The sequence below is a fragment of the Oncorhynchus clarkii genome, chromosome 9 (assembly GCF_045791955.1).
Source record: "Oncorhynchus clarkii lewisi isolate Uvic-CL-2024 chromosome 9, UVic_Ocla_1.0, whole genome shotgun sequence".
In the NCBI taxonomy this organism is placed as follows: domain Eukaryota; kingdom Metazoa; phylum Chordata; class Actinopteri; order Salmoniformes; family Salmonidae; genus Oncorhynchus; species Oncorhynchus clarkii.
In genome coordinates, this window is record NC_092155.1 from 3298270 (window position 1) to 3363269 (window position 65000).

General features: G+C 41.6%; 2 protein-coding genes across 2 annotated transcripts in view; one reads left to right on the top strand and one right to left on the bottom strand.

Annotated features, from left to right (window-relative positions):
• Positions 1-28840: 28840 nt before the first annotated feature.
• On the bottom strand, positions 28841-38735 carry LOC139415765 (butyrophilin subfamily 1 member A1-like). Its single transcript, XM_071163848.1, has 3 exons — positions 38509-38735; positions 34981-35331; positions 28841-29145 (listed from the first exon to the last, which is right to left on the bottom strand). Exons 1-3 carry the CDS (start codon positions 38579-38581, stop codon positions 28841-28843), a joined length of 729 nt encoding a protein of 242 aa, XP_071019949.1. The 5' UTR covers positions 38582-38735.
• Positions 38736-59266: 20531 nt separating this feature from the next.
• LOC139415758 (low affinity immunoglobulin gamma Fc region receptor II-like) overlaps positions 59267-65000 on the top strand; it is a 20722-nt gene continuing 14988 nt past the window's right edge. Inside the window, exons 1-3 of the mRNA XM_071163837.1 lie at positions 59267-59307; positions 62024-62068; positions 64516-64776. Coding sequence (XP_071019938.1) covers positions 59283-59307; positions 62024-62068; positions 64516-64776 — 331 coding nt within the window. The 5' untranslated portion in view covers positions 59267-59282. The remainder of the gene's footprint in view (positions 59308-62023; positions 62069-64515; positions 64777-65000) is intronic.

Sequence of the window (65000 nt, forward strand, 5' to 3'; positions counted from 1 at the left end):
CTGGGTGTTACTGAATTATACTGCACTACATCTGGGTGTGACTGAATTATACATCTTTATTTTGACAACATTTTTGCGGCTGAATGTATTATAGCAAAGTTGAAATGTATTGTTGTTTATTGTTGTATATAAATATTGTCCCTAGATTGTTTCTTACCATTGGACGTACCAGAGGTGATATGTGGTTGCCTGACAAGCACCATGTTGGCCCTGGGAGACGTATAATACTCATAGGAATCAATATCTACAAGAACCAAACAGTGATGTAGCAATGCAATGTAAAACAACATTCATTCAGACTACATTTTTCTCCCTCAAGGTCGCTACAATGTCACAGTGCCTGTGCTGACCTGCACAACCTGTCACCTGGACAGCAAAACAGTACCTGAATGGGTACTGGCCTGCTACTGTCAACTGTGACACCATATACCAGGTAGATCTATAAAGAATGGGTACTGGCCTGCCACTGTGATACCAGATACCAGGTAGATCTATAAAGAATGGGTACTGGCCTGCCACTGTGATACCAGATACCAGGTAGATCTATAAAGAATGGGTACTGGCCTGCCACTGTGATACCAGATACCAGGTAGATCTATAAAGAATGGGTACTGGCCTGCCACTGTGACCCCATATACCAGGTAGATCTGTTCAGCTCTTTTGAGGAGCTGAAAGTTGTCAGCCCCAGGAATGTCCTGTCTGTGGTTTATGTGGATTTTGGAGCAGCGAACTGACTTCTTTGGCAGGGTAACAATAAATGATACTCAGCTTTACCAATGTCTGACTTCAGGTTAACGATGTTACATTACAGGGTAACAATAAATGATACTCAGCTTTACCAATGTCTGACTTCAGGTTAACGATGTTACATTACAGGGTAACAATAAATGATACTCAGCTTTACCAATGTCTGACTTCAGGTTAACTATGTTACATTACAGGGTAACAATAAATGTTACTCAGCTTTACCAATGTCTGACTTCAGGTTAACTATGTTACATTACAGGGTAACAATAAATGTTACTCAGCTTTACCAATGTCTGACTTCAGGTTAACTATGTTACATTTTGTTACAACACTTTGTGTAACATAACTTTATTATTACTACAACTAGGTTTAAACTGCAGGTCTCAGTGTGTTGGCCTCCTGCACCCCTGTCCTGCCCCTTATCTGTGTCCCTCTTGCTACAGGGTGTTGGCCTCCTGCACCCCTGTCCTGCCCCTTATCTGTGTCCCTCTTGCTACAGTGTGTTAGCCTCCTGCACCCCTGTCCTGCCCCTTATCTGTGTCCCTCTTGCTACAGTGTGTTAGCCTCCTGCATCACTGTCCTGCCCCTTATCTGTGCCCCTCTTGCTACAGTGTGTTGGCCTCCTGCACCACTGTCCTGCCCCTTATCTGTGACCCTCTTGCTACAGGGTGTTAGCCTCCTGCACCCCTGTCCTGCCCCTTATCTGTGCCCCTCTCACTGACTGGCTATCTCACTATTTGGCAAGCACTGACTGGCTATCTCACTATTTGGCAAACACTGACTGGCTATCTCACTATTTATCTCACTATTTGGCAAACACTGACTGGCTATCACACTAGTTTGACCAATGGTTTATAATGCATTTACAAATGATTAAATAACTGTTAATACCCTAAGTTCAAACCTTTACAGATGGAACCAGATTGTAAAATGTTACCACTTCAGGTAATAATCAAACTTGTAAGCTTCAAAGTGTGATGTCACAGTAAGATAATGTAGTGTAACCTGTGTTATCATACACTATTATAATCTATTGTAGACTTTCCCATGGCTTTAACTTCTTATGGCTGCAATCTCGGTAACCGGATGATATGACAACAGCCAGTGAAAGTACAGGGCGCCAAATTCAAAACAACAGAAATATCATAATTAAAATTCCTCAGACATACATGTGTCTTATACCATTTTAAAGGAAATACTTTTTGTTAATCCCACCAAAGTGTCCGATTTCAAATATGCTTTTCAGCGAAAGCACTACAAACAATTATGTTAGGTCACCACCAAGCAACAATAAGCACAGCCATTTTTCCAGCCAAAGATAGCAGTCACAAAAAGCACAAATAGAGATAAAATGAATCACTAACCTTTGATGATCTTCATCAGATGACACTCATAGGACTTCATGTTACACAATACATGCATGTTTTGTTTGATAAAGTTCATATATATGAAAAATATATATATATATATATGAAAAAGTCTGAGTTTACATTGGCGCGTTATATTCACTAGTTCCAAAAACATCAAGTGATTTTCACATCGTTTCAACAGAAATACTCATCATTGTCACGTTCGTGGTATGGAGGAGACCAAGGAGCAGTGTGATGTGAATACATACTTAATGAAGAAAACACTAAACAAACTTACAAAAACAACAAAACGAACGTGACGCTATAATATAATAGTGCAGACACAGGCAACTATATGGTTCCCAATCAGAGACAACGATAAACAGCTGCCTCTAATAGAGAACCAATCTAGGCAACTATAGACATACATAACACCTAGACTATTAAACACCCCCATGAACATACAAAACCCCTAGACAAGACGAAAACACATAAATCACCCTTGTCACACCCTGACCTAACCAAAATAATAAAGAAAACAGAATACTAAGGTCAGGGCGTGACAATCATAAATGTAGATGATAATACAAGTTATACACATGGAATTATAGATACAGTGGGGCAAAAAAGTATTTAGTCAGCCACCAATTGTGCAAGTTCTCCCACTTAAAAAGATGAGAGAGGCCTGTAATTTTCATCATAGGTACACTTCAACTATGACAGACAAAATGAGAAGAAAAAAAAAATCCAGAAAATCACATTGTAGGATTTTTAATGAATTTATTTACAAATGATGAGGAAAATAAGTATTTGGTCAATAACAAAAGTTTATCTCAATACTTTGTTATATACCCTTTGTTGGCAATGACAGAGGTCAAACTTTTTCTATAAGTCTTCACAAGGTTTTGCCCGGGCGGTGTGTTTGGGATCATTGTCATGCTGAAAGACCCAGCCACGTTTCATCTTCAATGCCCTTGCTGATGGAAGGAGGTTTTCACTCAAAATCTCACGATACATGGCCTCATTCATTCTTTCCTTTACACGGTTCAGTCGTCCTGTTCCCTTTGCAGAAAAACAACCCCAAAGCATGATTTTTCCACCCACATGCTTCACAGTAGGTATGATGTTCTTTGGATCCAACTCAGCATTCTTTGTCCTCCGAGTTGAGTTTTACCAAAAAGTTATATTTTGGTTTCATCTGACCATATGACATTCTCCCAATCTTCTTCTGGATCATCCAAATGCTCTCTAGCAAACTTCAGACGGGCCTGAACATGTACTGGCTTAAGCAGGGGGACACGTCTGGCACTGCAGGATTCGAGTCCCTGGCGGCGTAGTGTGTTACTGATGGTAGGCTTTGTTACTTTGGTCCCAGCTCTCTGCAGGTCATTCACTAGGCCCCCCCGTGTGGTTCTGGGATTTTTGCTCACCATTCTTGTGATCATTTTGACCCCACGGGGTGAGATCTTGCGTGGAGCCCCAGATCGAGGGAGATTATCAGTGGTCTTGTATGTCTTCCATTTCCTTGTGTCCTTCGAAACACAACCCAACCAAGCCGCTTCTTGACACAATGCACATCCAACCCGGAAACCAGCCGCACCAATGTGTCGGAGGAAACACCGTACACCTAGCGACCTGTGCACTGCGACCTAGCGACCTGTGCACGAGCGTGCACTGCACCTGGCCCGCCACAGGAGTCGCTAGTGCCAGCCAAACCCTCCCTAACCCGGACGACGCTGCGCCAATTGTGCGCCGCCCCATGGGCCTCCCGGTCGCGGCCGGCTGAGACAAAGCCTGGGCTCGAACCCAGAATCTCTGGTGGCACAGCTAGCTCTGCAATGTAGTGCCTTAGACCACTGCGCCACCCGGGAGGCAAGATGTGCTTTCTAAGCACTTTGACGCAGACCAGGAACACATCATTTAAGTTCAGAAGGCCTCCTACAGCCAAGGGTTTGATGAGTCGGGCGGTACTGACCTGCTCCAATTCACTGGACATATGGTAAGCTCAACTCCGCAGCCAGTGGTAGACTGGACACTGGCAAGGCAAAGGAGGTTGGGTGGAAGGCAGTCTGGTCATATATCCTGGACGATCAGATCCAGATATTAAACAGCTTACTGGAGACGGACACACTCTGATCCTGATCACCAACAGCCAGCTGCCGTCCAGGGTCTCAGCCGGTCGCTGACTAAAGGAAACAAGGTCTCCTTGAGGATTCTGACACCATCCGCTGCTACTGGTACATGTGAGGTGAGTCAGGCAGGTATGAGTAGAATCCCACCTCCTCCCCCCTGCCCAAGGCAGGCCCGTTCTGTACCCCCTCTTCCTTCCCCATCGGATTCCATCACCACCACCATCATCTTGGGCAGCTTGATAGTGAGAGATATTGGACTGCCTGCAGCCTGACCAAGGTCCACTGCCACCCAGGTGCCCGTATCCAAGACATCTACTCCCTTCTACCCACAGTTCTAGACAACTATTCGAATATTGGCACCATTGTCACTCACGTTGGATTTAACAACATTCGCTTTCAGCAATCTGAGGAACTGAAGAGGGACGACAACATTCTCTATACATGGTTATAGAATATACAGGAAATATATCAATTCTAATGGAGGACGACAACATTCTCTATACATGGTTATAGAATATACAGGAAAGATATACATTCTAATGGAGGAGGTGTTGCCATGTATGTCCAGAGTCATATTCCTGTTAGGCTGAGAGAGGATCTCATGTCAGATGATGTGGAAGTAATATGGCTACAGGTTCATCTACTTAAAGCCTTGTAGGAAGTTTCTATAGACCACCATTTGATAAAAGTCAGTATTTAGACTATATGTGTGAAATGTTGGAAAAGATATGTGATATCAACAGATAGAGATATTTTCTAGGTGACCTAAATATTGACTGGTTGTAGACAAGCTGCCCACTCAATAAGAAGCTGCAAGTAACCAGTGCCTAGATTCTAGTTAAAGTTATCAGTCAACCTACCAGGTCATTTACAAACAGAACAGGAACTAAATCATCCACCTGTATTGATCAGATATTTACTACAGAAATCTGCTCCAAATCTATATCCACACATCATAATATAATAGCCATATCTTGAAAACCAATGTTCCAAAGACTGGACCTAAAATTGTGTATAAACGATCATACAAGACAATTTTGCAATGAATGTCCTGTCGAAGATGTGAAAAATATTTGTTGGTCTGATGTGTGAGGAACATCCGGACGCTGCACTTGAAGCAGTTTCATAAATGCTTCTTCTGGTTACTGATCATCGTGAAACTACCTGTTAGAACTGCCAAATCCCCACAGGTAGATTATGAACTGAAAAACTGTATGGCTGAGAGGGATGAGGCAGAGGGAATAGCAGATAAGTCTACCAACACAGCAGACTGGAAAACATACAGTAAATTGAGAAATCAGGTGACTAAACACAAAGAAGAAGAAACTATACTATGGAACAAAGATAAATTAAATATAGAATGACAGCAAGAGGCTCTGAATGAAATTCCAGGCCAAAGGACTCGGCTCATTGGGGGGGAGGAGGTACAGAACGGGCCTTGGGGGGGGGGAGGAGGTACAGAACGGGCCTTGGGGGGGGGAGGAGGTACAGAACGGGCCTTGGGGTGGAGGAGGTACAGAACGGGCCTTGGGGTGGAGGAGGTACAGAACGGGCCTTGGGGGGGGGAGGTACAGAACGGGCCTTGGGGGGGGAGGAGGTGGGCTTCGACTTCATAAGTTTTGATATTGACAACCACTTTAATCACTTTTTTTGTTGACAAGATAAGAAAACTTCGGTAACTGAGACAAACAACAAAATTCTGCGCCTTCATATTCATGCATAATGGACCAAATAATGAAAGACAAACACTGTAGCTTTGGATGGAACAAATGGTTGCTATCTGTAGATAAGGACAAACCACCTGGTACCGACAACCTGGATGGTAAAATGCTGAGGTTGGTAGCGGAATACATTGTGACTCCTGTCATGACGTTGCCCTATTTGGATATATATATATATACCAGCCCCCTACAACTGCTGTGAGAGAGAAGTCGTACATTCCTGAGGAGGAGACACAGCCACATGGCCACACAGTATAAGAGGCCGGTACATTTTCATAGAGAACAAAGGAATTTCTTCCACCTCACAGAACTTTACCTTTTCGGCAGTATATGACGAGCAAGACAGCAAAGTATTGCATCATGATATGGGTGGCCTGTTACGCACAATACAGCTACGCTTGGAAGATCTAATCAAATGTTATTGGTCACATACACATGGTTAGCAGATGTTATTGGTCACATGGTTAGCAGATGTTATTGGTCACATGGTTAGCAGATGTTAATGGTCACATACACATGGTTAGCAGATGTTATTGGTCACATGGTTAGCGGATGTTAATGGTCACATGGTTAGCAGATGTTATTGGTCACATGGTTAGCAGATGTTATTGGACACATGGTTAGCAGATGTTATTGGTCACATGGTTAGCAGATGTTATTGGTCACATACACATGGTTAGCAGATGTTATTGGTCACATGGTTAGCAGATGTTATTGGTCACATGGTTAGCAGATGTTATTGGTCACATGGTTAGCAGATGTTAATGGTCACATACACATGGTTAGCAGATGTTATTGGTCACGTGGTTAGCAGATTTTAATGGTCACATGGTTAGCAGATGTTAATGGTCACATGGTTAGCAGATGTTACTGGTCACGTGGTTAGCAGATGTTAATGGTCACATACACATGGTTAGCAGATGTTATTGGTCACGTGGTTAGCAGATGTTAATGGTCACATGGTTAGCAGATGTTATTGGTCACATGGTTAGCAGATGTTATTGGTCACATACACATGGCTAGCAGATGTTAATGCGAGTGTAGCGAAATGCTTATGCTTCTAGTTCCGACAATGCAGTAATAACCAACGAGTAATCTAACCTAACAATTCCACAACTACTACTTTATACACACAAGTGTAATGTGATTAAGAATATGTACATAAAGATATATGAATGAGTGATGGTACAGAACGGCATAGGCAACATGCAGTAGATGGTATCGAGGACAGTATATACATATGAGATGAGTAATGTAGGGTATGTAAACAAAGTGGCATAGTTTAAAGTGGCTAGTGATACATTTTTACATCAATTTCCATTATTAAAGTGGCTGGAGTTGAGTCAGTATGTTGGCAGCAGCCACTCAATGTTAGTGGTGGTTGTTTAACAGTCTGATGGCCTTGAGATAGAAGCTGTTTTTCAGTCTCTCGGTCCCTGCTTTGATGCACCTGTACTGACCTCGGCTTCTGGATGGGGGTGAACAGGCAGTGGCTCGGGTGGTTGTTGTCCTTGATGATCTTTATGACCTTCCTGTGACATCAGGTGGTGTAGGTGTCCTGGAGGGCAGGTAGTTTGCCCCCGGTGATGCGTTGTGCAGACCTCACTACCCTCTGGAGACCCTTACAGTTGTGGGCGGAGCAGTTGCCGTACCAGGTGGTGATACAGCCCGACAGGATGCTCTCAATTGTGCATCTGTAGAAGTTTGTGAGTGCTATTGGTGACAAGCTGAATTTCTTCAGCCTCCTGAGGTTGAAGAGGCGCTGTTGCGCCTTCTTCACGAGGCTGTCTGTGTGGGTGGACCAATTCAGTTTGTCTGTGATGTGTACGCCGAGGAACTTAAAACGTACTACCCTCTCCACTACTGTCCCGTCGATGTGGATAGGGGGATAGGGGGGTGCTCCCTCTGCTGTTTCCTGAAGTCCACAATCATCTCCTTAGTTTTGTTGACGTCGAGTGAGGTTATTTTCCTAACACCACACTCCGAGAGCCCTCACCTCCTCCCTGTCTCGTCGTTGTTGGTAATCAAGCCTACCACTGTAGTGTCGTCGGCAAACTTGATGATTGAGTTGGAGGTGTGCATGGCCATGCAGTCGTGGGTGAACAGGGAGTACAGGAGAGGGCTCAGAACACACCCTTGTGGGGCCCCAGTGTTGAGGATCAGCGGGGTGGAGATGTTGTTACCTACCCTCACCACCTGGGGGCGGCCCGTCAGGAAGTCCAGTACCCAGTTGCACAGGGAAGGGGTCTAGACCCAGGGTCTCAAACTTGATGACGAGTTTGGAGGGTACTATGGTGTTAAATGGTGTTAAATGCTGAGCTGTAGTCGATGAACAGCATTCTCACAGTGGGTCTAGAGTGTCAGGTAGGGTGATATGGTCCTTTACTAGTCTCTCAAAGCACTTCAAGATGACGGAAGTGAGGGCTACGGGGTCGTTTAGTATGAACAAATTTCATGTTCTGGAGAAAGTATAAAAGATCGGTGAAGAATCCAGCTACGAACTGGTCCGTTTGTTACAACTTGGGGAAGATCATGGGAGACGGTGGGGCCACATTACCATAATGCTGTTTATATAATAGCCTCAGATATGAGGTTTACATCTAATTGTTGTATAAGATGAATGAGTGAGTATGATACTGTTTGTAAAATTGTGTAATATGATTTTGGACTGTTTAATGAAGGAAAATTCAATTCCATTTTGATTTGAACTAAATCAGAGGACCTCCCCTAAGCCCAGTTAGGGTCAGACATCCTGGGACAGCCCCTTTTCGGCAATTCCGAATAAAACCCAACTTTGAGAAATTATCACCAGACCAAGCTTACCTCAATTACGAGATGGCTAAAGGTTGTAGAATATTTTAACCATACCACGTGGTTAAACTCTTAGACTATCGATACCGACAGAATAAGAACAAGTCTTTGATATTAATTACTAGTCTGCAGCTAAGAATTCGGTATCATTGTCACATGGTTAGCAGATGTTAATGCGAGTGTAGCGAAATGCTTGTGCTTCTAGTTCCGACAATTCAGTAATAACCAACAAGTAATCTAGCTAACAATTCCAAAACTACCACCTTATAGACACAAGTGTAAGGGGATAAAGAATATGTACATAAAGATATATGAATGAGTGACGGTACAGAACGGCATAGGCAAGATACAGTAGATGATATAGAGCACAGTATATACATATGAGATGAGTAATGTAGGGTATGTAAACAAAGTGGCATAGTTTAAAGTGGCTAGTGATACATGTATTACATAAAGATGCAGTAGATGATATCGAGTACAGTATATACATATACATAAGAGATTAATAATGTAGGGCATGTAAACATTATATAGTAATGTAGGGTATGTGGAGGTGTGCATGGCCACGCAGTCGTGGGTGAACAGGGAGTACAGGAGAGGGCTCAGAACACACCCTTGTGGGGCCCCAGATGTTGTTACCTACCCTCACCACCTGGGGGCGGCCCGTCAGGAAGTCTAGTACCCAGTTGCACAGGGCGGGGTCTAGACCCAGGGTCTCGAGCTTGATGACGAGTTTGGAGGGTACTATGGTGTTAAATGCTGAGCTGTAGTCGATGAACAGCATTCTCACATAGGTATTCCTCTTGTCCAGATGGGTTAGGGCAGTGTGCAGTGTGGTTGCGATTGCGTCGTCTGTGGACCTATTAGGGCGGTAAGCAAACTGGAGTGGGTCTAGAGTCTTCAATTCAATAAAGTCTTCATCAAGTCTTTGATGTTAATTACTAGTCTGCAGCTAGGAATTTGGTATCATTGAACGTGAAGAACGACAAACATCCATTCTACAACAACACGAATGAATGTCACTCTGAACTATCCACTCTGAGAGAGAGAGAGAGAGAGAGAGAGAGAGAGAGAGAACGGAAACTCTACAACAAACTCACTTTTCAAAAGTGATCAAGATGACACACTGAGCGTAAATATATATATTGATCGCAACTATCCCGAATGAGTGAGCGTTCATGTGCAAAGGATTAGCATTTCAATTGTTATAATTAACTCTGTAGTGACTTCTCAGTCGACCCCTTTTGTCTAACAAGCCGCCACAACACAGGTCACCAAGGAAACAGTAACACTACCTAGTAACTTTTAACATTTTTGAAACATTACACTGGAGTCACATTCTCACACAATGATGTCATAGTTTATTAAAACAAGAAATCATCAATACATGGAAAATACCATTCAACTGTATATACATGATCAATATATAATATACAGTGAGGTCTGTAATTATAGACACCCTTGATAAAGATAATAATGACTGTATAAATACATCAATATATAATATACAGTGGGTCTGGAATTATAGACACCCCTGATAAAGATAATAATGACTGTATAAATACATCAATATATAATATACAGTGGGTCTGGAATTATAGACACCCCTGATAAAGATAATAATGACTGTATAAATACATCAATATATAATATACAGTGGGTCTGGAATTATAGACACCCTTGATAAAGATAATAATGACTGTATATACATGATCAATATATAATATACAGTGGGGTCTGGAATTATAGACACCCCTGATAAAGATAATAATGACTGTATAAATACATCAATATATAATATACAGTGGGTCTGGAATTATAGACACCCTTGATAAAGATAATAATGACTGTATATACATGATCAATATATAATATACAGTGGGGTCTGGAATTATAGACACCCCTGATAAAGATAATAATGACTGTATATACATGATCAATATATAATATACAGTGGGGTCTGTAATTATAGACACCCTTGATAAAGATAATAATGACTGTATATACATGATCAATATATAATATACAGTGGGGTCTGGAATTATTGACACCCTTGATAAAGATAATAATGACTGTATAAATAAATAAATTAAATACTGAGCTTTATCATCTGCTCAACATGTGTCAATTATATTATTTTATACTAATACAATTGATCTGATTCAAATATTTAGTTTAACAAGTAGTATTTATTTTCTAAATGATTGACCCCCCTAAAGAGTAATAAACTAGTCAGAAGGTCAGTATCTGGTTGTATATTCATAGTAATGACATCATCACACTCCTGTAGATTTTGGCTGTCAATCATTTTTGACCCCTAACCTTTTACAACAAATATATTTCTCTGAGCAATTATATTATTTTAAAATCATATAATTTACAATTTATTTTGAGAACACAATAGGTCAGTACTTTATTTATTGATTTAATACAGTCATGATCTTCAGCAAGGGTGTCAATAATTTGACCCCTCTGTATATAATCAAGGTGACACTAAAAACGTAGAGTCAAATTAAACACTTAAAAAAGTCAAATAAAAAACTGGCACATTGACATGAAGCTACAATATAAACATTCACGTTCACAGAAGCTGACAGGTTGAAGCTACAATAGAAGCTGACAGGTTGAAGCTACAATAGAAGCTGACAGGTTGAAGCTACAATATAAGCTGACAGGTTGAAGCTACAATAGAAGCTGACAGGTTGAAGCTACAATAGAAGCTGACAGGTTGAAGCTACAATAGAAGCTGACAGGTTGAAGCTGACAGGTTGAATCTACAATAGAAGCTGACAGGTTGAAGCTACAATAGAAGCTGACAGGTTGAAGCTACAATAGAAGCTGACAGGTTGAAGCTACAATAGAAGCTGACAGGTTGAAGCTACAATAGAAGCTGACAGGTTGAAGCTGACAGGTTGAAGCTACAATAGAAGCTGACAGGTTGAAGCTACAATAGAAGCTGACAGGTTGAAGCTACAATAGAAGCTGACAGGTTGAAGCTACAATAGAAGCTGACAGGTTGAAGCTACAATAGAAGCTGACAGGTTGAAGCTACAATAGAAATATAAACATTTCAACAAATGGTTTTATCAGTCTGGGTCACAGGAGGCTGTTGAGGGGAGGACGGCTCATTATAACGGCTGGAACGGAGCCAATGGAACGGCACCAAACATGGAAACCATGGAAACCACATATTTGATGTGTTTGATACCAATGGAACCGTGTGTAAGAGAGTCTGTAACAGATTCTAACAGGAGACATTAGTCCTGTGGTCTGGTTGATATACCTGATGATCAGGTACTGGACATAAGAGAGTCTGTAACAGGAGACATTAGTCCTGTGGTCTGGTTGATATACCTGATGATCAGGTACTGGACATAAGAGAGTCTGTAACAGGAGACATTAGTCCTGTGGTCTGGTTGATATACCTGATGATCAGGTACTGGACATAAGAGAGTCTGTAACAGATTCTACCAGGAGACATTAGTCCTGTGGTCTGGTTGATATACCTGATGATCAGGTACTGGACATAAGAGAGTCTGTAACAGATTCTAACAGGAGACATTAGTCCTGTGGTCTGGTTGATATACCTGATGATCAGGTACTGGACATAAGAGAGTCTGTAACAGGAGACATTAGTCCTGTGGTCTGGTTGATATACCTGATGATCAGGTACTGGACATAAGAGAGTCTGTAACAGGAGACATTAGTCCTGTGGTCTGGTTGATATACCTGATGATCAGGTACTGGACATAAGAGAGTCTGTAACAGATTCTACCAGGATACATTAGTCCTGTGGTCTGGTTGATATACCTGATGATCAGGTACTGGACATAAGAGAGTCTAACAGGAGACATTAGTCCTGTGGTCTGGTTGATATACCTGATATATATAGAATAACCAGGAAATGGATATAAACCCATAACAGACATGGGTAGTGAAACTTCAACAAGTAAGGAACTAACTACTGAAAGTGGATTATAGAGAACTGACTGACACCTTTATCAGATGACTTTGTCTTACCAAGATTCATATAACTCAGTTATATACTCAGAAACTCAGCTTTGTAAGGTCAGTTATTGTTCCAGTCTCTATATAAACTCAGCTCTATAGAAAGTTGTTGTCGCTCATTAAACTCGTTAAAGTCTATAGAAACTCAACTTCCACCCCTCTCCAGATCATCATTCTTTGAACCCAGTAAAGGCTTCTTCTCAGGAACAGACTTCCCCCCTGAACCAGGAGCAGACTCCATCTCCATCTCTTCAGACTCTATTAAAGATAAGAGGATTTAGAATGAATCAACAACATTCAGAATTAATTCTAGAAACATTAGAATCATAAAGACTGATTACTTTGGGAAGGAGTCTGTGTTTCCTGTTGACCACCTGGAGAGGTGGAGGGTTGGTTGGTATCATTATCTTCCCCTGAGGACAAGAACACACGTTGGTGAGCAAACCTTAACATGACAATGCAGACACAGGCGCACGTGAACACACACACACACACACACACACACAGTTAAATGTATACATTGTTTAACCATTATTCATAAAATCGATAACAACTACTGTGATAATTAAATAATCATTGAATCATGATATTTATACACCACATGATCAAAAGTATGTGGACACCTGCTCATTGAACATCTCATTCCAAAATCATGGGCATTAATAGAGAGTTGGTTCCCCCCTTTGCTTCTATAACAGCCTCCACTCATCTGGGAAGGCTTTCCACTAGATGTTGGAACATTGCTGCTATAACAGCCTCCACTCTTCTGGGAAGGCTTTCTACTAGATGTTGGAACATTGCTGCTATAACAGCCTCCACTCTTCTGGGAAGGCTTTCCACTAGATGTTGGTACATTGCTGTGGGGACTTACTTCCATTCAGCCACAAGAGCATTAGTGAGGTCTCCCTCTCTCTATTCTCTCAGAGGACCTGAGCCCTAGGACCATGCCTCAGGACAATCTGGCCTGATGACTCCTTGCTGTCCCCAGTCCACCTGGTTGTGCTGCTGCTCCAGTTTCAACTGTTCTGCCTACGGCTATGGAACCCTGACCTGTTCACCGGACGTGCTACCTGTCCCAGACCTGCTGGTTTCAACTCTCTAGAGACAGCAGGAGTGGTAGAGATACTCTGAATGATCGGCTATGAAAAGCAAACTGACATTTCCTCCTGAGGTGCTGACCTGTTGCACCCTCGACAACCACTGTGATTATTATTATTATTTGACCATACTGGTCATCTATGAACATCAGGGTTTTAGGCTGGGTTTCTGTACAGCACTTTGTGACATCGGCTGATGTAAAAATGGCTTCATAAATACATTTGATTGATCAATTGATGCTGGGAGATTAGGTCTGACTCGCAGTCGGCGCTCCAATTCATCCCAAATGTGTTTGATGGGGTTGAGGTCAGGGCTCTGTGCAGGCCAGTCAAGTTCTTCCATACCAATCTCAACAAACCATTTCTGTATGTCCCCGTGCACAAAGTGAGGTCCACATTGTCATACTGAAACAGAGAAACCATTTCTGTATGGACCTCGCTATCTGCACTGGGACATTGTCATACTGAAACAGGAAAAGGTCTCCCCCAAACTGTTGCCACAAAGTTGGAAGCAGAATATTGTTTAGAATGTCATTGTATGTTGTAATGTTAAGATTTCCCTTCACTGGAACTAAGGGGCCTGAACCATGAAAAACAGCCCCAGACCATTATTCCTCCCCCACCGAACTTTACAGTTGACACTATGCATTGGGGCAGGTAGTGTTTTCCTGGCATCCGCCAAACTCAGATTCCTCAGTAAGACTGCCGGATGGTGAAGAGTGATTCATCACGCTTTACACCAATTCAGTCGACGCTTGGCATTGATGGTAGATTTCAGTTGTTGTAGTGATTCATCCAGAGTCCAATGGCGGTGAGCTTTACACCAATTCAGTCGACGCTTGGCATTGAGCATGGTGATCTTAGGTTTGTGTGAGGCTGCTCGGCCATGGAAACCCGTTCCTTCCAGAGGCAGTTTGGAACTCGGTAGTGAGGGTTGCAACCGAGGACAGACCGTTTTTACGCCCTTCAACACTTGGCGGTCCCATTCTGTGAGATTCTGTGGCCTACCACTAAACGACTGAGACATTTTTTCTCCTAGATGTTTCCACTCCACAATAACAGCACTTACACTTGACCGGGGCAGCTCTAGCAGGGCAGAAACTTGACAAACTGACTTGATGGAAAGGTGGCATCCTAAGACAGTGCAACGTTGAAAGCCACTGAGCTCTTCAGTAAGGCCATTCGACCAACAATGTTTGTCTATGGAGATTGCATGGCTGTGTGCTTGATTTTATACACCTGTCAGCAACAGGTGTGGCTGAAATAGAATCTACTGATTTAAAGAGTTGTCCACATACTTTGTATATATAGTGTAGTTAATCAGTGTAATATATAGTGTAGTTAATCAGTGTAATATATAGTGTAGTTAACCAGTGTAATATATAGTGTAGTTAACCAGTGTAACATATAGTGTACTATATAGTTTAGTTAACCAGTGTAATATATAGTGTAGTTAATCAGTGTAATATATAGTGTAGTTAATCAGTGTAATATATAGTGTAGTTAATCAGTGTAATATATAGTGTAGTTAACCAGTGTAACATATAGTGTACTATATAGTGTAGTTAACCAGTGTAATATATAGTGTAGTTGATCAGTGTAATATATAGTGTAGTTAACCAGTGTAATATATAGTGTACTATATAGTGTAGTTAACCAGTGTAATATATAGTGTAGTTGATCAGTGTAATATATAGTGTAGTTAACCAGTGTAATATATAGTGTAGTTAACCTGTTAGATCTCTAGGGGCGCTATTTCATTTTTGGATAAAAAACGTTCCCGTTTTAAGCGCGATATTTTGTCACGAAAAGATGCTCGACTATGCATATTCTTGACAGTTTTGGAAAGAAAACACTCTGAAGTTTCAGAATCTGCAAAGATTTTGTCTGTAAGTGCCCCAGAACTCATTCTACAGGCGAAACCAAGATGATGCATCAACCAGGAATTAGCAGAATTTCTGAAGCTCTGTTTTCCATTGTCTCCTTATATGGCTGTGATTGCGCAAGGAATGAGCCTACACTTTCTGTCGTTCGCCCAAGGTCTTAGCAGCATTGTGACGTATTTGTAGGCATATCATTGGAAGATTGACCATAAGAGACTACATTTTCCAAGTGTCCGCCTGGTGTCCTGCGTGGAATTCGGTGCGCAATTGCCAGCTGCTCGTACTTTTCCATTTGATATAGGGGAGAAACCATGTGTCCAAGAACGATGTATCAATGAAGAGATATGTGAAAAACACCTTGATGATTGATTCTAAACAACGTTTGCCATGTTTTCAGTCGATATTATGGAGTTAATTTGGAAAAAAGTTTGCGTTTTGAGGACTGAATTTTCGGATTTTTTTTGGTAGCCAAATGTGATGTATAAAACGGAGCTATTTCTAATACACAAAGAATCTTTTTGGAAAAACTGAGCATCTGCTATCTAACTGAGAGTATCCTCATTGAAAACATCAGAAGTTCTTCAAAGGTAAATGATTTTATTTGAAGGCTTTTATGTTTTTGTTGAAATGTTGCGTGCTGGATGCTAACGCTAAATGCTAACGCTAAATGCTAACGCTAGCTAGCTACTTTTACACAAATGATTGTTTTCCTATGGTTGAGAAGCATATTTTGAAAATCTGAGATGACAGTGTTGTTTACAAAAGGCTAAGCTTGAGAGATGGCATATTTATTTCATTTCATTTGCGATTTTCATGAATAGTTAACGTTGTGTTATGCTAATGAGCTTGCTGATAGATTTACACAATCCTGGATACAGGGGTTTTTTCATAGCTAAACGTGACACAGAAAACGGAGCGATTTGTCCTAAACAAATAATCTTTCAGGAAAAACTGAACATTTGCTATCTGAGAGTCTCCTCATTGAAAACATCTGAAGTTCTTCAAAGGTAAATGATTTTATTTGAATGCTTTTCTGTTTTTTTGTGTAAATGTTGCCAGCTGAATGCTAATGCTAAATGCTACGTTAGCCATCAATACTGTTACACAAATGCTTGTTTTGCAATGGTTGAGAAGCATATTTTGAAAATCTGAGATGACAGTGTTGTTAACAAAAGGCTAAGCTTGAGAGCTAGCATATTTATTTCATTTCATTTGCGATTTTCATGAATAGTTAACGTTGCGTTATGGTAATGAGCTTGAGTCTGTATTCACGATCCCGGATCCGGGATGGGGAGATCAGAAAGGTTAACCAGTGTAATATATAGTGTATTTAACCAGTGTAATATATAGTGTAGTTAACCAGTGTAATATATAGTGTAGTTAATCAGTGTAATATATAGTGTAGTTAATCAGTGTAACATATAGTGTACTATATAGTGTAGTTAATCAGTTTAATATATAGTGTAGTTAACCAGTGTAATATATAGTGTAGTTAATCAGTGTAATATATAGTGTAGTTAATCAGTGTAATATATAGTGTAGTTAACCAGTGTAATATATAGTGTAGTTAACCAGTGTAATATATAGTGTAGTTAATCAGTGTAATATATAGTGTAGTTAACCAGTGTAATATATAGTGTAGTTAACCAGTGTAATATATAGTGTAGTTAATCAGTGTAACATATAGTGTACTATATAGTGTAGTTAATCAGTGTAATATATAGTGTAATATATAGTGTAGTTAATCAGTGTAATATATAGTGTAGTTAATCAGTGTAACATATAGTGTAGTTAACCAGTGTAATATATAGTGTAGTTAACCAGTGTAATATATAGTGTAGTTAATCAGTGTAATATATAGTGTATTTAACCAGTGTAATATATAGTGTAGTTAACCAGTGTAATATATAGTGTAGTTAATCAGTGTAATATATAGTGTAGTTAATCAGTGTAACATATAGTGTACTATATAGTGTAGTTAATCAGTTTAATATATAGTGTAGTTAACCAGTGTAATATATAGTGTAGTTAATCAGTGTAATATATAGTGTAGTTAATCAGTGTAATATATAGTGTAGTTAACCAGTGTAATATATAGTGTAGTTAACCAGTGTAATATATAGTGTAGTTAATCAGTGTAATATATAGTGTAGTTAACCAGTGTAATATATAGTGTAGTTAACCAGTGTAATATATAGTGTAGTTAATCAGTGTAACATATAGTGTACTATATAGTGTAGTTAATCAGTGTAATATATAGTGTAATATATAGTGTAGTTAATCAGTGTAATATATAGTGTAATATATAGTGTAGTTAATCAGTGTAACATATAGTGTACTATATAGTGTAGTTAACCAGTGTAATATATAGTGTAGGTAACCAGTGTAATATATAGTGTAGTTAACCAGTGTAATATATAGTGTAACATATAGTGTAGTTAATCAGTGTAATATATAGCGTAAATATTTTTTAAGGAAAGTGTTTTCACTTAAATAAATGAAATACATGAATGCAGTTGTTGAAGCACACAGAATTTCACACACACAACTTACCGTTGTCTTTTTTCAGCTTCTCTGTAGACAGAAGAAAAAACATGATGTATTAGATGAACCAGAAACCAGGAACATGAAGGGCCTCTCAGAGCCTGGTTCCTCTTTACCCAGAACAGCCAGTAGAGGACTGGTCACCCCTCAGAGCCTGGTTCCTCTCTACCCAGTACAGCCAGTAGAGGACTGGTCACCCCTCAGAGCCTGTTTCCTCTCTACCCAGTACAGCCAGTAGAGGACTGGTCACCCCTCAGAGCCTGGTTCCTCTGGTCTACCCAGTACAGCCAGTAGAGGACTGGTCACCCCTCAGAGCCTGGTTCCTCTCTACCCAGTACAGCCAGTAGGGGACTGGTCACCCCTCAGAGCCTGGTTCCTCTATACCCAGTACAGTCAGTAGAGGACTGGTCACCCCTCAGAGCCTGGTTCCTCTGGTCTACCCAGTACAGCCAGTAGAGGACTGGTCACCCCTCAGAGCCTTAATTCTAGAAACATTAGAATCATAAAGACTGATTACTTTGGGAAGGAGTCTGTGTTTCCTGTTGACCACCTGGAGAGGTGGAGGGTTGGTTGGTATCATTATCTTCCCCTGAGGACAAGAACACACGTTGGTGAGCAAACCTTAACATGACAATGCAGACACAGGCGCACGTGAACACACACACACACACACACACAGTTAAATGTATACATTGTTTAACCATTATTCATAAAATCGATAACAACTACTGTGATAATTAAATAATCATTGAATCATGTTATATTCATGTTATATTCATGTTATATATATGTTAATATTTATACACCACATGATCAAAAGTATGTGGACACCTGCTCATTGAACATCTCATTCCAAAATCATGGGCATTAATAGAGAGTTGGTTCCCCCCTTTGCTTCTATAACAGCCTCCACTCTTCTGGGAAGGCTTTCCACTAGATGTTGGAACATTGCTGCTATAACAGCCTCCACTCTTCTGGGAAGGCTTTCCACTAGATGTTGGAACATTGCTGCTATAACAGCCTCCACTCTTCTGGGAAGGCTTTCCACTAGATGTTGGTACATTGCTGTGGGGACTTACTTCCATTCAGCCACAAGAGCATTAGTGAGGTCTCCCTCTCTCTATTCTCTCAGAGGACCTGAGCCCTAGGACCATGCCTCAGGACAATCTGGCCTGATGACTCCTTGCTGTCCCCAGTCCACCTGGTTGTGCTGCTGCTCCAGTTTCAACTGTTCTGCCTACGGCTATGGAACCCTGACCTGTTCACCGGACGTGCTACCTGTCCCAGACCTGCTGGTTTCAACTCTCTAGAGACAGCAGGAGTGGTAGAGATACTCTGAATGATCGGCTATGAAAAGCAAACTGACATTTCCTCCTGAGGTGCTGACCTGTTGCACCCTCGACAACCACTGTGATTATTATTATTATTTGACCATACTGGTCATCTATGAACATCAGGGTTTTAGGCTGGGTTTCTGTACAGCACTTTGTGACATCGGCTGATGTAAAAATGGCTTCATAAATACATTTGATTGATCAATTGATGCTGGGAGATTAGGTCTGACTCGCAGTCGGCGCTCCAATTCATCCCAAATGTGTTTGATGGGGTTGAGGTCAGGGCTCTGTGCAGGCCAGTCAAGTTCTTCCATACCAATCTCAACAAACCATTTCTGTATGTCCCCGTGCACAAAGTGAGGTCCACATTGTCATACTGAAACAGAGAAACCATTTCTGTATGGACCTCGCTATCTGCACTGGGACATTGTCATACTGAAACAGGAAAGGGTCCCCCCAAATTGTTGCCACAAAGTTGGAAGCAGAATATTGTTTAGAATGTCATTGTATGTTGTAATGTTAAGATTTCCCTTCACTGGAACTAAGGGGCCTGAACCAAGAAAAACAGCCCCAGACCATTATTCCTCCCCCACCGAACTTTACAGTTGACACTATGCATCGGGGCAGGTAGTGTTTTCCTGGCATCCGCCAAACTCAGATTCCTCAGTAAGACTGCCGGATGGTGAAGAATGATTCATCACGCTTTACACCAATTCAGTCAACGCTTGGCATTGATGGTAGATTTCAGTTGTTGTAGTGATTCATCCAGAGTCCAATGGCGGTGAGCTTTACATCACTCCAGGAGACGCTTGGCATTGAGCATGGTGATCTTAGGCTTGTGTGCAGCTGCTCGGCCATGGAAACCCATTTCATGAAGCTCCAGACAAACAGTTATTGTGTTGATGTTGCATCCAGAGGCAGTTTGGAACTCAGTAGTGAGTGTTGCAACCGAGGACAGACGGTTTTTACACCCTTCAACACTTGACGGTCCCATTCTGTGAGATTCTGTGGCCTACCACTAAACGACTGAGACATTTTTTCTCCTAGAGGTTTCCACTCCACAATAACAGCACTTACACTTGACCGGGGCAGCTCTAGCAGGGCAGAAACTTGACAAACTGACTTGATGGAAAGGTGGCATCCTAAGACAGTGCCACGTTGAAAGCCACTGAGCTCTTCAGTAAGGCCATTCGACCAACAATGTTTGTCTATGGAGATTGCATGGCTGTGTGCTTGATTTTATACACCTGTCAGCAACAGGTGTGGCTGAAATAGAATCTACTGATTTAAAGAGTTGTCCACATACTTTGTGTATATAGTGTAGTTAATCAGTGTAATATAAAGTGTAGTTAACCAGTGTAATATAGTGTATTTAACCAGTGTAATATATAGTGTAGTTAATCAGTGTAATATATAGTGTAGTTAACCAGTGTAATATATAGTGTAGTTAATCAGTGTAATATATAGTGTAGTTAATCAGTGTAACATATAGTGTACTATATAGTGTAGTTAATCAGTGTAATATATAGTGTAGTTAACCAGTGTAATATATAGTGTAGTTAATCAGTGTAATATATAGTGTAGTTAATCAGTGTAATATATAGTGTAGATAATCAGTGTAATATATAGTGTAATATATAGTGTAGTTAACCAGTGTAATATATAGTGTAGTTAATCAGTGTAATATATAGTGTAGTTAATCAGGGTAATATATAGTGTAGTTAATCAGTGCAATATATAGTGTAGTTAATCAGTGTAATATATAGTGTAGATAATCAGTGTAACATATAGTGTAGTTAATCAGTGTAATATATAGTGTAGTTAATCAGTGTAATATATAGTGTAGTTAATCAGTGTAATATATAGTGTAGTTAATCAGTGTAATATATAGTGTAGTTAACCAGTGTAATATATAGTGTAGTTAATCAGTGTAATATATAGTGTAGTTAATCAGTGTAATATATAGTGTAGTTAATCAGTGTAATATATAGTGTAGTTAATCAGTGTAATATATAGTGTAATATATAGTGTAGTTAACCAGTGTAATATATAGTGTAGTTAATCAGTGTAATATATAGTGTAGTTAATCAGTGTAACATATAGTGTACTATATAGTGTAGTTAACCAGTGTAACATATAGTGTAGTTAATCAGTGTAATATATAGTGTAATATATAGTGTAGTTAACCAGTGTAATATATTGTGTAGTTAATCAGTGTAATATATAGTGTAATATATAGTGTAGTTAACCAGTGTAATATATAGTGTAATATATAGTGTAGTTAACCAGTGTAATATATAGCGTAAATATTTTTTAAGGAAAGTGTTTTCACTTAAATAAATGAAATACATGAATGCAGTTGTTGAAGCACACAGACTTTCACACACAACTTACCGTTGTCTTTTTTCAGCTTCTCTGTAGACAGAAGAAAAAACATGATGTATTATGGGTACTAGAACATGAAGACAGACGACATCCTCTCTATTCTGACCTCCTCTGTAGACAGTAGATACAACATGATGTATTATGGGTACTAGAACATGAAGACAGACTACATCCTCTCTATTCTGACCTCCTCTATAGACAGTAGATAAAACATGATGTATTATGGGTACTAGAACATGAAGACAGACTACATCCTCTCTATTCTGACCTCCTCTGTAGACAGAAGATAAAACATGATGTATTAGATGAACCAGAAACCAGGAACATGAAGGGCCTCTCAGAGCCTGGTTCCTCTTTACCCAGTACAGCCAGTAGAGGACTGGTCACCCCTCAGAGCCTGGTTCCTCTCTACCCAGTACAGCCAGTAGAGGACTGGTCACCCCTCAGAGCCTGGTTCCTCTGGTCTACCCAGTACAGCCAGTAGAGGACTGGTCACCCCTCAGAGCCTGGTTCCTCTTTACCCAGTACAGCCAGTAGAGGACTGGTCACCCCTCAGAGCCTGGTTCCTCTCTATCCAGTACAGTCAGTAGAGGACTAGCCACCCCTCAGAGCCTGGTTCCTCTCTATCCAGTACAGCCAGTAGAGGACTGGTCACTCCTCAGAGCCTGGTTCCTCTCTACCCAGTACAGCCAGTAGAGGACTGGTCAGCCCTCAGAGCCTGGTTCCTCTGGTCTACCCAGTACAGCCAGTAGAGGACTGGTCACCCCTCAGAACCTGGTTCCTCTCTACCCAGTACAGCCAGTAGAGAACTGGTCACCCCTCAGAGCCTGGTTCCTCTGGTCTACCCAGTACAGCCAGTAGAGGACTGGTCACCCCTCAGAGCCTGGTTCCTCTGATCTACCCAGTACAGCCAGTAGAGGACTGGTCACCCCTCAGAGCCTGGTTCCTCTCTACCCAGTACAGCCAGTAGAGAACTGGTCACCCCTCAGAGCCTGGTTCCTCTGGTCTACCCAGTACAGCCAGTAGAGGACTGGTCACCCCTCAGAGCCTGGTTCCTCTCTACCCAGTACAGCCAGTAGAGGACTGGTCACCCCTCAGAACCTGGTTCCTCTCTACCCAGTACAGCCAGTAGAGGACTGGCAACCCCTCAGAGCCTGGTTCCTCTCTACCCAGTACAGCCAGTAGAGGACTGGTCACCCCTCAGAGCCTGTTTCCTCTCTACCCAGTACAGCCAGTAGAGGACTGGTCACCCCTCAGAGCCTGGTTCCTCTCTACCCAGTACAGCCAGTAGAGGACTGGTCACCCCTCAGAGCCTGGTTCCTCTGATCTACCCAGTACAGCGAGTAGAGGACTGGTCACCCCTCAGAGCCTGGTTCCTCTGGTCTACCCAGTACAGCCAGAAGAGGACTGGTCACCCCTCAGAGCCTGGTTCCTCTATACCCAGTACAGCCAGTAGAGGACTGGTCACCCCTCAGAGCCTGGTTCCTCTGGTCTACCCAGTACAGCCAGAAGAGGACTGGTCACCCCTCAGAGCCTGGTTCTTCTATACCCAGTACAGCCAGTAGAGGACTGGTCACCCCTCAGAGCCTGGTTCCTCTACCCAGACAGACAGACAGTAACAGACAGACAGACAGACAGACAGACAGGAACATAGTTTTCACTTAAATCAATGAAATACATGCAGTTGTGCACACAGACTTTCACACAACTTACCGTTCTGTTTTCTGAGCTCCTCTGTAAACAGAAGACAGAGAAGATAAAACATGATGTATTATGGGTACTAGAAAATGAAGACAGACTACATCCTCTCTATTCTGACCTCCTCTGTAGACAGTAGATAAAACATGATGTATTATGGGTACTAGAACATGAAGACAGGCTACATCCTATCTATTCTGACCTCCTCTGTAGACAGTATATAAAACATGATGTATTATGGGTACTAGAACATGAAGACAGACTACATCCTCTCTATTCTGACATCCTCTGTAGACAGTAGATAAAACATGATGTATTATGGGTACTAGAACATGAAGGGCCTCTCAGAGCCTGGTTCCTCTGGTCTACCCAGTACAGCCAGTAGAGTACTGGTCACCCCTCAGAGCCTGGTTCCTCTCTACCCAGTACAGCCAGTAGAGGACTGGTCACCCCTCAGAGCCTGGTTCCTCTGGTCTACCCAGTACAGACAGTAGAGGACTGGTCACCCCTCAGAGCCTGGTTCCTCTGGTCTACCCAGTACAGCCAGTAGAGGACTGGTCACCCCTCAGAGCCTGGTTCCTCTCTACCCAGTACAGCCAGTAGAGGACTGGTCACCCCTCAGAGCCTGGTTCCTCTCTACCCAGTACAGCCAGTAGAGGACTAGCCACCCCTCAGAGCCTGGTTCCTCTCTATCCAGTACAGCCAGTAGAGGACTGGTCACCCCTCAGAGCCTGGTTCCTCTCTACCCAGTAGAGCCAGTAGAGGACTGGTCACCCCTCAGAGCCTGGTTCCTCTGGTCTACCCAGTACAGCCAGTAGAGGACTGGTCACCCCTCAGAGCCTGGTTCCTATGGTCTACCCAGTACAGTCAGTAGAGGACTGGTCACCCCTCAGAACCTGGTTCCTCTTTACCCAGTACAGCCAGTAGAGGACTGGTCACCCCTCAGAGCCTGGTTCCTATGGTCTACCCAGTACAGTCAGTAGAGGACTGGTCACCTCTCAGAACCTGGTTCCTCTTTACCCAGTACAGCCAGTAGAGGACTGGTCACCCCTCAGAACCTGGTTCCTCTCTACCCAGTACAGCCAGTAGAGGACTGGTCACCCCTCAGAGCCTGGTTCCTATGGTCTACCCAGTACAGTCAGTAGAGGACTGGTCACCCCTCAGAGCCTGGTTCCTCTCTACCCAGTACAGCCAGTAGAGGACTGGTCACCCCTCAGAGCCTGGTTCCTCTCTACCCAGTACAGCCAGTAGAGGACTAGCCACCCCTCAGAGCCTGGTTCCTCTCTATCCAGTACAGTCAGTAGAGGACTGGTCACCCCTCAGAGCCTGGTTCCTCTCTATCCAGTACAGCCAGTAGAGGACTGGTCACTCCTCAGAGCCTGGTTCCTCTCTACCCAGTAGAGCCAGTAGAGGACTGGTCACCCCTCAGAGCCTGGTTCCTCTGGTCTACCCAGTACAGCCAGTAGAGGACTGGTCACCCCTCAGAGCCTGGTTCCTATGGTCTACCCAGTACAGTCAGTAGAGGACTGGTCACCCCTCAGAACCTGGTTCCTCTTTACCCAGTACAGCCAGTAGAGGACTGGTCACCCCTCAGAGCCTGGTTCCTATGGTCTACCCAGTACAGTCAGTAGAGGACTGGTCACCTCTCAGAACCTGGTTCCTCTTTACCCAGTACAGCCAGTAGAGGACTGGTCACCCCTCAGAACCTGGTTCCTCTCTACCCAGTACAGCCAGTAGAGGACTGGTCACCCCTCAGAGCCTGGTTCCTATGGTCTACCCAGTACAGTCAGTAGAGGACTGGTCACCCCTCAGAGCCTGGTTCCTCTCTACCCAGTACAGCCAGTAGAGGACTGGTCACCCCTCAGAGCCTGGTTCCTCTCTACCCAGTACAGCCAGTAGAGGACTGGTCACACTCAGAGCCTGGTTCCTCTCTACCCAGTACAGCCAGTAGAGGACTGGTCACCCCTCAGAGCCTGGTTCCTCTACCCAGACAGACAGACAGTAACAGACAGACAGGAACACAGACAGACAGGAACACAGACAGAAAAACAGACAGGAACACAGACAGACAGACAGACAGACAGACAGAAACACAAACAGACAGACAGACAGGAACACAGCCAGTGAGCCAGACAGACAGACAGACAGACAGACAGACAGACAGACAGACAGACAGACAGACAGACAGACAGACAGACAGGAACATAGTTTTCACTTAAATCAATGAAATACATGCAGTTGTGCACACAGACTTTCACACTTACCGTTCTCTTTTCTGAGCTCCTCTGTAAACAGAAGACAGAGAAGATAAAACATGATGTATTATGGGTACTAGAAAATGAAGACAGACTACATCCTCTCTATTCTGACCTCCTCTGTAGACAGTAGATAAAACATGATGTATTATGGGTACTAGAACATGAAGACAGACTACATCCTCTCTATTCTGACCTCCTCTGTAGACAGTAGATAAAACATGATGTATTATGGGTACTAGAACATGAAGGGCCCTCAGAGCATGGTTCCTCTGGTCTACCCAGTACAGCCAGTAGAGTACTGGTCACCCCTCAGAGCCTGGTTCCTCTCTACCCAGTACAGTCAGTAGAGGACTGGTCACCCCTCAGAACCTGGTTCCTCTATACCCAGTACAGCCAGTAGAGGACTGGTCACCCCTCAGAGCCTGGTTCATCTCTACCCAGTACAGACAGTAGAGGACTGGTCACCCCTCAGAGCCTGGTTCCTCTCTACCCAGTACAGTCAGTAGAGGACTGGTCACCCCTCAGAGCCTGGTTCCTCTCTACCCAGTACAGTCAGTAGAGGACTGGTCACCCCTCAGAGCCTGGTTCCTCTCTACCCAGTACAGCCAGTAGAGGACTGGTCACCCCTCAGAGCCTGGTTCCTCTCTACCCAGTACAGCCAGTAGAGGACTGGTCACCCCTCAGAGCCTGGTTCCTCTGGTCTACCCAGTCCAGCCAGTAGAGGACTGGTCACCCCTCAGAGCCTGGTTCCTCTGGTCTACCCAATACAGCCAGTAGAGGACTGGTCACCCCTCAGAGCCTGGTTCCTCTCTACCCAGTACAGCCAGTAGAGGACTGGTCACCCCTCAGAGCCTGGTTCCTCTCTACCCAGTACAGCCAGTAGAGGACTGGTCACCCCTCAGAGCCTGGTTCCTCTGGTCTACCCACTACAGCCAGTAGAGGACTGGTCACCCCTCAGAACCTGGTTCCTCTGGTCTACCCAGTACAGCCAGTAGAGGACTGGTCACCCCTCAGAGCCTGGTTCCTCTGGTCTACCCAGTACAGCCAGTAGAGGACTGGTCACCCCTCAGAGCCTGGTTCCTCTCTACCCAGTACAGCCAGTAGAGGACTGGTCACCCCTCAGAGCCTGGTTCCTCTGGTCTACCCAGTACAGACAGTAGAGGACTGGTCACCCCTCAGAGCCTGGTTCCTCTGGTCTACCCAGTACAGCCAGTAGAGGACTGGTCACCCCTCAGAGCCTGGTTCCTCTCTACCCAGTACAGCCAGTAGAGGACTGGTCACCCCTCAGAACCTGGTTCCTCTCTACCCAGTACAGCCAGTAGAGGACTGGTCACCCCTCAGAGCCTGGTTCCTCTGGTCTACCCAGTACAGCCAGTAGAGGACTGGTCACCCCTCAGAGCCTGGTTCCTCTGGTCTACCCAGTACAGACAGTAGAGGACTGGTCACCCCTCAGAGCCTGGTTCCTCTGGTCTACCCAGTACAGCCAGTAGAGGACTGGTCACCCCTCAGAGCCTGGTTCCTCTCTACCCAGTTCAGCCAGTAGAGGACTGGTCACCCCTCAGAACCTGGTTCCTCTCTACCCAGTACAGCCAGTAGAGGACTGGTCACCCCTCAGAGCCTGGTTCCTCTGGTCTACCCAGTACAGACAGTAGAGGACTGGTCACCCCTCAGAGCCTGGTTCCTCTGGTCTACCCAGTACAGCCAGTAGAGGACTGGTCACCCCTCAGAACCTGGTTCCTCTCTACCCAGTACAGACAGTAGAGGATTGGTCACCCCTCAGAGCCTGATTCCTCTCTACCCAGTACAGCCAGTAGAGGACTGGTCACCCCTCAGAGCCTGGTTCCTCTAGACAGACAGACAGACAGACAGACAGACAGTAACATAGACAGACAGACAGGTCTGTGATTTATACAGACTGGTGTGAAGGTAACCTGGTATACATGAATAGAGTCTAATGGACAGTATATGGGTCATTCCTAGTTATATCCTGATCTAATACAGGACTGGTCTGAAGGTAACCTGGTATAAATGAATAGAGTCTAATGGACAGTATATGGGTCATTCCTAGTTATATCCTGATCTAATACAGGACTGGTCTGAAGGTAACCTTGTATAAATGAATAGAGTCTAATGGACAGTATATGGGTCATTCCTAGTTATATCCTGATCTAATACAGGACTGGTCTGAAGGTAACCTGGTATAAATGAATAGAGTCTAATGGACAGTATATGGGTCATTCCTAGTTATATCCTGATCTAATACAGGACTGGTCTGAAGGTAACCTGGTATAAATGAATAGAGTCTAATGGACAGTATATGGGTCATTCCTAGTTATATCCTGATCTAATACAGGACTGGTCTGAAGGTAACCTGGTATAAATGAATAGAGTCTAATGGACAGTATATGGGTCATTCCTAGTTATATCCTGATCTAATACAGGACTGGTCTGAAGGTAACCTGGTATAAATGAATAGAGTCTAATGGAGAGTATATGGGTCAATCCTAGACATCAAGGACCAGTCAGAGATCAAGGACCAGTCAGAGATCAAGGACCAGTCAGAGATCAAGGACCAGTCAGAGGTCAAGGTTAAACTCACCTGTATGTTTTCTCCAACACATGTAGACACAAATAGAAGCTGCAAGAACGACAACAGCTGCTGCTATTAGACCAATAATCAACCCTACGTGTGATTTAGGAAACACCTCATCTGAAACAGAGAAGCCATGTCAAACCATTACAACACTACATATGTCCTGTACAGGAAGTAAAGCATCATTTATAAATACTACTGAACAGACCAATAAGGTCACACCCTAGGAAACCGTCCTCCACTAACTAGTCTAACTAACTAGAGGTCTCAGGTATTTGGGTTAACCAATGAAGACCTCACCTGGGACATGAATCTCTGTCTCCTTCAGGTGATTAATCTCCGTCTGGTGAACTCTACAGGTGAACCTGTTGGTGTCAGTCTGGTCCACGGTGACATGTCGTCTCACAGTGTAGCGGCCCTCTGAGTCTCTGTGTCTCTCTAGAGGTCCATCAGCAGGTAGGATGGTTCCAGAACTGTCCAGCCACTCCATCTCAGGTTCAGGAAACCAGCCTCCAGACTCACACTTCAGGACCACCCCCCAGTCTTTAGTTCCATCAATAGAGATCACTGGCTGAGATACAGCACCTACACAGATACAAGATAAAACAGAGATCACTGGCTGAGATACAGATACAGATACAAGATAAAACAGAGATCACTGGCTGAGATACAGCACCTACACAGATACAAGATAAAACGGAGATCACTGGCTGAGATACAACACCTACAGATACAAGATAAAACAGAGATCACTGGCTGAGATACAGCACCTACACAGATACAAGATAAAACAGAGATCACTGGCTGAGATACAGCACCTACACAGATACAAGATAAAACAGAGATCACTGGCTGAGATACAGCACCTACACAGATACAAGATAAAACAGAGATCACTGGCTGAGATACAGCACCTACACAGATACAAGATAAAACAGAGATCACTGGCTGAGATACAGCACCTACACAGATACAAGATACAACAGAGATCACTGGCTGAGATACAGATACAGCACCTAGGAATATTGGGACTGCTGAATACATGATCTATAACAGAGGAAGGAATGATGAGGGAGGAAGACCAGCTGAATACATGATGAGGGAGGAAGACCAGCTGAATACATGATGAGGGAGGAAGACCAGCTGAATACATGATGAGGGAGGAAGACCAGCTGAATACATGATCTCTAACAGAGGAAGGAATGATAAGGGAGGAAGACCAGCTGAATACATGATGAGGGAGGAAGACCAGCTGAATACATGATCTCCAACAGAGGAAGGAATGATGAGGGAGGAAGACCAGTTGAATACATGATGAGGGAGGAAGGAATGATGAGGAGGAAGACCAGCTGAATACATGATGAGGGAGGAAGGAATGATGAGGAGGAAGACCAGCTGAATACATGAGGAGGGAGGAAGACCAGCTGAATACATGATGAGGGAGGAAGACCAGCTGAATACATGATCTATAACAGAGGAAGGAATGATGAGGAGGAAGACCAGCTGAATACATGAGGGAGGAAGACCAGCTGAATACATGATGAGGGAGGAAGACCAGCTGAATACATGATCTCTAACAGAGGAAGGACTGATGAGGGCGGAAGACCAGCTGAATACATGAGGAGGGAGGAAGACCAGCTGAATCCATGATGAGGGAGGAAGACCAGCTGAATACATGATCTATAACAGAGGAAGGAATGATGAGGGAGGAAGACCAGCTGAATACATGATGAGGGAGGAAGACCAGCTGAATACATGATGAGGGAGGAAGACCAGCTGAATACATGATGAGGGAGGAAGACCAGCTGAATACATGATGAGGGAGGAAGACCAGCTGAATACATGATCTATAACAGAGGAAGGAATGATGAGGGAGGAAGACCAGCTGAATACATGATGAGGGAGGAAGACCAGCTGAATACATTATCTATAACAGAGGAAGGAATGATGAGGGAGGAAGACCAGCTGAATACATGACCTATAACAGAGGAAGGAATGATGAGGGAGGAAGACCAGCTGAATACATGATCTACAAAAGAGGAAGGAATGATGAGGGAGGACGACCAGCTGAATACATGATCTATAACAGAGGAAGGAATGATGAGGGAGGAAGACCAGCTGAATACATGACCTATAACAGAGGAAGGAATGATGAGGGAGGAAGACCAGCTGAATACATGATCTATAACAGAGGAAGGAATGATGAGGGAGGAAGACCAGCTGAATACATGAGGAGGGAGGAAGACCAGCTGAATACATGATGAGGGAGGAAGACCAGCTGAATACATGATCTATAACAGAGGAAGGAATGATGAGGAGGAAGACCAGCTGAATACATGAGGGAGGAAGACCAGCTGAATACATGATGAGGGAGGAAGACCAGCTGAATACATGATCTCTAACAGAGGAAGGACTGATGAGGGCGGAAGACCAGCTGAATACATGAGGAGGGAGGAAGACCAGCTGAATCCATGATGAGGGAGGAAGACCAGCTGAATACATGATCTCTAACAGAGGAAGGACTGATGAGGGCGGAAGACCAGCTGAATACATGAGGAGGGAGGAAGACCAGCTGAATCCATGATGAGGGAGGAAGACCAGCTGAATACATGATCTATAACAGAGGAAGGAATGATGAGGGAGGAAGACCAGCTGAATACATGATGAGGGAGGAAGACCAGCTGAATACATGATGAGGGAGGAAGACCAGCTGAATACATGATGAGGGAGGAAGACCAGCTGAATACATGATGAGGGAGGAAGACCAGCTGAATACATGATCTATAACAGAGGAAGGAATGATGAGGGAGGAAGACCAGCTGAATACATGATGAGGGAGGAAGACCAGCTGAATACATTATCTATAACAGAGGAAGGAATGATGAGGGAGGAAGACCAGCTGAATACATGACCTATAACAGAGGAAGGAATGATGAGGGAGGAAGACCAGCTGAATACATGATCTACAAAAGAGGAAGGAATGATGAGGGAGGACGACCAGCTGAATACATGATCTATAACAGAGGAAGGAATGATGAGGGAGGAAGACCAGCTGAATACATGACCTATAACAGAGGAAGGAATGATGAGGGAGGAAGACCAGCTGAATACATGATCTATAACAGAGGAAGGAATGATGAGGGAGGAAGACCAGCTGAATACATGATGAGGGAGGAAGACCAGCTGAATACATGACCTATAACAGAGGAAGGAATGATGAGGGAGGAAGACCAGCTGAATACATGACCTATAACAGAGGAAGAAATGATGATATGTCGATAGTGGACAACCTTGTTTTACTCCTCTAGATAGTTTAAACCTTTCTAAGATGTAGCCATTATTTACTATTTTACACCTAGTGTTACTATACATAACCTTAACCCATTTTATAAGAGATTCCCCAAAATTGAAATATTCCAAGCATTTAAATATAAACTCCAGTTGTACTTTATCAAAAGCCTTTTCTAAATCAGCTATGAAAACCAGGCCTGGTGTCCCCGATATTTCATAGTGTTCTATTGTTTCCAGTACTTATATTATCTCCAATGTATCGTCCATGTTAAAAACCTGTCTGATTAGGGATGAATAATACCTGACAATACTTTTTAAATTCAATGCTCCAAGCATTTAGCATTTTTCCCCATCTTCCATCCAGTTGGCTTTATTTTTTATAATATATTGGATCTTTCTTGAATAAGTGTTTTTCCTCTAACTTATTCTGAGCCTCTGTAGTTTGTATTGCTTTATGTTTTAATGCTGTCTAACTGTTAGTCCTTCAATTCCCTTTGTTCATATGGACTCTATTGACCGAAATGTCTTTAGTTTTATAGATGACTACTGAATTGCAGGGCCTCTAAAGGCACATTTAAAAGTGTCCTATACACTAAGGGGATCTGCTGTACCTATGTTATGTTTGAAAAAGTCAGTTATAAATTCTTCTGTCCTATTTTCTAAACAATTTATCATCTAGTAGGCTTTGATTAAATGTCCAATATCCTCGCCCACGTGGAAATTCTGTAAGAGTAATATATATATGCCAATTATGTGATGATTCGACTGCATTCTGTCCCCCATCAACACTTTCTAAACTTTTGGTGCCAGAGAAAGTAGAAAGTAGAAAGTAGTCAAGATGATTAAGCCTCTGCCATGTATATCCAGTAGGGTATTTAAGTCCCCATATATCCACTAATTCCAATATATCCATGACATTCATGATTTCCTTAAGAGCATGAGGGTGATAGTTTGTAGTGTGATTTCCTTAAGTGCCTGAGGGTGATAGTTTGTAGTGTGATTTCCTTAAGTGCCTGAGGGTGATAGTTTGTAGTGTGATTTCCTTAAGTGCCTGAGGGTGATAGTTTGTAGTGTGATTTCCTTAAGAGCATGAGGGTGATAGTTTGTAGTGTGATTTCCTTAAGTGCCTGAGGGTGATAGTTTGTAGTGTGATTTCCTTAAGAGCCTGAGGGTGATAGTTTGTAGTGTGATTTCCTTAAGTGCCCGAGGGTGATAGTTTGTAGTGTGATTTCCTTAAGTGCCTGAGGGTGATAGTTTGTAGTGTGATTTCCTTAAGTGCCTGAGGGTGATAGTTTGTAGTGTGATTTCCTTAAGTGCCTGAGGGTGATAGTTTGTAGTGTGATTTCCTTAAGTGCCAGAGGGTGATAGTTTGTAGTGTGATTTCCTTAAGTGCCTGAGGGTGATAGTTTGTAGTGTGATTTCCTTAAGTGCCTGAGGGTGATAGTTTGTAGTGTGATTTCCTTAAGTGCCTGAGGGTGATAGTTTGTAGTGTGATTTCCTTAAGTGCCTGAGGGTGATAGTTTGTAGTGTGATTTCCTTAAGAGCCTGAGGGTGATAGTTTGTAGTGTGATTTCCTTAAGTGCCTGAGGGTGATAGTTTGTAGTGTGATTTCCTTAAGAGCGTGAGGGTGATAGTTTGTAGTGTGATTTCCTTAAGAGCCTCAGGGTGATAGTTTGTAGTGTGATTTCCTTAAGTGCCTGAGGGTGATAGTTTGTAGTGTGATTTCCTTAAGAGCGTGAGGGTGATAGTTTGTAGTGTGATTTCCTTAAGAGCCTGAGGGTGATAGTTTGTAGTGTGATTTCCTTAAGTGCCTGAGGGTGATAGTTTGTAGTGTGATTTCCTTTCTGGTCCATAGAGGTATTTAAGACCGTATTAAAATCTCCCACCATAATAATAGAGTCTAGTGTTGCTTGTAGAGTTGATAAATTCTTATATATATTTTCACAGAAGCTTGGATCATCATTATTTGGACTGTATAGGTTAATAAGCCATATCTGTTTATTGTCCAATAACATATTTAAAATCATCCATCTACCTTGAGGATCTGTTTGGACAATTTGCACATTTGGACATTTCTGTAAAATAAAAACATTTTTTATTTATTATTTCATCTTTATTTAACTTGTCAAGTCAGTTATGACTGTCGGTGGCACTGTATTGTCCTCAAAGCGAGCAAAGACGTTGTTTAATGTGTTTTGAACGATGTAGCATATATATGTTTGCTATTATTACCTTTATTTAATTAGGCAAGTCAGTTAAGAACAAATTATTTTTTTCAATGACGGCCTACCGGGGAACAGTGGGGTTAACTGCCTGTTCAGGGGCAGAACGACAGATTTATACCTTGTCAGCTCGGGGATTCGATTTTGCAACCTTTCGGTTACTAGTCCACTGCTCTAACCACTAAGCTACCCACCCCACCATCAACCCGTCTTTGCCCATGGGAGAAATATATCCCCCCCCAGTCCTTTTTCCACAAAACTTCATCTAAAATTGTTGAATGAGTTTCCTGTAGACAATAGATATTATATCCCTTTTTTTTTTAGCCAGGTAAATACTGATCGTCTTTTCTAATTATCTGCTAAGCCATTACAATTATACCTGGCTATACTTATTTCACCACTTACCATAATGAGACACAACTTTCAATTCTATTTATCAAAATATATGTTTGTAAACATACCATTAAAAAGTAACATGATGATTGAGTGTCTATATAGCTGTACCATGATCTTTGAATTGCTACTAAGTAGACCTCCAATTGGTCCCCACTATTCCACCCGCTAAAAGCCCTCCTCATCCCGAGTTGGTTTGTCATCCCAATGCCCGGCAGACCACCCTCGACCCCCTGTATCCCATAACCGACTGGGATCCATCCTTTGAAAAGAGCACACATTTGCACCATTTACAGAACAGAAGTAGATCAACTGCCAAATGCATTTCCATCGCCCTCACCTCCATTTGTATTATATATAGCCATCAAAATATATATTATATATATATATTTAAAATCCTGTTTCTTATTTTCCATAATTGGCTATCAACATTAAGATTATTTTTGTGCAAAAAAAAACCCAGCGAGATTTACTAAAACAACCTCTGATCACATGTCCAGTATTCATGACTCACCAACAAGGAGTTGAACGGTGGTTTCCTTCATCAGTGTTGGAATGAAGCACCTGTAGCTTCCAGCATCAGAGAGAGTAACTCTGGTCAGCTTTAAGGAGACGTTGCCGTTCTTCAGTTCTTCATGAAACATTGATGTCCTTCCCCTGTAGGATGGATGCTGATCCACATAGGAGACTCGACCTTCATGGTAAAGATGGACGATTGCTGTTGCTTTCAGGTTCAATCTTGTCCACTGCACTGTCATGTCCTCAGCACTGTCACTGGGTTTCAGGGAACATGGTAGAATGATGTCATCACCAGCTAAGGCAACGACTCGGTCAGCCGAACCAACAACCTGAACCTCAGACGACCCTGGAGAAAAACAAACGACACACAGTTAAAGATACCTGGTAACTTCCTGTTGTTCCATGGATTCTGGCCATATCAATGGACAAAGACCTCAATCACATGACACCATTCATTCCTATGTGAAGACTCAACAGCATTGAAGCTAAATATAGTCATTTAAGGTGGTGTCTCATGTGGGAGATTTATGTAGACAGTTTGAGCCACTCAAGGAAGTGACGTTGCAGGCTAGCTCAGTGCTGCCCCCTCTCATTAAGTAACTCAAGTTGAAGGCCAACCGGGGTACTGCAGGCTGTCATTAGCAACTAAACACTGAGTATACAAAACATTATGAACACCTGCTCTTTTCATCACAGACTGACCAGGTGAATCCAGGTGAAAGATATGATCCCTTATTGATGCCACTTATTAAATCCACTTCAATCAGTGTAGATCATGTGTCAAACACAAGGCCCGCCAGTGATTTGGGTTGTCAATACATTTTGTCCCGCTTCCATACAGCCCGCAAAGCGCTACACTATAATTTTAAGCATGTCAAACAGGGGTGTATTGTCCCAGACCCCTCATCCCAGACTGTACATTGTCCCAGACCCCTCATCCCAGACTGTACATTGTCCCAGACCCCTCATCCCAGACTGTACATTGTCCCAGACCCCTCATCCCAGAGAGTACATTGTCCCAGACCCCTCATCCCAGACTGTACATTGTCCCAGACCCCTCATCCCAGAGAGTACATTGTCCCAGACCCCTCATCCCAGACTGTACATTGTCCCAGACCCCTCATCCCAGACTGTCACGCCCTTAGAGAGCTTTTTATGTCTGTATTTTGGTTTGGTCAGGGTGTGATTTGGGTGGGCATTCTATGTTCATTTTTCAATGTTTTGTATTTCTTTGTTTTGGCCGAGGGTGGTTCTCAATCAGGGACAGCTGTCTATCGTTGTCTCTGATTGGGAACCACACTTACCTTTTCCCACCTGTGTTTTGTGGGTAATTATTTGTTTTCTGTTTTGTGTTTGCACAGAACACAGAACTGTTTTGTTTCGTTCCATTTTGTTATTTTGTCTCAGTGTTCAGTTTAAATGAATTACCACGCTGCGCTTTGGTCCACTCCTTCTTCATGCAATGAAGTTACAGAACTACACACCACCAAAGGACCAAGCAGCGTGGTAAGAAGGAGGAACAGCAGTTCAGGACACCTGGACATGGGTAGAGATCCTGGGTTGGAAAGGACCTCGCCGTCCACTGGAGGAACTGGAGGCAGCTAAGGCGGAGAGGCAGCGTTATGAGGGAACACGGTTAGAGAGGGGGGGCAGCACACAGGGAGTGTGGCAGAGTCAGGTTGGAGACCTGAGCCAACTCCCCGTGCTTACCGTGGCGGGCGTCGTACTGGTCAGGCACCGTGCGGTGGAGCGCACGGTGTCTCCAGTAAGCGTTCTTATCCCAGCTACCCGCATCTGCCGGGTGAGCATCCAGCCAGGACGGATTGTGCTCCAGTGTGCCTCCACGGCCCAGTGTATCCGGTGCCTGGTGAGCCATGTGGCAGCTCAACGTACCAGGCTGTCCATATGTCTCTTCCCTCCATTGATGAAGCATAGCACGAAGCCTCCCATGATTATCCACGGCATGAAGCCTCCAGTGATGAGGCCCTCGTTGGAGGCTTCGTGCCATGTCTCACGAGGGGTCTGGTCTATCTAGCGGCACCATCAACCGGGTGTCGGAAGAAGCAACAGAATAAATAATTTCAATCATTTGCTTGTTTGAAGTCAGTAGGTGACATGACCAAGGAGCTATTGAAATGTGAAAGTTGTAAAATCGTGTGAGATTAAAATGGGCAAACTAAAGGCTGTGCAATATATAAGGTTAGTCAGTAGACATTCTGAACCTTGTTTGAGGTCTGTAGGTCACATTACCAAGGAAATATTGAATTTTGAAAAACATTTAAAATGTGAAATTGTGTAGATGAAAATAGACAAACTAAAGGATGTGCAATGTGTGTGCAATGTGTAAAGTCAATTCAAAAGTGTAAATTAATTATTTAAAATAGTGCGATATGTGTGTCTAAGCCATCGGGTTAGCTAGAACCAGTATTGGAAGTTTTAGGAGTAATGGTTAAATAGCTATTGAAATTAGAAAAATGTGATTTGTCACTATGTTGACGGTCCCTAACTGCTGTTGGTGGAGGAAGGAAAGCAATAGGCGAATATCTGTCGAATATCCAAAATGAATCTGTTTTTACCTCCGTAGGCAACTGGTGCTTATACGTTAAAACTGGTGTAATGTGTTCTCTGTCTGGTCTTGGTCAGTACCCTGCAGCATTCTGTATGTTTTACAGTTGACCAGACAATATAATGGTACTGATATAAAGATTAATCCTCTATCTCCATAGTCATTACCCTAATCTACAATGGTACAGCTATAAAGACCTATCTCTATAGTCATTACCCTAATCTATAATGGCACTGATATAAAGACCCTTATCTGTAGTCATTACCCTAATCTATAATGGTACTGATATAAAGACCTATCTCTATAGTCATTACCCTAATCTATAATGGTACTGATATAAAGACCTATCTCTATAGGCATTACCCTAATCTATACACTCACTAAATTATACTTAACCTTAACATAACCCTTTGTTCCCAAATCTAACCTTCATTATTTCGACCTTGTGAGTCTACTCTTCCTTGGCTTCAGCCATATTTATGACCAAAGAGAAGACGTTTTACGATCTGAATTCTTTGTATCTCTTCAACTCAGATGGTAAACTCTTTTTAGTCATAAACATGGCGACACTTCCTCTTTCTGCCTAACAATTTTCACCACAGAGGGACACACTATTTTCACACCACTTCGATACAGCTAAGATTTTCGTAACAAGTTAGGAGAGCATTTTCGCTAACCCTTTTCCTAACCTTAAAATAATTAAACTAATTATCCTAACCTGCTACGAAAAAGTCACTGCATTATCGAAGTATCGTGAAAACAGTGTTGTCTGCCACAGACACCCTACAGCACCACACCCAAACTGCCCCGTCTGATCAGACGACAAGACATCTACATTTCCTGCACTCGGTTATGAGCCTGAACTTGAATTCTCCCCGTTTCTTTCTTGTTAATATTATGTTCAGATAATAAAATATCTTACAGGCTAAATAATGAAGGAATAATGTTGTGTCCTACCTGTCGTTATCAATGAAACACTGATGAACAGAATCCCAAAACACCAGACCGCCGAGGTCGGAAAGGTCTTCATTTCACTAACAAAACAAGTCTGACTACAAGGTAAAGCTGTTTGTAACTGGTCAATAAAACTATTAGGAGTTTAGAAAAATAAACCAAAACAGTTGAAATGCTAATTTGTCAACGAACAGAATGTAACACTACGTCTGTTCCAGAAATAACGGAGAAAAAAGGGTGGTGGAGTTTCACACTTTACTTTCACTTTCACCTACAGTACTTCTAGTTGAATATCATCTCGCGATATCTAGCTCCATCTAGTGTTCTGATATGGACATTAACTTCACGTCATCTCGCGATATCTAGCTCCATCTAGTGTTCTGATATGGACATTAACTTCATGTCATCTCGCGATATCTAGCTCCATCCAGTGTTCTGATATGGACATTAACTTCATGTCAAAATGTCCTAAAACACATACGAGCACAAATGTGAATAGTGAAATAAATGTGACAACAAGTAGGCTGTAGTAAATATTTCAACTGGTAACAACGTATGATGTGAAATGACCCAAGAACACTGATCATATAAAATTAATGTGATATTCACTGTCGGTTGTTGACAAGCTGTATAGCTGTAGATGTAGCTAGACAGGTGTGAGCAGTATGGCAGAAATACCACAAATTGTATCAGAGAGAAAGGTAGAGTCACCATGTTGCTGCAAGATACTTCAATATGAATTAAATATTCAAGACATTCTCACGGCCCTGTTGGCTGTTGGGGGAACCTGGAATGGAGCATTTAGAAGATACTCAAGGCCCTGGGGGCTGTAGGGGAAACCTGGAATGGAGTATTTAGAAGATACTCAAGGCCCTGGGGGCTGTAGGGGAAATAAACTATTATCACTTTTTAGACAGCTACAGTTATCAGTTATTTGTATCAGTTATTTTACAACATGGTTCAATCACAGCTACAGTTATCAATACTTTACAACATGGTTCAATCACAGCTACAGTTATCAATACTTTACAACATGGTTCAATCAGAGATACAGTTATCAACACTTTACAACATGGTTCAATCAGAGATACAGTTATCAACACTTTACAACATGGTTCAATCAGAGCTACAGTTATCAACACTTTACAACATGGTTCAATCAGAGATACAGTTATCAACACTTTAAACATGGTTCAATCAGAGATACAGTTATCAACACTTTACAACATGGTTCAATCAGAGATACAGTTATTAACACTTTACAACATGGCTCAGAGCTAGTTATCAACACTTTACAACATGGTTCAATCAGAGATACAGTTATCAACACTTTAAACATGGTTCAATCAGAGATACAGTTATCAACACTTTAAACATGGTTCAATCAGAGCTACATTTATCAACACTTTAAACATGGTTCAATCAGAGATACAGTTATCAACACTTTACAACATGGTTCAATCAGAGCTACATTTATCAACACTTTAAACATGGTTCAATCAGAGATACAGTTATCAACACTTTAAACATGGTTCAATCAGAGCTCAATTTTTCTACGGCTGGCCATGCTTTCCACCTGGCTACCCCTACCCCGGTCAACAGCACTGCACCCTCCACAGCAACTCGCCCAAGCCTTCCCCATTTCTCCTTCTCCCAAATTCAGTCAGCTGATGTTCTGAAAGAGCTGCAAATTCTGGACCCCTACAAAAAAGCCGGGCTAGACAATCTGAACCCTTTCTTTCTAAAATGATCTGCCGAAATGGTTGCTGTATCTCTGATTGAACCATGTTGTAAAGTGTTGATAACTGTAGCTCTGATTGAACCATGTTGTAAAGTGTTGATAACTAGCTCTAATTGAACCATGATTTAAAGTTTTGATAATTAACTCTGATAGACTGGTAGACTATATTGTCACTATGAATAGTGGATAGAGGACAGGACAGACAGACTGGTAGACTATATTGTCAATATGAATAGTGGATAGAGGACAGACTGGTAGACTATATTGTCACTATGAATAGTGGATAGAGGACAGACTGGTAGACTATATTGTCACTATGAATAGTGGATAGAGGACAGACTGGTAGACCATATTGTCACTATGAATAGTGGATAGACAGACTGGTAGACTATATTGTCACTATGAATAGTGGATAGAGGACAGACTGGTAGACTATATTGTCACTATGAATAGTGGATAGAGGACAGACTGGTAGACTATATTGTCACTATGAATAGTGGATAGAGGACAGACTGGTAGACTATATTGTCACTATGAATGGTGGATAGACAGACTGGTAGACTATATTGTCACTATGAATAGTGGATAGAGGACAGACTGGTAGACTATATTGTTACTATGAATAGTGGATAGAGGACAGACTGGTAGTCTATATTGTTACTATGAATAGTGGATAGAGGACAGACTGGTAGTCTATATTGTCACTATGAATAGTGGATAGACAGACTGGTAGACTATATTGTCACTATGAATAGTGGATAGAGGACAGACTGGTAGTCTATATTGTCACTATGAATAGTGGATAGACAGACTGGTAGTCTATATTGTCACTATGAATGGTGGATAGACAGACTGGTAGTCTATATTGTCACTATGAATGGTGGATAGAGGTCAGGATAGACAGACTGGTAGTCTATATTGTTACTATGAATGGTGGATAGACAGACTGGTAGTCTATATTGTCACTATGAATGGTGGATAGACAGACTGGTAGTCTATATTGTCACTATGAATGGTGGATAGAGGACAGACTGGTAGTCTATATTGTCACTATGAATAGTGGATAGACAGACTGGTAGACTATATTGTCACTATGAATAGTGGATAGAGGACAGACTGTTAGTCTATATTGTCACTATGAATAGTGGATAGACAGACTGGTAGTCTATATTGTCACTATGAATGGTGGATAGACAGACTGGTAGTCTATATTGTTACTATGAATAGTGGATAGAGGACAGAATGGTAGACCATATTGTCACTATGAATGGTGGCTAGACAGACTGGTAGTCTATATTGTCACTATGAATGGTGGATAGACAGACTGGTAGTCTATATTGTCACTATGAATAGTGGATAGAGGCCAGGATAGACAGACTGGTAGTCTATATTGTTACTATGAATAGTGGATAGAGGACAGACTGGTAGTCTATATTGTCACTATGAATGGTGGATAGAGGACAGACTGGTAGTCTATATTGTCACTATGAATAGTGGATAGAGGCCAGGATAGACAGACTGGTAGACTATACTGTCACTATGAATAGTGGCTAGACAGACTGGTAGACCATATTGTCACTATGAATAGTGGATAGAGGACAGACTGGTAGACTATATTGTCACTATGAATAGTGGATAGAGGACAGACTGGTAGTCTATATTGTCACTATGAATAGTGGATAGAGGACAGACTGGTAGTCTATATTGTCACTATGAATGGTGGATAGAGGACAGACTGGTAGTCTATATTGTCACTATGAATAGTGGATAGAGGCCAGGATAGACAGACTGGTAGACTATACTGTCACTATGAATAGTGGCTAGACAGACTGGTAGACCATATTGTCACTATGAATAGTGGATAGAGGACAGACTGGTAGACTATATTGTCACTATGAATAGTGGATAGAGGACAGACTGGTAGTCTATATTGTCACTATGAATAGTGGATAGAGGACAGACTGGTAGACTATATTGTCACTATGAATAGTGGATAGAGGACAGACTGGTAGACTATATTGTCACTATGAATAGTGGATAGAGGACAGACTGGTAGTCTATATTGTCACTATAAATAGTGGATAGAGGACAGACTGGTAGACTATATTGTCACTATGAATAGTGGATAGAGGACAGACTGGTAGACTATATTGTCACTGTGAATGGTGGATAGACAGACTGGTAGACTATATTGTACTATATATTGTACCATAGCCTTCTTCCCAACTGAGAGACCCATATCCATAGCCTTCTTCCCAACTGAGATTCCCATATCCATAGCCTTCTTCCCAGAGACACCCTCATGTCTATTAACCTGGCAGGAAGGATGGATAAAGTCTCACAAGTGGCCTCACAAATTGAAATTGAATACATAGTAACTAGAGGCTGGGGGAAAAGTAACAAAAGGATGGGGGACATAGTAACTAAAGGCTGGGGACATAGTAACTAAAGGCTGGGGACATAGTAACTAAAGGCTGGGGGAAAAGTAACAAAAGGATGGGGGACATAGTAACTAAAGGCTGGGGACATAGTAACTAAAGGCTGGGGACATAGTAACTAAAGGCTGGGGACATAGTAACTAAAGGCTGGGGACATAGTAACTAAAGGATGGGGGAAAAGTAACAAAAGGATGGGGGACATAGTAACTAAAGGCTGGGGACATAGTAACTAAAGGATGGGGACATAGTAACTAAAGGCTGGGGGCATAGTAACTAAAGGATGGGGGACATAGTAACTAAAGGCTGGGGCATAGTAACTACAGGCTGGGGTCATAGTAACTAAAGGCCGGGGACATAGTAACTACAGGCTGGGGGAATAGTAACTAAAGGCTGGTGAAAAGTAACTACAGGCTGGGGGCATAGTAACTAAAGGCTGGGGACATAGTAACGACAGGCTGGGGGCATAGTAACTCAAGGCTGGGGGAATAGTAACTACAGGCTGGGGGGCATAGTAACTACAGGCGTGGGGCATAGTAACTACAGGCTGGGGGCATAGTAACTAAAGGCTGGGGGAAAAGTAACTAAAGGATGGGGAAAAAGTAACTACATGCTGGGGAAAAGTAACTACAGGCCTGGGGCAGAGTAACTAACGGCTGGTGAAAAGTAACTACAGGCTGGGGGCATAGTAACTAAAGGCTGGGGGCATAGTAACTAACAAGTGGGGGCATAGTAACTAAAGGCTGGGGGAATAGTAACTAAAGGCTGGGGGAATAGTAACTACAGGCTGGGAGCATAGTAACTACAGGCTGGGGCAATAGTAACTAGAGGCTGGGGTTATAGTAACTAAAGGCTGGGGGCATAGTAACTACAGGCTGGGGACATAGTAACTACAGGCTGGGGGCATAGTAACTAAAGGCTGGGGGCATAGTAACTAAAGGCTGGGGGCATAGTAACTAAAGGCTGGGGTCATAGGAACTAAAGGCTGGGGTCATAGGAACTAAAGGCTGGGGTCATAGGAACTAAAGGCTGGGGGCATAGTAACTAAAAGCTGGGAACATAGTAACTAAAGGCTGGGGGCAGAGTAACTAAAGGCTGAGGTCATAGGAACTAAAGACATTGTAACTAAAAGCTGGGGGCATAGTACCTAAAGACATAGTTACAACAGGCTGGGGGAATAGTAACTAAAGGCTGGGGGCATAGTAACTACAGGCTGGGGACATAGTAACTAGAGACATAGTAACTAAAGGCTGGGGGCATAGTAACTAAAGGCTGGGAGCATAGTAACTAAAGGCTGGGGGAAAGGTGAACTAAAGGCTGGGGAAAAAGTAACCACAGGCTGGGGACATAGTAACTACAGGCTGGGGACATAGTAACTAGAGACATAGTAACTAAAGGCTGGGGGCATAGTAACTAAAGGCTGTGCGCATAGTAACTAAAGGCTGGTGGTATAGTAACTAAAGGCTGGGGGAATAGTAACTAAAGTCTGGGGGCATAGTAACTACAGGCTGGGGGCATAGTAACTAAAGTATGGGGTACTAGTAACTAAAGAATGGGGACATAGTAACTAAAGGCTGGGGGCATAGTAACTAAAGGCTGGGGACATAGTAACTAGAGACATAGTAACTAAAGGCTGGGGACATAGCAGCTAAAGGCTGGGGGAAAAGTAACTATAGGCTCGGGGCATGGTAACTAAAGGCTCGGGGCATAGTAACTAAAGGCTGGGGACATAGTAACTAAAGGCTGGGGGCATAGTAACTACAGGCTGGGGACATAGTAACTAGAGACATAGTAAATAAAGGCTGGGGGCATAGTAACTACAGGATGGGGACATAGTAACTAAAGGCTGGGGGAAAAGTAACTATAGGCTCGGGGCATAGTAACTAAAGGCTCGGGGCATAGTAACTAAAGGCTGGGGACATAGTAACTAAAGGCTGGGGGCATAGTAACTACAGGCTGGGGACATAGTAACTAGAGACATAGTAAATAAAGGCTGGGGGCATAGTAACTACAGGCTGGGGACATAGTAACTAGAGACATAGTAACTAAAGGCTGAGGGCATAGTAACTAAAGGCTGGGGGAATAGTAACTAAAGGCTGGGGATATAGTAACTAAAGGCTGGGGACATAGTAACTAAAGGCAGGGGACATAGTAACTAGAGACATAGTAACTAAAGGCTGGGGGCATAGTAACTAAAGGCTGGGGACATAGTAACTAGAGACATAGTAACTAAAGGCTGGGGACATAGTAACTACAGGCTGGGGCCATAGTAACTAAAGGCTGGGGTAAAGTAACTACAGGCTGGGGGCATAGTAACTACAGGCCAGGGGAATAGTAACTAAAGGCTGGGGACATAGTAACAAAAGGCTGGGGGCATAGTAACTAACGGCTGGGGGCATAGTAACTAAAGGCTGGGGGCATAGTAACTAAAGGCTGGGGGCATAGTAACTGCAGGCTGGGGGCATAGTAACTAAAGACATAGTAACTAAAGGCTGGGGGAATAGTAACTAAATACTGGGGGCATAGTAACTACAGGCTGGGGACATAGTAACTACAGGCTGGGGACATAGTAACTAAAGAATGGGGACATAGTAACTAAAGGCCGGGGGATAGTAACTAAAGGATGGGGGAATAGTAACCAAAGGCTGGGAGCCCGGGGTGGGGGCACCTTGCGCTGATTAGAAATATCAATGTTTAACCCCGGGGGTCGGTCTAGACACAGTGTATTCTTTCTGGGGGCTGTTTGACTTTTTAGCCCCCACATCCTCTGGGGGGTGAAATAAATTTGGATTTGAAAGGCCTGTGTGTTAATGAATCGAAAGTGCCCATTTTAAGAGACGCCGTCACACACTTTTTGATGGGGGGTAGGCAGATATCTGGACATACAGTATCCATGATAGTGCAAACCTTGGTTTCAAACAATCCCTAGAGACACTTTTGTTTTTGAAACACACACACATACACGCCAGCACACGCACGCACATGGCTTTTTCTTCGTGACAGACCGGGCGGGGTGAGAGCGAAAACGAGAGCTTCCCATTCATTAAAAGAGTGAGATACAATTTTAAAACCATATTATTTAATTCAATATATGTCTCAAGGATAGCCGCGGCCATCGGCGTAATTGTTTACGATTTTGGAAAAGACTGTCCAGCTTATTCATAAGGGTTATGAATATGGGATAATCACTCCATTTAAAGCTAAACACTGTTAGACCTTTATGTGTTGGCTCTCTATGTCTGTACATAGTGTGAAATGCAGTGTCCCTAAAATTATCATACCCTAAACCTGAATATGAAATTACCTTTAGGGTCTTTTTGATAATAATCTCTGATTGAACCATGTTTTAAAGTTTTGATTATTATGTCTGATTGAACCATGTTTAAAGTGTTGATAACTGTAGCTCTGATTGAACCATCTTTAACGTGTTGATAACTGTAGCTCTGATTGAACCATGTTGTAGAGTGTTGATAACTGTGTCTCTGATTTAACCATGTTGTAAAGTGTTGATAACTGTAGCTCTGATTGAACCATGTTGTAAAGTGTTGATAACTGTATCTCTGATTGAACCATGTTGTAGAGTGTTGATAACTGTATCTCTTATTGAACCACGTTTAAAGTATTGATAACTGTATCTCTGATTGAACCATGTTGTAAAGTGTTGATAACTGTATCACTGATTGAACCATGTTTAAAGTGTTGATAACTGTATCTCTGATTGAACCATGTTGTAAAGTGTTGATAACTGTAGCTCTGATTGAACCATGTTTTAAGGTTTGGGTCATTATCTCTGATTGAACCATGTTTTGATGACTAGCTCTAATTGAACGATACCTTATTATCTTATAATTATCTCTGATTGAACCATGTTTTTAAGTTTTGATGATTATCTCTGACTGAACCCTGTTATAAAGTGTTGATAATGATCTCTGATTGAACCATGTTTTAAGGTTTTAATTATTATATCTAATTGAGCCATGTTTAAACATTTTGATCATTTTGTCTGATTGAACCACGTTTTAAAGTTTCGATAATTAGCTCTGATTTAGCCATGTTTTAAATGGTTAAAAACTGTAGCTCTGATTGAACCATGTTTAAAAGTGTTGATAATTAGCTCTAATTGAACCATGTTTAAAGTGTTGATAACTGTATCTCTGATTGAACCATGTTGTAAAATGTTGATAACTGTAGCTCTGATTGAACCATGTTTAAAGTGTTGATAACTGTATCTCTGATTGAACCATGTTGTAAAGTGTTGATAACTGTAGCTCTGATTGAACCATGTTGTAAAGTGTTGATAACTGTAGCTCTGATTGAACCATGTTGTAAAGTGTTGATAACTGTAGCTCTGATTGAACCATGTTGTAAAGTGTTGATAACTGTAGCTCTGATTGAACCATGTTTAAAGTGTTGATAACTGTATCTCTGATTGAACTATGTTGTAAAGTGTTGATAACTGTATCTCTGATTGAACCATGTTTAAAGTGTTGATAACTGTATCTCTGATTGAACCATGTTGTAAAGTGTTGCTAACTGTATCTCTGATTGAACCATGTTTAAAGTGTTAATAACTGTAGCTCTGATTGAACCATGTTTAAAAGTGTTGATAATTAGCTCTAATTGAACTATGTTCTAACATGCTAAGTAGTTACAAAGTAGCTACAAGGTAGTAAGTAGTTGAACAATTGCTACTTAGCTAAAATGCTAAATTTTTCCGTGACGAGATTTGAACTGACAACCGCCAGGACATTCGTCCCTCGTTAGTTATTGCCTTCTTAACCACCGGCCTTTTGTTACCAAACGTAACAGTACGATAAACATAGTAGCAGCAGTTTCAATTATGATTTGTATTTGTATTTTACTCTTCCTGGGGTCCAGCAGAAGGCAGTAATATACATTATAATACACATTTTTAACATTAAAATACATTTTACAACAGATTTCACAATACATTAAAAACCTCTTCATCCTACCCCCTCCTTTTTCGAACATTCTGTTAAAAATCGCGCAACATTTCAGCGTCCTGCTACTCATGCCAGGAATATAGTATATGCATATGATTAGTATGTGTGGATAGAAAACACTCTGAAGTTTCTAAAACTGGTTAAATCACGGCTGTGACTATAACAGAGCGTGTGTTTCATCGAAAAGCGCAAGAAAAACTGGTCACTGAAATCTGAAAAAAGTATCCATGCGCCCCTTTCATGGATTGTTTAAAGGAAACCAAATGTAATATGGAGAAGGATGCAATTCCTACAGCTTCCACACGATGTCATTCCATCCAGCCTACCTCAATCGATTTTGGAAGATTGAAAAATGGACACTGTTTTCTTGTGTAGCTGCTATTGAATACAGATCGCCCAGTGATCAATTTGATCGCTTATTAACGTTTACAAATACCTAAAGTTGGGTTATAAAAGTAGGTTGAAGTGTTTTGTCAAAGAATATAGGCAACTTATATAATTTTTAAACATGACGTTGCGTGTTGGAAGAGAGCTTTTTTCCTGATGCAGACAGGCTATACAAATGGATATTTTGGGCATTCATGGACGGATTTAATCGTGAAAAAGACCAATTTGTGATGTTTATGGGACATATAGGAGTGCCAACAAAGAATATCATCAAAGGTAATGAATGTTTTATATTTTATTTCTGCGTTTTTGTGTAGCGCCGGCTACGCTAATTCTTTTGTTTACGTCGCCTTCAGGCATTTTGGGGTGTTGCATGCTATCAGATAATAGCTTCTCATGCTTTCGCCGAAAAGCATTTTAAAAATCTGATTTGTTGGCTAGATTCACAACGAGTGTAGCTTTAATTCAATACCCTGCATGTGTATTTTAATGAACGTTTGAGTTTTAACGAGTACATTTAGCATTTAGCGTAGCGCATTTGCATTTCCAGGTGCCTACTTGAGACGTCTGCATCTCAAGTAGGAGCAAGAAGTTTTAAACAGTTTAAAGGCAATGCTACCAAATACTAATTGAGTGTATGTAAACTTCTGACCCACTGGGAATGTGATGAAAGAAATAAAAGCTGAAATAAATTATTCTCTCTACTATTATTCCAACATTTCACATTCTAAAAATAAAGTTGTGATCCGAACTGACCTAAAACAGGGAATTTTTACTTGGATTAAGTGTGTGCTCTCGGGCCACTACTCTACTACAACACAATCCAGGTGTATGTGTGTTTATAGTGTGTATGTTATGTGTGTGTATATTGTGTGTTATGTGTGTGTGTATAGTGTGTATAGTGTGTATGTTGTGTGTGTGTGTGTATATTGTATATAGTGTGTATGTTATGTGTGTGTATAGTGTGTATAGTGTGTATGTTGTGTGTTTGTTTGTGTGTATAACGTGTCTGTTGTGTGTTTGTGTGTATAGTGTGTATACAGTGGTTGCTTCTTTAAAAGTTGTGTTGTGTCATACTGCGGCACACCTTGAAGGCTGATGCTGTGGCATGTTATCTAATTGTCAGCCATTTTTTCATTTAATGCTAGTTAGTGCTAGTTTGACCACCAGAGGGCATCTTTGAGAAGCATTTGATAATCTTCCATATTGACATTGCCAGAGATTTCACACCTTTTTTTGTAATATCATAGTATATGGGATTGATTTGAAGAAATGTGGCTTAATTAATTAATTAATTAGATTAATATTATGGTGTTTCTGTTCTGTGAAAAAAACCCTCAGGGCCTAATTCCTTACATAAGGGAGAGCAGGCCACGTCTGTACTACAAAATGCAGACACGTGGGAGACCGGGTTTCAATTCCGGAGTAGGCTGTCCTTGTAAATAGAAATGTGTTCTTAACTGATTCCATTTGTGTTATTTGTGTAGTTAGATAGCCTTTAGTTAATATACTGGCAAGTTCGATGTATAACTACTAACGTTAAGTAGCTAGCTAACATACCGATACATACTGCTGTAATGATATGCTATGTGGTTCGTAAGGAGCGTAGCTAACAAATTGTCAGCCAACATAATGTGTAAGGTAACTTATTTGAAAAGTACTTTATTAGAATGAGTTGCAAGCTACCGCGAGGACGCTCTCTATCGACTCTGTGGCTTGAGCATGCTTTTGGTGCACAGTCTATAGCGTGCTGGTCTTTGGGCAAGAAGGTTGAGTGTTCGAAACCTGCTCCCTGCTTGTTTCAGTTTTTTTATTTGGTTAATTCGTTGTCAGTTAGAGACAGTAATGCATTGGGACCATATATGTGGGTCATATAAAAACCTTGGGACTCCCCGCTGGTCGTTAGGGCAAATCTGGTCTGTGATAGGAGGGTTTTCACACCTAGCTCAGCTATTAGACTATTCTTTAGTAAAGGTTGAATAGTCTATTGTTCAGCTATTAGCCCCTCTCCCCAACAAATTGTTGTTACACCCATCTCATTCCTCTATGGAACGCCGTTTTGGGTCATAAAGCACGTGGTCAAAACGCAATCTTTTTAATGCTACATTTGTAAAGTAAGCAGGAGCTAATTTAACGCGTTCATGCTGTCCAACATGTGCTAAATAAACGGCTGCAAGCCAATTTAATGCCTGCAGCTGCTAAATATACTTAATGCGTTCTTTAATATGATAATTTTACCAGCCAATGTCCCTAGTTCCTCCTTTCATCAAATCGGTGTGAAGTCAGTTTGATGCAACAACACCACAATTGAAGATGGCGAGACGGAACTTCCTTATCTGCTGCAAAGAGAATAAAAAATAAATGACTGCACTCGGCTTCTGCTTTCCGATAATCCTGTACTTGATACCCTTCAGTCCACGTTAACATTGATTGTTTTTTTAAATACTATTAATACTTAATCATAAAGTTGATCTGCTAGCTAACACAGAGGACGGATCTGTGAATGGCTATGCAGCTATAGCTAACACAGAGGACGGATCTGTGAATGGCTATGCAGCTATAGCTAACACAGAGGACGGATCTGTGAATCGCTATGCAGCTATAGCTAACACAGAGGACGGATCTGTGAATGGCTATGCAGCTATAACTAACACAGAGGACGGATCTGTGAATGGCTATGCAGCTATAGCTAACACAGAGGACGGATCTGTGAATGGCTATGCAGCTATAGCTAACACAGAGGACGGATCTGTGTATGGCAGCTATGTTGGAGGCTCAGTAACTTCCAAAACAACCCGTTTTTATAACTTCATAACTCTGAATATTGTTATAATTTTTATCCAAAAGGTGATGGCATGCTGTCGCAAAAGGTTAGCAGCTATATTTTGAAAAAGTCACAGGGTTTCTGGATACTCCCGTAAAGCCCAGCTCATTTGCTATCTAGCTAGCTTTGACCCCGATTGGTGCTTATTTGACAAAGATACAGTCGATCAAATGAAGACCGGCCGCGTCATCGGCGTGCCATGAAGGCATCACTCAGTCACCAAATTTGGTGTACTATAGGATATACTACACCTCTAATGATATAGTGAAGTCTGGTTACGTTCTAGGAATACATACGTATGTGATTTGACTGGTTGAAACAACGTTTAGGGTTAGATTTTCACAGATTTATTTTTTTGCAAATTGAACTAATGGAAATAAAAAATCGATTGTGCATGCTATATGGACCTTTTTTAGAAAAATGATTTTATTTAACAAAATGACACTTCATGTTATCTCTGGGACCCTTTGGACGATAAATCTGAGCAAGAATTCAGAATGGAAGTACACATTTCACCTTCAGAGGTGAATTTATCAAACCTATCACGGTGAAAAAAAGTGTTTTGTTGTTAGGAGCTCTCCTCAAACAATAGCATGGCGTTTTTTTGCAGTAATAGCTACTGTAAATTGGACAGTGCAGTTACATTAACAAGAATTTAAGCTTTCAGCCGATATATGTACCGACATTTGTTGTTTCTCTAAAATCGATCGTGACAGCTGCATGATTTACAACTGTCCCGTTTACGGAACGCCTATCCCTAAGTTTTAAATGTGCAAGCAGAGGGGAAAACTACTCTTTACTCAGAGACGCTCAATGCTTTACCCTCCATTTGGCAAATCCATAAATTGATTCTGATTCACAAGCAAAAATTAAAACAGGAAGCACCAGTGACTCGGTCAATAAAAACGTGGTCAGATGAAGCAGATGCTAAGCTACAGATCAAAATCAAATCAAATGTATTTATATAGCCCTTGGTACATCAGCTGAAAATCTCAAAGTGCTGTACAGAAACCCAGCCTAAAACCCCAAACAGCAAGCAATGCAGGTGTAGAAGCACGGTGGCTAGGAAAAACTCCCTAGAAAGGCCAAAACCTAGGAAGAAACCTAGAGAGGAAACAGGCTATGAGGGGTGACCAGTCCTCTTCTGGCTGTGCCGGGTGGAGATTATAACAGAACATGGCCAAGATGTTCAAATGTTCATAAATTACCAGCATGGTCAAATAATTGGTCTGGGACAGGTAGCACGTCCGGTGAACAGGCCAGGACTCCATAGCCATAAATCAAGACTGTTATCAGCATGTTAAATGTGCAACCAGAGGGGAAAAAACTCTAGACCACCTTTACTCCACACACAGAGACGCGTATAAAGCTCTCTCTCGCCCTCCATTTGGCAAATATGACCATAATTCTATCCCCCTGACTCATTAAAGCAGGAAGCACCAGTGACACGGTCAATAAAAAAGTGGTCAGATGAAGCAGATGCTACAGGACCTTTTTGCTTGCACAGACTGGAATATGTTCCGTGATTCTTCCGATGGCATTGAGGAGTACACCACATCAGTCACTGGCTTCATCAATAAGTGCATCGAGGACGTTGTCCCCACAGTGACTGTATGTACATACCCCAACCAGAAGCCATGGATTACAGGCAACATTCGCACTGAGCTAAAGGGTAGAGCTGCTGCTTTCAAGGTGCGCGACTCTAACCCGGAAGCTTATAAGAAATCCAACTATGCCCTCAGAAGAACCATCAAACAGGCAAAGTGTCAATACAGGCCTAAGATTGAATTGTACTACACCGGCTCCAATGCTCATCGTTTCGAGGCAAGCAACACTGAAGCATGCATGAGAGCACCAGCTGTTCGGAAGACTGTGTGATCACGCTCTCTCTAGCCGATGCAAGCAAGACCAGTAAACAGGTCAACATTCACAAGGCAGCAGGGCCAGACAGATTACCAGATCATGTACTCAGAGCATGCACTAACCTTTTTATCCTCTCCCTGACCGTGTCTATAATACCCACGTTTCAAGCAGACCACCATAGTCCCTGTGGCCAAGAATGTGAAGGTAACTTGCCTATGTGACTACTGCCCAGTAGCACTCACGTCGATAGCCATGAAGTGCTTTGAAAGGCTGGTCATGGCTCACATCAACACCATCATCCCAGAAACCCTATACCCACTCTAATTGGCATATCGCCATGGATCACTGCCATCTAGTGGACAAATCAGGAAACAACACATAGAACCTCCAGGTCTTGGAAGCTTTATTGGCAAGTTGGCACCATAAACTGGTGCTGCTCAAGATAAACACACAAAATGGCATTATAGTAAAATACAATTTAGAATTTTACATTAACAATTAGAATATAAAACACATTGAAGCCTTTACATCATTCATCATGGACATAACACTACAACTGTCCTTCTGTTAGTAGTAATGAAGCCTTTACATCATTCATCATGGACATAACACTACAACTTTCCTTCTGTTAGTAGTAATGAAGTCTTTACATCATTCATCATGGACATAACACTACAACTGTCCTTCTGTTAGTAGTAATGAAGTCTTTACATCATTCATCATGGACAAAACACTACAACTGTCCTTCTGTTGGTAGTAATGAAGCCTTTACAACTGATACTGTCAGCTGGTTCCAGTCAGTGGTGTCTGTATGTTCTCATGATAAACTGACTCTAACTCTGTTGATGGCGGTCAAGGCTGCAAAGATAAAGATAAGTCCGTTGGTGTGAAAAGGGAAGGAGGGAGAGAGATAAGAGAAAGGAGAAGTAAAGAGATGGACTGACAGGGTTGTGGTTATTCACCGCAGCTGAAGAGAGCATCTTTTTCCATCCACCATGACGTTCTGATGAACAGGGTCACTAGGTAAAGAGAGAGGAGAGAGAGATGAGTGAGGGACAGAGGAGCTGATCCAGTCTACTACAATGAAGACCTCCAACACCATGACGTTCTGATGAACAGGGTCACTAGGTAAAGAGAGAGGAGAGAGAGATGAGTGAGGGACAGAGAAGCTGATCCAGCCTACTACAATGAAGACTTCCAACACCACAGGAACAGTTATAGACCCCAACAGGTCTCAGTGTTTAATGTGTAGTTAGATACATTTATACACCCAACAGGTCTCGGTGTTTAATGTGTAGTTAGTTACATTTATACACCCCAACAGGTCTCAGTGTTTAATGTGTAGTTAGATACATTTATACACCCAACAGGTCTCAGTGTTTAATGTGTAGTTAGATATATTTATACACCCCAACAGGTCTCAGTGTTTAATGTGTAGTTAGATACATTTATACACCCCAACAGGTCTCATTGTTTAATGTGTAGTTAGATACATTTATACACCCCAACAGGTCTCAGTGTTTAATGTGTAGTTAGATACATTTATACACCCCAACAGGTCTCTGTGTTTAAAACTTGTTGGGGATAGGGGGCAGTATTTTCACTTTGGATGAATTGCATGCCCATAGTGAACTGCATCCTACTCTGTCCTAGATTGCTAATATATGCATATTATTATTATTACTATTGGATAGAAAACACTCTGAAGTTTCTAAAACTGTATGAATTATGTCTGTGAGTATAACAGAACTCATAGGGCAGACAATCTTCCAAACAAGAAGTGAAATTCTGAATGTCAAATCAAATCAAATCAAATTTTGTTTGTCACATACACATGGTTAGCAGATGTTAATGCGAGTGTAGCGAAATGCTTGTGCTTCTAGTTCCGACAATGCAGTAATAACCAACGAGTAATCTAGCTAACAATTCCAAAACTACTACCTTATACACATGAGATGAGTATGTAAACAAAGTAGCATAGTTTAAAGTGGCTAGTGATACATGTATTACATAAGGATACAGTCGATGATCTAGAGTACAGTATATACGTATGCATATGAGATGAATAATGTAGGGTATGTAAACATTATATTAAGTAGCATTGTTTAAAGTGGCTAGAGATATATTTTACATCAATTCCCATCAATTCCCATTATTAAAGTGGCTGGAGTTGAGTCAGTGTGTTGGCAGCAGCCACTCAATGTTAGTGGCTGTTTAACTTCTTGAGAATACTTGACACGCAGACGTCCCAAGTATGCCCCTGGAAATGCAAATGCGCTACGCTAAATGCTAAATGTACTCGTTACAACTCAATCTTTGATCAAAATTCACAAGCAGGGTATTGAATTAAAGCTACACTCGTTGTGAACCTAGCCAGCAAGTCAGATTTTTAAAATGCTTTTCGGCGAAAGCATCAGAAGCTATTATCTGATAGCATGCACCCCCCAAAATGCCAGCTCGACACGTAAACAACAGATTTTGCGATAGCCGGCGCTACCCAAAACGCAGAAATAAAATATAAAACATTCATTACCTTAGACGAGCTTCTTTTTTGGCACTCCTATATGCCCCATAAACATCACTATTGGGTCTTTTTTTCGTTTAAATCGGTCCATATATACCCAAAATAGCTTTGTATGGAAGTTGTGTCATTCAGAAAAAATCATCGTTTTTAAACGCTGCGTAATTTTTTAAAATTAAAAAAGTCGACGATAAACTTTCACAAAACACTTCGAAATCCTTTTGTAATCCAACTTTAGGTATTAGTAAACGTTTATAAGCTATCAAAATGATTACAGGGCGATGTCTCTTCAATAGGTCTTCACTTCAAAAACAATGCCATCTGATATCTCCCTCAACTGCATCCGGGTGAAGACTGGGAAAATGGAGTTCAGATAGAAGGATTTTCCAACAATTAATTCAATTGAAAATTAGGACAATGGCGCCATCGTGCGGAATTTGTATGAATTGCAGGCAGATTGCCATTAAATTCTGTTCTCTTTTAACAACTGGTGGAAGTGACTTATGGAAATTATTTTTTGCTTTCAGAGAGCAGTTTTTCTTGCGTTTTTCAATGAAACACACGATCTGTTATAGTCACAGCCATGATTTAACCAGTTTTATAAACTTCAGAGTGTTTTCTATCCACACATACTAATCATATGCATATACTATATTCCTGGCATGAGTAGCAGGACGCTGAAAAGTTGCGCGATTTTTAACAGAATTTTCGAAAAAGGAAGGGGTAGAAGTAAGAGGTTTTAAAGCAAATGGTCTGGCAAACAACCAACAGAAACCTGAAACACCATCCCCAACCTGGAACTGAGTGAGTCATCTTTAGTGTGAAGTCCAACCTGGAACTGAGTGAGTCATGTTTAGTCTGAAGTCCAACCTGGAACTGAGTGAGTCATGTTTAGTCTGAAGTCCATCCTGGAACTGAGTGAGTCATGTTTAGTCTAAAGTCCATACTGGAACTGAGTGAGTCATGTTTAGTCTGAAGTCCATCCTGGAACTGAGTGAGTCATGTTTAGTCTGAAGTCCATCCTGGAACTGAGTGAGTCATGTTTAGTCTGAAGTCCATCCTGGAACTGAGTGAGTCATGTTTAGTCTGAAGTCCAACCTGGAACTGAGTGAGTCATGTTTAGTCTGAAGTCCAACCTGGAACTGAGTGAGTCATGTTTAGTCTGAAGTCCAACCTGGAACTGAGTGAGTCATGTTTAGTCTGTAGTCCAACCTGGAACTGAGTGAGTCATGTTTAGTCTGAAGTCCATCCTGGAACTGAGTGAGTCATGTTTAGTCTGAAGTCCAACCTGGAACTGAGTGAGTCATGTTTAGTCTGAAGTCCAACCTGGAAGTGAGTGAGTCATGTTTAGTCTGTAGTCCAACCTGGAACTGAGTGAGTCATGTTTAGTCTAAAGTCCAACCTGGAACTGAGTGAGTCATGTTTAGTCTGAAGTCCAACCTGGAACTGAGTGAGTCATGTTTAGTCTGAAGTCCAACCTGGAACTGAGTGAGTCATGTTTAGTCTGAAGTCCAACCTGGAACTGAGTGAGTCATGTTTAGTCTGAAGTCCAACCTGGAACTGAGTGAGTCATGTTTAGTCTGAAGTCCAACCTGGAACTGAGTGAGTCATGTTTAGTCTGAAGTCCAAACTGGAACTGAGTGAGTCATGTTTAGTCTGAAGTCCAACCTGGAACTGAGTGAGTCATGTTTAGTCTGAAGTCCAACCTGGAACTGAGTGAGTCATGTTTAGTCTGAAGTCCAACCTGGAACTGAGTGAATCATGTTTAGTCTGAAGTCCAACCTGGAACTGAGTGAGTCATGTTTAGTCTGAAGTCCAACCTGGAACTGAGTGAGTCATGTTTAGTCTGAAGTCCAACCTGGAACTGAGTGAGTCATGTTTAGTCTGAAGTCCAACCTGGAACTGAGTGAGTCATGTTTAGTCTGAAGTCCAACCTGGAACTGAGTGAGTCATGTTTAGTCTGAAGTCCAACCTGGAACTGAGTGAGTCATGTTTAGTCTGAAGTCCAACCTGGAACTGAGTGAGTCATGTTTAGTCTGAAGTCCAACCTGGAACTGAGTGAGTCATGTTTAGTCTGAAGTCCATCCTGGAACTGAGTGAGTCATGTTTAGTCTGAAGTCCATCCTGGAACTGAGTGAGTCATGTTTAGTCTGAAGTCCAACCTGGAACTGAGTGAGTCATGTTTAGTCTGAAGTCCAACCTGGAAGTGAGTGAGTCCAGTCCAACCTGGAACTGAGTGAGTCATGTTTAGTCTGAAGTCCAACCTGGAACTGAGTGAGTCATGTTTAGTCTGAAGTCCAACCTGGAACTGAGTGAGTCATGTTTAGTCTGAAGTCCAACCTGGAACTGAGTGAGTCATGTTTAGTCTGAAGTCCAACCTGGAACTGAGTGAGTCATGTTTAGTCTGAAGTCCAACCTGGAACTGAGTGAGTCATGTTTAGTCTGAAGTCCAACCTGGAACTGAGTGAGTCATGTTTAGTCTGAAGTCCAAACTGGAACTGAGTGAGTCATGTTTAGTCTGAAGTCCAACCTGGAACTGAGTGAGTCATGTTTAGTCTGAAGTCCAACCTGGAACTGAGTGAGTCATGTTTAGTCTGAAGTCCAACCTGGAACTGAGTGAATCATGTTTAGTCTGAAGTCCAACCTGGAACTGAGTGAGTCATGTTTAGTCTGAAGTCCAACCTGGAACTGAGTGAGTCATGTTTAGTCTGAAGTCCAACCTTGAACTGAGTGAGTCATGTTTAATCTGAAGCTACTATTAAATCTTGAAGAAAATACATTACTATGATATATTTGACTTTATAAGGACTGAATGCTAAGTTAAGGCTACCAAGCTTGCTACAGTGGTTCTTCCAGTAAACGTTGTGCCGAACTGCAGCACACCTTGCGGGCTGCCTCAGAATTCTATAGCATGTTATTTAATTATTTAGTACGTTTTAAGTTCGTCAGCGTACACATCACAGACAAACTGAATTGGTCCACCCACACAGACAGCGTTGTGAAGAAGGCGCAGCAGCGCCTCTTCAACCTCAGGAGGCTGAAGAAATTCGGCTTGTCACCAAAAGCACTCACAAACTTCTAAAGATGCACAATCGAGAGCATCCTGTCGGGCTGTATCACCGCCTGGTACGGCAACTGCTCCGCCCACAACCGTAAGGAGGGTAGTGAGGTCTGCACAACGCATCACTAGGGGCAAACTACCTGCCCTCCAGGACACCTACACCACCCGATGTCACAGGAAGGCCATAAAGATCATCAAGGACAACTACCACCCGAGCCACTGCCTGTTCACCCCGCTATCGTCCAGAAGGCGAGGTCAGTACAGGTGCATCAAAGCTGGGACCGAGAGACTGAAAAACAGCTTCTATCTCAAGGCCATCAGACTGTTAAATCTTGGAAATAAGAATCTTTGGTTGTAGGAATACTTCCAGGTAGTTTTGTCCAAAATCAGGTTGTAGATTTGGAGTTTTGATTTGTAGTGAATGTTATACTATGGACGGTAGTATCCTATATATATCCTTGTGGAAAAATTCAAGTTTATCTAACTCTATCTTTTTGTTAAAAACATGCTGAAAATGTGTGAGCTCACATGCAGCTGTGTCTCTTTGTCTCCATCTCTTTCTCTATCTCTCTGTCGCACTCTCTCTCTCTCTCTCTCTCCCTCCCCACTCTCTTTCTGTATGTATCTATCTCCCTCACTCTCTCTTTCCCCTCTCTCCCCTGTCTCTCTGTATCTATCTATCTCCCTCACTCTCTCTTTCCCCTCTCTCCCCCCTCTCTCTGTATCTATCTATCAATTCAATGGGCTTTATTGGCATGGGAAAAACATGTTAACAAAGCAATTGAGGTAGATACAAAAGTGAAATAAACAATAAAGATGAACAGTAAACATTACACTCACAGAAGTTCCAAAAGAATAAAGCCATCTTTCTCTCTCCTTCTCAAGAGGAAGTGTAGATGGGTAGAGAGGAGAGGTGGGTGGGGGGATGGACAGGCTACAAGTCACTAGAGTTTAGATACAGTTAGTGATCGACACATTGAGATGGAACGAGCCTGTCTTCAACTCTGTGAGTTGAATATGATCTAAATGGTTTGATATATATGGGGTTCAATGTCTAGATATAATTTTTATATCTGTGTGGTTTAATATCTATAATGTTTAACATCTGTATAGTTTAATATCTATATGGTTTAATATCTATATTGTTTAATATCTTTATGGTTTAATATCTATATAGTTTAATATCTATATTGTTTAATATATGTATAGTTTAGTATCTGTATAGTTTCATATCTATATGGTTTAATATCTATATGGTTTAATATCTATATAGTTTAATATCTATATAGTTTAATATCTGTATAGTTTAGTATCTGTATAGTTTAATATCTATATGGTTTAATATCTGTATGGTTTAATATCTATATAGTTTAATATCTATATGGTTTAATATCTGTATGGTTTAATATCTATATAGTTTAATATCTATATTGTTTAATATATGTTTAGTTTAGTATCTGTATAGTTTCATATCTATATGGTTTAATATCTATATAGTTTAATATCTATATTGTTTAATATATGTATAGTTTAGTATCTGTATAGTTTCATATCTATATGGTTTAATATCTATATAGTTTAATATCTAATATCTGTATAGTTTAATATCTGTATAGTTTAATATCTATATTGTTTAATATATGTATAGTTTAGTATCTGTATAGTTTCATATCTATATGGTTTAATATCTATATAGTTTAATATCTAATATCTGTATAGTTTAATATCTGTATATTTTAATATCTATATAGTTTAATATCTAATATCTGTATAGTTTAATATCTGTATAGTTTAATATCTGTATAGTTTAATATCTATATAGTTTAATATCTGTATAGTTTAATATCTATATAGTTTAATATCTATATAGTTTAATATCTATATAGTTTAATATCTAATATCTATATAGTTTAATATCTGTATAGTTTAATATCTGTATGGTTTAATATCTATATAGTTTAATATCTGTATAGTTTAATATCTATATAGTTTAATATCTGTATAGTTTAATATCTATATGGTTTAATATCTGTATAGTTTAATATCTATATAGTTTAATATCTATATAGTTTAATATCTATATAGTTTAATATCTATATAGTTTAATATCTAATATCTATATAGTTTAATATCTGTATAGTTTAATATCTGTATAGTTTAATATCTATATGGTTTAATATCTATATAGTTTAATATCTATAACGTTCATTATCTATATGGTTTAATATCTATCTATCTATATATATATATATATATATATATAGTTTAATGTCTATATGGTTTAATATCTGTATGGTTTAATATCTGTATGGTTTGATATCTATATAGTTTAATATCTATGTGATTTAATATCTATATGGTTTTGGAGAGTCTATCCTCTCCGAGTTATAAGAAAGCTAAGGAAATACAATAATTTACCTTCAGACGAGTCCCTTGACACTTGTGGTGGTCGCAGAGTCTCCTCTTTCCATAGTGGGGTCATATTAGTATGTAGCTGAGAGTCTCCACTTTCCATAGTGGGGTCATATTAGTATGTAGCTGAGAGTCTCCACTTTCCATAGTGGGTCATATTAGTTTGTAGCTGAGTCTCCCCTTTCCATAGTGGGGTCATATTAGTTTGTAGCTGAGAGTCTCTCCTTTCCATACTGGGGTCATATTAGTTTGTAGCTGAGAGTCTCTTCTTTCCATAGTGGGGTCATATTAGTTTGTAGCTGAGAGTCTCCACTTTCCATAGTGGGGTCATATTAGTTTGTAATGAGAGTCTCCTCTTTCCATAGTGGGGTCATATTAGTTTGTAGCTGAGTCTCCTCTTTCCATAGTGGGGTCATTGTAGTTTGTAGCTGAGAGTCTCCCCTTTCCATAGTGGGGTCATATTAGTTTGAAGCTGAGTCTCCCCTTTCCATAGTGGGGTCATATTAGTTTGTAGCTGAGAGTCTCTCCTTTCCATAGTGGGTCATATTAGTTTGTAGCTGAGAGTCTCCTCTTTCCATAGTGGGGTCATATTAGTTTGTAGCTGAGAGTCTCCTCTTTCCATAGTGGGGTCATTGTAGTTTGTAGCTGAGAGTCTCTCCTTTCCATAGTGGGGTCATATTAGTTTGTAGCTGAGAGTCTCCCCTTTCCATAGTGGGGTCATATTAGTTTGTAGCCCAATCAGTTCTGACTGAAGAGCTGACTGACTTCAGATGAATCCCTTGACACTTTGGGGGTCGTAGAGCAAAATGCACTTTCCACTGCAGATGGAGTTCAACAGATTCTTACTAACTCTGACTACTAAGGAAATTGATATCTGTGGTCCAGCCCTGTGTTTCAGTGTTTCCATCATGTACCATAGTGATAGTTCTCTCTGTGTTTCAGTGTTTACATCATGTACCATAGTGATAGTTCGCTCTGTGTGTTTCAGTGTTAACATCATGTACCATAGTGATAGTTCTCTCTGTGTGTTTCAGTGTTAACATCATGTACCATAGTGATAGTTCTCTCTGTGTGTTTCAGTGTTTCCATCATGTACCATAGTGATAGTTCTCTCTGTGTGTTTCAGTGTTTCCATCATGTACCATAGTGATAGTTCTCTCTGTGTGTTTCAGTGTTTCCATCATGTACCATAGTGATAGTTCTCTCTGTGTGTTTCAGTGTTTCCATCATGTACCATAGTGATAGTTCTCTCTGTGTGTTTCAGTGTTTCCATCATGTACCATAGTGATAGTTCTCTCTGTGTGTTTCAGTGCTGTTGAGTACACTGGTATACTGTAGCCTCGGACAAGGTGGAGGTGAGTACATTTCTCTATATTCATCACCTGTTCTATAATAGTAACATTTCTCTATATTCATCACCTGTTCTATAATAGTAACAGTGATCTATATTCATCACCTGTTCTATAATAGTAACAGTGATCTATATTCATCACCTGTTCTATAAGAGTATCATGTCTTCCTGTCTCGTCATTGGTTGTGACTTCATGTCAGTCTCCAGTCCTTATTCTCTTAGTAAAGAAGGTTCCATAATGGATCTCCACCTGTTCTAGCTGCTCTCACCTGCAACTCATCAAAGAAAATGTAACTTTTTGACTATCACTCCAACCCTGTGGGGAGTTTTACTAATCAGGTCTGCAGAATCTTAGATTCCATACTACAATAGGACAGTCTGACACCAACTGGCTCTCCCTCCCTCCCTCCCTCCCTCCCTCCCTGTCTCCCTCCCTGTCTCCCTCCCTGTCTCCCTCCCTCCCTGTCTCCCTCCCTGTCTCTCTGTTTCCCTGTCTCCCTCCCTGTCTCCCTCCCTATCTCCCTCCCTATCTCCCTCCCTATCTCCCTCCCTGTCTCTCTGTCTGGAGATGGATCTACTGTCTCTATTATATTATGACAGACCAGCTAGATCTACTGTCTCTATTATATTATGACAGACCAGCTAGATCTACTGTTTCTATTATATTATGACAGACCAGCTAGATCTACTGTCTCTACATTTTCATCAAACAAAATGCAGATTTTCTGCTGAACAGGTTGTTTAAGAATTGCTTCAAATGATATATATTTTTACATCTTTATTATATTTCAGGAGATAAATACCTCTGAGTCATATTTGGAGAAGGAAGTCCTGCTCAGTCTCTAGTCAAGCATTTCTCTGACCCTCCATGTTGTTCTATGATGTCCTGCACACTTATATAAAACGGTTCCAAAAGGTTTCTTGTCTGTCTGGTTTGGTTCCAGGTAGAACCCTTTTTGGTTCCAGGTAGAACCCTTTTTGGTTCCAGGTAGAACCCTTTTTGGTTCCAGGTAGAACCCTTTTTGGTTCCAGGTAGAACCCTTTTTGGTTCCAGGTAGAACCCTTTTTGGTTCCAGGTAGAACCCTTTTTGGTTCCAGGTAGAACCCTTTTTGGTTCCAGGTAGAACCCTTTTTGGTTCCAGGTAGAACCCTTTTTGGTTCCAGGTAGAACCCTCTGTGGAAATGAAATTCCTTTTTGGAAATCTAAATTGTCCCAATAATTACAGAGAACACCACATATACCATAATATCTACCCTAAACTACCTCCTATCTACCCCACACTAACCTTACCTACCCCACACTAACCCTACCAACCCCACACTAACCCGACCTACCCCAAACTAACCTTAAAGAGCCCACACTAACCCTACCTACCCCACACTAACCCGACTTACCCCACACTAACCCGACCTACCCTACACTAACCCGACCTATCCTACAATAACCCTACCTACCCCTACACTAACCCTACCTACCCCACACTAACCCTACCTACCCTAAACTAACCCTACCTATCCTACACTAACCCTACCTACCCCTACACTAACCCTACCTACCCCACACTAACCCTACCTACCCTAAACTAACCCTACCTACCCTACACTAACCCTACCTACCCCTACACTAACAATACCTACCCCTACACTAACCCTACCTACCCTACACTAACCCTACCTACCCTACACTAACCCTACCTACCCTACACTAACCCTACCTACCCTACACTAACCCTACCTACCCCTACACTAACCCTACCTAACCCTACACTAACCCTACCTACCCCTACACTAACCCTACCTACCCTACACTAAACCTACCTACCCCTACACTAAACCTACCTACCCCTACATTAACCCTACCTACCCCTACACTAACCCTATCTTCCCTACACTAAACCTACCTACCCCTACACTAGCCCTACCTACCCCTACACTAACCCTACCTACCCTACACTAAACCTACCTACCCTACACTAAACCTACCTACCCCTACACTAAACCTACCTAGCCCTACACTAACCCTACCTACCCTACACTAACCCTACCTACCCTACACTAAACCTGCCTACACTAACCCTACCTACCCTACACTAAACCTACCTACCCTACACTAAACCTACCTACCCCTACACTAAACCTACCTACCCCTACACTAACCCTACCTACCCTACACTAACCCTACCTACCCTACACTAAACCTACCTACCCTACACTAAACCTACCTACCCCTACACTAACAATACCTAAACTTAGTTATTACTGACAGAGATGTCAGTCCTTATTCTGTATATTGGGCTGGCAGGTATCCTACCCTCATCACTAAGTTAAACAGCTAGAGAATAGCCTCTCTGCTGTGTTTCAGTATCTCTGTTAGAGTATTTAATAATTTACTTTAGACAACGAAACTCTCTCTCTCTCTCTCCCTCTCTTTCTTTGATCTCTCACTTCCAGCCTCTCTGAGTGTCAGTCCTGACAGATCTCAGTTCTTTGAATTTGAGTCTGTCTCTCTGAGCTGTGCGGTTCAGGGGAAATCTGCTGGATGGAGAGTGAAGAGATCCATAGTCTCTGGGGAGCGTTCAGATTGTGGAAGAAAATGGGGAAAACCAGAAGGATCTTCATGCAACGTGTCACTAATAAAATCATACAGTGGAGTGTACTGGTGTGAGTCTGTGTCTGGAGAACACAGCAACTCTGTCAACATCACAGTACCTGGTATGTCCCCAAACACCATCTACTAACATTATAGTGTTTAGTGGTTCATCTGGTTTCAGATAGCTGATGTTATATTTATATATGATGTTTATATATTATATACAGCTGGAGCTGTGATCCTGGAGAGACCTGTTTATATATTATATACAGCTGGAGCTGTGATCCTGGAGAGACCTGTTTATAAATTATGTTTATATATTATATACAGCTGGAGCTGTGATCCT

What these genes read in the sequence shown, in the direction of transcription:
- LOC139415765 (XM_071163848.1), bottom strand. Translation starts at nt 38,581, where the DNA reads ATGAAGACCTTTCCGACCTCGGCGGTCTGGTGTTTTGGGATTCTGTTC. An exon ending in TGTTTCATTGATAACGACAG is followed by an intron (nt 35,332 to 38,508) that starts GTAGGACACAAC and finishes GTTTTTCTCCAG; the next exon opens with GGTCGTCTGAGGTTCAGGTT. An exon ending in CACCGTTCAACTCCTTGTTG is followed by an intron (nt 29,146 to 34,980) that starts GTGAGTCATGAA and finishes GTATCTGTGTAG; the next exon opens with GTGCTGTATCTCAGCCAGTG.